The sequence below is a fragment of the Xenopus laevis genome, chromosome 1S, assembly GCF_017654675.1.
Source record: "Xenopus laevis strain J_2021 chromosome 1S, Xenopus_laevis_v10.1, whole genome shotgun sequence".
NCBI classification, from domain to species: Eukaryota; Metazoa; Chordata; class Amphibia; order Anura; family Pipidae; genus Xenopus; species Xenopus laevis.
Genome location: NC_054372.1, coordinates 51,966,643 through 52,038,731, shown reverse-complemented (window position 1 = coordinate 52,038,731; position 72,089 = coordinate 51,966,643). Strand labels below are relative to the sequence as shown.

The window sequence follows — 72,089 nt, the reverse complement described above, 5'->3', positions numbered from 1 at the left end:
AGAATGTGCACATACCTTTGAACAGCCCTGTTTGTTTTCCTGTATTTTAATGAGAAGGAATTGGTTAACTCTGGCCCCTATAAGACAAAGATAAAGCACACACAAAAAAGTATAGCAGGTTGAACATATACTGTACTTGAATAAGGTTTTGCTGTTCTCTGTACCAAACCATTCTTTATCAGTTAATGTGGATGAGCATTCTGTACTGATAGCTGCTAAAATGTATTAATGAGACACATGCTCATATGGTTAATTTTCTTGATTTGTGTAATAGATCCTGTCACGAGCACCCAATGGCACGTCTCCTCTCTTCGGCACCGGAACCAAGGTGGCGGCGCCTATAAACTCCACTTGGATATCGCAGAGCAGCAACACCGGCACAATGAAGTCATGCAAGCCGTTGCCAAATTCAAAATAAAAGGACGGCAAGGACACCTGTTCAATGCCTGATTGTAGGATTTTGTTTGCTCATTCCTGGGTTCTTGATATTTCATCTGATATTGATTCCTGGATTTCTGCTACCTTCTGCCTGCCTATTGAACCTCTGCTTGGAATTTGACTACATTTTCTGCTGATCCCTATTGGTGCCGTGAACTTGGACTTTTAACCCTTGAGCTTCCTCCTTGGTCCTCACTACTCCAGCTGGGAGCCCCCTGACAGTACATACGGGCCATGGACCCCCACTGAGGAAGCTCTACCTGATGTTGGAAGAGCCCTCCGAGGATTGGTGTCCCGCATGGAAGATTATGAAGCTCAGCAGATCCGCATTGGACAAGTACTTGATACTCGCATTCCCGCATTCCTCCACCACCCCGCTATTGTGACACAATACTTGATCCAGTTCAAGTTTCAACCCTCTCAGTACTCCAGTGAACGAGCCAAGGTGGGGTACGTGATGTCACATTTGGAGTGGGCAACACCACTTTGGAAGAAAGACTCTCCGCTGACCTGCGATGCCAAGGTTTTCCTGCAGGCCTTCCGCACTGTATTTGATGCCCCTGGACAGGTCACCAACGCTGCTTCCTGACTTCTACAGATTCGGCAAGGTAACCGCAGTACAAGTGAGTATGCCATTGATTTCAGAACCTTGATGGCTAGACTGGCTGGAACAATGAGGCGTACACAGCGGTGTTCTATTAAGGCTTGTCATCCAGACTCAAAGATGATTTAGTCTCCAGGGATCATCGTGAACTATTGGAAGACCTAATTGCTCTTCCTATCAAGGTGGATACACGGCTCAGGGAACACCAATCCGACAGGGAGCACAGCAAGAGACTTCAGCTTACTTTGGCTCCACACTTCTAAAGACCATTGTTGCCTTCTCAGTCCCAGCTGCCTTCTGTTATTCCTCCAGAGGAACCTATGCAGGCCAGAAGGGCACGTCTCTCTGGGCAGGAGAAACTTCAGAGGTGCTCGGCAGGTCTGTGCTTGTACTGTGGCGGCCAAGGTAATTTTGCCAATTCCTGCCCTGTGAAACAAAGGGGTCTCTTCTAGTGATGGGCTAATTCGCGAAATTCGCGAAACGGTGAAAAATTCACGAAACCGTGCCAGGATTTTTTTCTGCCGAATTTTCGCAGGCGTTTTGCGAATTTATTCGCTGGCGGCGAATCGCGCAAATTCACCTCAAATTCGTGCCTGCCGAATAAATTCGCCCATCACTGGTCTCTTCCTCAAGGTCAACCTGGGGTGTCAAATGTGGGTGGCGTTACACCAAAACCCCAAGAGAACTCCCACAGGTTCCTTCTGCCTTTACAGATCCGTCTAGCCACTAAGATGATCGTCGGTTCTGCATTCCTTGATTCCAGGGCTGCTGGGAATTTCATGGACACTCTTTTTGCCAAATACATCGATGTTTCCCTTGACTACACTCCTACGGGTTACAACAATTGACGACAGAACATTAACGTCTGAAATAATCTCCATGACAACAGGGGAATTACCTGTGCAGGTTGGGACTTTACTCCCGTGGGTGGAATTCGCTCATAACAAAGCATGTCACACTTCCACCGGGAGGTCTCCTTTTATGTCCGTTTACGGACAACATTCTCAAGCCTTCCCTCATGACTTCTTCTTGTCGGATGTTCCCGCCGCAGCCATATTTCTGCTATTTGGGCTGCGACCAAATCAAGTTTGGAAAAGAGTGCTCTAGTGCATAAAACCTTTGCTGATCGCAGACGGAGATCCACTCCCCCATACAAAGTTGGAGGCAAGGTGTGGTTGTCCACTAGGAACATTTATTTAAGGATTCCTTCTCCCAAGTTGGGCCCAAGGTTTGTCGGTTCTTTTTCCATTTCGGAGATGATTTATCCTGTGGCAGTCCGACTTTTACTTTCTCCTGAGATGAGAATTCCTACTGCTTTTCATGTCTCTCTGGTTAAACTAGCAATTTACAATCGTTTCTCTTCAGATCAGTCTCATCCTTCATCCCCGTGGACATTCAACAGGAATATGAGGTGGAAAAGATCTTGCATTCCAGACTCTACAGAGGTTCTCTTCAGTTCCTCATTAAATGGAAGGGCTTTGGTCCTGAAGAATGCAATTGGGAGAAACACTCCGATGTGCATGCCCCTTGATTGGTAAGGGAATTTTACAATTAATTTCCCTGGAAGCCAAGGCATGGTGTCCAGTGGCCCCCCGTGGGGGAGGGGGTACTGTCACGAGCGCCCGATGGCGTGTCTCCTCTCTTTGGTGCCTGAACCAAGGTGGCGGTGCCCATAACCTTCATGTGGATATCCATGGAGCAGCGTCACCATCGTCAGGACGCCGACGCAATGACGTCACGCAAGCCAACGCCAAATTCAAAATAAAAGGACGCCCATGATGCTGGATCAATGCCCGATTGTAGGATTTTGTTTGTTCATTCCTGGGTGCTTGATATTTCATCTGATATTGATTCCTTTTATGACCCTGCCTGAACCTTGACTTTGCTACCTTCTGCCGGCCTATTGAACCTCTGCCTGGAAATTGACTATGTTTTCTCCTGATCCCTATTGGTGCCATGAACTTGGACTTTTAACCCTTGAGCTTCCTCTTTGGTCCTGACTACTCCCGCTGGGAGCCGATAGGCCCCCTAACAGATCCACACTGACTATAATTTGATTTCAAGTTTTCTTTTAATTTGACTAGAAATGGTTAATGGTTATGCCGAAACAAAGTTTTAGTGCATGTTTGCATAATAAACAAATGTAGAGTAATCCATTTTAAGCTGATGAGGAGATTCACATCCAGTCCTTAGTATTATTTATAAAGAATTTATTTTTATTTGTATTTGTTTTTATCTCTAGCTGAGCTAACTATGAAATAGGAAAATGGCAGTTTGAATGGATAAAATATTCATGTTGATAACTTACATAAAACAAAAGATGGAGTATTTTCTTCAGGGAAATTACTTTCTCTGATGAGGCTCCATTTATGCATGGAGTTTTACATTTTTGAAAACCCCTTTGGTTATTTTTTTTCTATCTTCCTTTGAATTCTGGTAAGTTTAATTTCTGGCTGGCAACCAGAAAGATGTAGCTTTACTTCATATTATGTTTAAAGCTACTGTTTATAGAAGAAATAATTTGGTTCCTTAAAAAAGGCACAAAAAGAATGTTTCAGGCTTTAGCCTTATGGATAGCATGGTGAGGTTACAAGTATTAAACTTTTGGGCTGGTTATTTTTTTTTATAAAGTATGCATTTTCATCATGACAGGCATGATTGCTGGAAATTAATTATCTGAGTTTAACAAGCATGAAGATAAAAGCAGTTCTGTATTCTGTTTATTGTCACTTTATAAAAAAGTTCACTGGTTCTCTAAATTGGATATCTCTGTGCATGGATATTTTTGGAGATTTTAATAAAGGTGCAGTGTTTTAAAACAAGTGTTCTAAAATGATCAGCAAACCTAATTTTTTTTTTATCAAAAATACATGTTGAGACTTATTTATCAACAGTCTCCTTTTAGTGGTTTTAAAGGTTTTTGAAACCACAAATAAATTCACTTTATCTAAAACCACGAATGTCATGGAATTTGTTAAAAGCTCCAAAATGAAAAAGAATGCATGAAAACCAAAAAAAAAAATATGAATACCTATAAAACCTCTTCAAATTCATGTTTTTCAGACAATTCCTAGAAAAAAAAAATCAGAAAACCTCTAAAAGCCAGACTTGATTAAAAAAAAGTCTTATAGGATCTCCACAACTCCCATTGACCTCTGAAAGACCTCAACAAATTGTACCTAGGGAACTTTTGTATTAGACTTTTTAGTGGTTTTTACTCTTAATCGCACATTTTTAGAGTTAGACCATGAATTTTTAGATTTGTAAAAAAAAAAAAAAAATTGGAGTATTAGCACTGTAAATACTGTACATAGACCCCATAGGGTAATTTTATTATTAGCTGGTACAATCACTATGGCTACTGTGCAATCCTTACTGTAATAATGTCCTGCAGAGTAGCTGCACTCTGGGGCACATTTACTTAGCTCAAGTGAAGGATTAGAAGGAAAAAAACGTTGAATTTCGAAGTATTTTTTTGGCTACTTTGAATTGGCTACTTCGACCTTCGACTACAACTTCGAATCGAACTATTCGAACTAAAAATCGTTCGACTATTCGACCATTCGACCATTCGATAGTCGAAGTACTGTCTCTTTAAAAAAAACTTTGTCCACCTACTTCGCCACCTAAAACCAACCGAGCACCAATGTTAGCCTATGGGGAAGGTCCCCATAGGCTTTCCTAGCAATTTCTGATCAAAGGAATATCGTTCGATTGTTGGATTAAAATCCTTTGAATCGTTCAATTCCAAGGATTTAATCGATCAAATGATTTTTCCTTCGATCGAACGAATTGCGGTAAATCCTTCTACTTCGATATTCGAAGTCAAAGGATTTGACTTCGATGGTCGAATATCGAGGGTTAATTAACCCTCGATATTCGACCCATAGTAAATGTGCCCCTCTGCGTCATTGTATTTGTCTTCACCAGAAGGAGCAGAGTGTAGTGCTCCTCTGAGCAAGGTTTTACCACCTGGCTTGTCACCATGCTAAGGACTCCTGCTGCACATTGCATTCATAGACACTCTTAATAATTGGAACACTAAGGGGGTTATTTACTAAACTCCGTATGCAAAATCATGAAAATTATATGATATCTGACTTTTAAAAAATCACTAATTTTTCAGACTTTATTAAACCCTGAAGATGGAAAAGTCAGAATCTGAAAATCCGGGATCTCAGACCAGTCGAGGTTGCATATAAGTCAATAGGAGAAGTCCCAATAAGTGATGGGCGAATTTATTCACCAGGCGTGAATTTGCAGCAAATTTGCAGCGCATTTGCGCCTTTTTGCCACCGGCCACAAAATGTGCAAATTTGCTGTGAAAATTCATAGGCGCAAAAAATTTTCAACGCCAGCGTCAACGTTTTTTCGTTGCCGGCGACTGTTCCGACACTGGTGCCAAAATTGGTGTTACCATAAAACTATATCAGCTTGTGTCCCGTTCTTAATACAATTTTGCAGGAAGGCATAGCAGCCCTTTAAAGTGAGTACTGTTGTGGAATTTCAAGAACCAGAGACCACCTGAGGTGAAAAGATACAGTTAATTTGACACAAGCTCTGTGACAAAGAGTCAGAATCCTGATCATAGAAATCACAGAGTTTTTATAAACTTGAGAACCTATTGCATAAGAACTTATGTGATTAAAAGGGCATTTTCATTGCAAGAGCATAGCGATATCTCTTCAAAGCAAGGAAAAACAAAGTACTGCCCATATCACCAATGAAATGATTCTTCCTCAAGGTCAAGGTATTAGTACCAAGGTTAGCTTGAGAACAGAATACATCCAAGTCAGGGGGCTCCCAGGGTAATCTGCATTCGGTTTCTGTATCAACAATCAACATACAATCTAGTATTTTTTTTTTAATTCAAGCTCCAGACACTTCTGTTATGGTCATTTATACAAACTTTTGCTATCAAAGACATAATTAACAGATCATACTAAGCACAACCATTTTTACCCTATAGTAAATATTTATTATCAATGGAGTTCCAGTCTCAGCAGGAAAAACTGTATTTTACATCAGTTTTTCTTATTCCTCCTCTTTTAACTCTCATCTGTAATAACTGTTATTTCCCATTCGGTGGTGTGCCTAAAAAGCTTCATTACCTGCAAATGTACTCTATGAATCAATAAATGTATTAAAACCTTTGCTATAGTTACATTTTGATTTGGTATATAAATAATGCAGTTTTCATTATGCAGATTTTCCCATTATGCACAAAGGGACTAACTATATATCAATATATTTAAGACAGAGACATTTTGTGCATACTGCTACTAAAAAATGCCTTACCCTTTAAACAACACAGGGATTGTTTGTCCATATATTGCAATATATTTAAGCTGGCCAACTACGTCAAAGTCATCCCATATCTGGCCAGTCCTACGCTTAATTTTCATCTGATTCATTAAGAATTCAATTGCTTAATTATACATTTTACAAAGGGACTAAGTTTTACCTGCAACTTAAGCAGCTAGTAAGTTGCAGGTAAAACTTAGTCCCTTTGTAAAATGTATAATTAAGCAATTGAATTCTTAATGAATCAGATGAAAATTAAGCGTAGGACTGGCCAGATATGGGATGACTTTGACGTAGTTGGCCAGCTTAAATATATTGCAATATATGGACAAACAATCCCTGTGTTGTTTAAAGGGTAAGGCATTTTTTAGTAGCAGTATGCACAAAATGTCTCTGTCTTAAATATATTGATAATGGGTTGAGTGCAGAGGACCTCTTGTAGTTGACTATATGTATTTTGTGGTCACACCCTCATTGCACCCCCGCCTAATGGTTTTAAAAAATAGTGGTGAGCACAACTTTCCCTTGTTTTATATATATATATATATATATATATATATATATATATATATATATATATATATATATATATATATATATATATATATATATATGTATAGATGTATATAGATGTATATATATATATATATATATATATATATATGTAACATTATAAATCTTCAGTTTATTTTAAATTACATCTTAACAGCTACCTGATTTTCATTTTCTTAGTTATCGGAAGATCTTTTCAAATGTTTCTATTCCAGAGTAATGCATACTGTAATCTCTGTCCTGTAAAAAGAAACCATTAATTCCTTGTCATGGAATAGCAAATCCCTTCAGATAGAAAAATTATGTTTTGGGATCATTCTTAAACCCTTAATAAATTACTGTGATTTTAATATTATAAATATGCTTGTGTGAAAACAATGTGCAAAAACAAGTAATACATTTTAAAAAGGAAAATGAAATAATTTTATGTGTGTTATTGGAGATAATCATTGTTGTAATCTTGCTTTTATTCATATGAAACTACTTATTTTTAAAACTATAAACAGGGAAGTAAAAAGATTTAAAAAATAAAACAAATATAATAGAATTTTCCAATGAGACAGGAGCATTTTAATATGCAGATTTGTACAGTATATGTTTCATTGTGCTCTGAATTAAAAGTATAGATTATGCATGTTTACATTGTTCAGAAATGTACAATAACCCATTTCATATATTTACATATATTATATATGTATAATGATTTATTTATTTATGGTTCTAATTACTGTAAGTAAGATGATCACACACACATATGGATACGCACATGAGCAGACACCCCACCTGCAAATATTAATGCTTTGAAACTAGAGCACAGCAAGGCAGTTTCACTCATCACTAGTTTTTATTCTCATTTGATTTTTTTTTTTTTTTTTTTGAACCTGTGCCCAGTTACAAATCACCATATAGGGGGAATGTAATAAAAGTCGAAAAGAGCAAAACAATTCGCACCAATAAGAATAAAAAAACACATCTCGCAATTTAATATTGTTCCTTAAACTGTTATTACATTGCAAACTTTAATTGCGCATTGCGAATTTTAATTGCGCACTATAAGAAGTGCTTGAAGGTGTCGTTATCTTTTGGAGCAAACATATGACTTTTTCAGTAAGAAGTTTAATACATTGACTGTGCATTGGTGCAAACTATAGTCATGTCTTTACTTTAGAAACAGGGCTACCATAATTGAGTTTGTGTTTCATATGGTGTCCAGATACAGTAAATTTCAGTGTATAATGCACAAAAGAGAAAAATGTTAAGGCATACATCTTAACAACGTAATAAAAGAAAAACTGGCACTCAGAGCTCGATGCATGCAGGCAAAGCCCTGCGTGTTTATTACAATGTAACGTTTCGGGGGCGGGCCCCTTCGTCAGACAGCTGTCGCTGTCTGACGAAGGGGCCCGCTGACTACAATTGGGGTTGCCGATCCCTTCTGACTGTGCACCGGGCCAACTTATGCTGGAGAGGGCAGGGTGTGCTGGTGGGTTCTGGAAACTGAATACATCTTAACAAGACATATTATTCTTTTATTGTATGGTCATACAAATCACTGTTGCATTACATTCATCATTTCTCTTGTTGTTCTTCATTAAAAGCAATATTGACAATGACAATATACTGTATATCATATAAATATAATAAGCCAACAGTATTATCTACAGTTTTCTTTAATGGTGCCATGCAGTTTATTAGCTGCAAGGTTGTTGACAGTTTATTTTCATACTGTAGGTCTTCTCATCAATAAAATGCTAAATCTTTCATTTGAGTTCTTACACAATTAATTGGTTTCTTCTTAGGGGCGGATTTCGAAGTATAAAAGTATAAAAAACTTTGAAATTCGACCATTGAATTAAAAAACTTTTTCAACAAATTTGGCAATCATGCGGTCGAATAAAACCTGTTCGATCGAACGATTAAATCATTCGAATCGAACGATTTTTAGCGATCGAACGAAGGATTTCTATTCGACCAAAAAAAACGTAGAAAAGTTCTTTGGAAGGTCCCCATAGGCTAACATTGTACTTCGGTAGCTTTAATTTGGTGAAGTATGAAGTCGAAGTTTTTTTTAAAGAGACAGTACTTTGTGCACTTTTTTGTGTACTTTAAGCATGAACTTACTGCACCAGAAAGCCTAATCAAACAAATGATTTATGCTTTTAAGGGGGCTGTCATCTTGTAACTTTGTTAAACATCTTTGCCTGACCCTGACCCTGCACATGCTCAGTGTGGTCTGGGCTACTTAGGGATTCGTCATAAACAAAGCAGCTTGAATTCTGCATGGCTGGTAAGTAAGGCGGGGGCTCCTCCTGCTTTTTATTAGTATGATTGTTTCCCTGCTCAGCAGTTAGGGACCATGTGACAATTCATATCCACAGCAGTAAATGAAGGGAGAATTTCACTGCATACAGTCAGGTTTCTTATAAAATGGTACACATTTTTAATTAAAGTATATTGGAGATAGGTTTCTTTTTCATTAATGAAAGTAAAAATGGGATTTTATTTTTTTGCCTTTCCTTGTCCTTTAAACATGAATGCTGTTGCATGTATTCCAACAAAAGCAAGGTCAAGGAAGGACAAGGCAAGGAAGACAAGGCAAGGTACATGGCAGGGTTAAAGGGTACAGCCGCAACCAAGCTAAGGGCATTGCCACAGTGCTTAGGAAGGCCAATGCTCAGGCAAGATGGGTGAGGAGGGCTTCTCTTATATAGGGCAGGGTGAGCCCACCAATCAGAATGCTGGGGTAAGATGAATAATCCTGTGCTGCCATGTAGTGATCATCTGTATCAATTACTAATTAGCCTTATATTATGACAATCGTATTCTATGCGTACTGTATATTGTATATAAGCTCAGTAAGTGACAGCAGCACAGAACATATGCAGTGAATCAGAAGAAAAGAAGATGAGGAGCTATTGGGACATCTTTGGAGGCACAGATCTTCCCTGCTAAAGGGCTGTGGTTGCCTTGGACTTGTACAGAAGCCCAAAAGCCATAATGTACAACATTTCTAGCCTACTTCTTTAGTTAGGCTTTAGTTCTCATTTAAGAGCTTTTTTTTGTTTTTGTGAACAACTTGCCCAGTCTTTCCTAATAGCTAAGATTTTCCATACCTTTCACCAGCTTAGTTGCCCTTCTCTGTAACCTCTCTAATTCAATAATGTTTTGTTGGAGTGCTGGAGACCAAAACTGTACAGAATATTCTAGATGGAGCCTTACCAGTGCTCTGTACAGTGGAAGAAAGACCCCCTCCACCCATAAATCTATACCCCTTTAATACAGTTCAAGACCGTATTTACCCTTGATGCTGCAGACTGGCACTGCTTGCTACAGCCAAGTTTATTATCTACAAGGTACTTTTCCATTATGGATTTACCTAGTGCAGTCCCATTAATGGGATAAGTGGCTTCGATATTTTTACATCCCAGGTGCAACACTTTAAATTTATCAACATTAAATCGCATCTGCCACTTAGCTACCCAGATTGTCCATTTGTCAAGATCCTGTTGCAAGGATGCTACCTCCTGGATGGATTTAATTGGGCTACATCGTTTTGTGTCATCTGCCAACATGGTACATTACTTACAATACCCTCCCCTAAGTCATTAATGAACAAGTTAAGTAAAAGTGGACCCAACACCGAGCCCAGAGGGACCCCACTAAGACCCTTACTCCAAGAAGAGAATGTACCATTAACAACCACCCTCTGTACCCGATCCTGTAGCCAGTTTCCTATCCACGTGCAAATGACTATATTAAGCCAACAGACTTAGGTTTAGAAAGCAGTTATTTGTGGGGCATGGTATCAAATGCTTTGGCAAAATCCAAATAGATTACATCTACTGCTCCACCACAATCTTACTTAACCCCTACATAAAAGCAATCAAATTTGTCTGACATGATCTATCCTTCCAAGATCCATGCTGATTGCTGCTCATTATACCATTCACTAGGAAAACATTTTGAATGTGATCTCTTAACAAGCCTTTAAATAATTTGTTCACCACAGATGTCAAATTTACTGGCCTATAATTGCCAGGCTGAGATTGTCATCCATTTTTAAATATTGGAATGACATCAGCTTTCCTCCAATCCATAGGTACCATACCAGATGAAAAGAATCTGAGAAAATCAGAAATAGGGGTTGGTATAAAACTGAACTAAGCTCTCTTAGAACTCGGGATGTATGCCATCTGGCCCTGACACTTTGTTTACATTCAGTTTTATTAAAGCTTTATGAATCATATTTTGAGTCAGCTGCTGACTAGATTGAACTGAGCCAGCAGTGCAGCTATGAAGTGACCCTGGGAACTCTAACTCCACTATTGTATACATTGAAGAAAAGAACAGATTCAGTAAATTTGCCTTTTCTGTATCTGTTACAAACACACTGGTACCATTATTTAAAGGAGCAACACTCTCAACCCACATCTTTTATTATTAATATACTTAAAATAATGCTGCAATGCACTCCTCATTTCCTATCTTTGCCTTCCAGATTGCAGTTTTACAACGTTTATTATAGTGCTTATATTCATTTAATGCAGCTAGTGCAGTCCAATTAAGGTTATAAGTGCCTTGGATATTTTTACATCCCAGGTGCATGACTTTACATTTATCAACATTGAATCTCATCTGCCACTTAGCTACCCAGATTATCAGTTTGTCAAGATCCTGTTGCAAGGATGCTGCATCTTGGATAGAATTAATTGGGCTACATAGCTTTGTGTCATCTGCCAACATTGTACATTACTTACAATAAACTCCCCATAGTCATTAATGAACAAGTTAAGTAAAAGTGGACCCAATACCGAGCTCTGAGGGACCCCACTAAGACCCTTACTCCTAGAAGAGAATGTACCATTAACATCCACCCTCTGCACCCGATCCTGTAGCCAGTTTCCTATCCATGTGCAAATGAATTCATTAAGCCCAACATACTTAAGTTTAGAAAGCAGTGATTTGTGGGGCATGGTATGAAAGACTTAAGGTGGCCATAGACTTAAAGATCCGCTCGTTTGGCGACATCGCCAAACAAGCGGATCTTTCCCCGATATGCCACTAAACTGCGTGGCTATATCGGGGGTAATTCGAGCGTTCGGCCGTATGGCCGAAGGATCGAATTACGATGCGCCAAGTGGCTCCGACGGATCGGTCGGGTAAAAATCCAACCTTCCCGATCGTTATCGTGGCCAGATATCGATCGGGATGACCCGTCGGAAGCCCCCATACACGGGCAGATAAGCTGTCAAATCGGTCCAAACGACCGATATCGGCAGCTTTATCTGCCCGTGTATGGCCACCATTAGGCAAAGTCCAAATGCGACTCACTCATTCAGCCACACCAATCACATATTTTCCCTCCAGTGCCAACACCTCCAGCTCTCCCATTTTACCATTCAGAATCCTTGCAAAATATATTTAATACTGGCAACATATTGAACATATGACATGTGGCCCTCCCTATCCTTAACAGTACCCCCAACCAAATCTCCTCCCCCATTTTTCCTTCCTTTGCCCACTACCTCATCTAACCTGTCCTCCACAGAATCCTTTAATGAACCCTCCCCTCAAGCCTAGTTTAAAATTTTCTCCAACCCTCTAGCCATCTTTTTTATCATGCAAAAAACTTTTTTACATATGCTTCTAATGTTATTATTATTATTATTAATAATAATCAGATTCAGGTTACAGTTTAATTGCTGCCTTCTCAGTTGTGATGAGAGATAGACTTGTGCCAAAATTCTGCATTATGTCATCTGCAAATTCTTTTTATGAAACTGCGGCAAAAATCTGTTGTGAAAAATTTTGGTACAACAAAAAAGTCACAGAGACAAATTTGTTGCAGAGACAAAAAATTTACCTTAAGAAAAAACGTTGACTTTAAATCATTTAGAGTAAGAAAAAAATCTCACACACAAAAAACGCCTGTTGACGTCAATGCTTTTCACTAATTGTTTTGTAGTTTCGCAAATTTTTCCACAGTTTCATAAATTTTCTGACAAAACAGGACAGATTCGCTTGTGACTACTTCTCTGCATTTACTGCATTTAATGACAGTTCTCTGACCTGTTACAAAGTATACCATTACTGGCCATGTGGCATGTTTCAAGCTATAGGTCTCTGGTCTCTTGGCAAATGTTGCATAACCAAAAAAAAGGTTGATTTTGCAGTAAGTTTTTGCTTTAATGCCTGTCCTTCACAAACTATAAATGCATAACTCACAGCATTTGAAAAAAAAAAGAGAGCCCAGCTTCAAGGGTTAAGATCCACACTGTGGAGACCTGCTCCAACAGTCCTTCCAAGATGTGGAGACCCACTCCGACAGCCCAGATATGAGGGTAAGGCCAACTGGTCACTCTACTGTGTTGCATCCATCTCAGCCCTTCCTCGCTGTGGAGAACCTCTCCAAGGGTAAGGCCAACTGGCCAATCACCTATGTTGCTTCTGGAGCAACCAATCTGCTCAGTAGAGAGCTGTACGTGTCTGGCTCAGATGTTAAGGTCAACCCACCACTTCGCTATGCTGGTCCTGTAGCCGCTCATGCCGACTGTGGAGACCTGCTTCCAGCAGTATCTGCCTGGCTCAGATGGTAAGGTCAACCAACCTCTATATAGATGACATCTGCGACTCAATAAAGCCCAGTAAAATTAGAGGTCAGACTCTGAAGACAGGCTGCTAATTCAACTATATCTATGGAAATACAGTGCAATATACAGACTTAGTAACGCAAAGCCCAGAAAAGTTAGGCACAGGATGGTATTCAGGCTTTCCCCTTTCCCAACGGTGCTCCACTGCCCTCTCTGTATACTCCAACTAAAGCTCAGTGCCACAATCTGGATTTCTATATAATACAGAGGGTGTCTTTTGGGCCCAGGCTGACTGCCATGCTGCCTAAGAGACTACAGTGAGATTAACTGCTGTAAAACAGCAAATAAACAGCAAAAGACTAACACGCAGCTGCCCAAATAGTTCTACCCCATAGTCAGCAGTATAGTGAGGAGCTAGTGTGTATATACTGCAGTTAATAACATTATATTACAGAGAGAGCTCTGCCTAGTATTTCTACCTGCTCAGAAGATAACGAAGTGAACTGCTTCTTCCCCCGACATCACGTCCCTCTCTTTCTCCACCCCCAGCCCAGCTTTCACATGCTTTAACTCATTCCTTCTCACCCAATAACAGCTACATCTGATTCTGCCAATCTTAACATAAACCAGTGTAATTTGGCTGCTGGTCATTCGGATCCCTTTTCATGCAGCCCCGCACTTATAGCTACAGGGCTTTCCTTTTGCAGCAAGAAAATACAAGGCTGAAGGATGTCTGTGTATAATGTTATGTAAAATAGTTTTATACTGACAGAGAAAATGAAGCATTAACTAAAAAAAAGTTGATCTCTTACCTTAAGTGGCATCTAATTGGATTTTTGATAGACATGAACAATCAATTTAAGTATTATTATTTGCATTAAATACAGGGCCGGATTTATAAACTGTGCCCCCCAAAGGCCGTCCAACCCTCTCTGCCCCCCTAGCTTCACTCACAACTGACCCTCTCCCCCCCTGCACCCAACCCACTCTCGACCCGCTCCCCCATACATGACTCGATCCGCCCCACTGCTCACCTCCATCACATTTTGCAGTTCTGTGTTTGCCAGAGCTGGGGACCAGATGGGGGCAGGGGATTCAAACTGCTAAATCTCCTGCTCAGTCTCAAGTTCAAATACAGCCAGCGGGTGGCATGCCACCCCAGCTCTCTGCTGCCCTAGACCCGGACCTTTGTGGTCTGCCCACAAATCCAGGCCTGATTAAATGACACAACAAGCTGCAAACAAGTGTTAATTACTTGGGTTCCTCATAGAATATACTGATACAAAAAGCAATAATCTTTTGTATTCTCTGACAACCATTATGTCTCTGTATAATATGGGATGACTTGAAAAACAACCAAGTTTAAAATTTTTTTGTACCAAGTATTCATTTATTCACCTTAATATTCCAAATTTGTTTAGCACTTTGGGGCCAGTGATAGTAGGAAACATACACAATATTAAAAAAATGTCTTAATTACAAAACAGGACAAGTCTAGCAAATGACCGACAGCAATTGATCTGTTTTGTGATTGGTTGCTGCTATGGGATAAGGATATTGCACTTGGACCAATTTAACCTGTGTAAGTTTATGAGTCCAAAAAAAGGTTATAGATAAATTGCTGTTGTTATTCATGTAAAAGAAACATGATGTGACTTTAAGCTTTAATCTGGAACCTTTCCAGTACTGTATCATTAATGATGTGAAATTAATATAGCATTACTTTACTTATTTTTAACACATTAATATAAATAAAAACATACCGTGACACCATGTGGGGGGTCGATGTAATAAAAGTTGTAACTTTGCACCAGTTCTAGAGAAACAAAGCAACCAGGCGTTTTCTTTGAAACAAATAGATGATTAGTAATTTAGTAAAACCTTCTCCTTGGCTGCTAGACCTGGAACAAATGTCTCAACTTTTATTACATTAACCCTATTACAGATATAGTAATATATAAGAAATATTAAAAAAATGTTCTTTGAAATATAAAGGTTGACGATAAATGAGAGTAGAACCTACTGTATATCCCTATATGCTGATGATATGCTCCTATGCTCCAATGACCCGGGGTCATCCTTTCAGGAAGCCCAAGAAGTAGTGAAAAATTTGGAACATTCTCCTGGATCCAGTATCTTTCCCATAGATGAGGCTATAGACCCCTCTGCATTCTCAGCCACTCCCCTGACTTGGGTGGAAAGTTTAGATATCTGGGCATAATGATAGCGAGGGAATGTATTCCAACACACATTTATTCCAACACATATTTATATAAAAATTTCAAATAAAGGAATGGGTGCGGCTCACCAAAAGTCTTTGTTGGTTTAATTCCACGGGTTATCTTGTGTTCGATATCCCAAATCAATGTATCAATAATGTAGTTGGTTGTGGAACAAACCCAAGGCAGCAAGTTGACTGCAATACTCTTTATTGGGAGGTAGAGTTTGTGTAACTCTACCTCCCAATAAAGAGTATTGCAGTCAACTTGCTGCCTTGGGTTTGTTCCACAACCAACTACATTATTGATATATAAAAATTTCAACACACATTTATAAAAAAAATTCTGCTACATGCAAAAATGCAAATTTTGCAGCAACTCTGTATCAGGCCAAAAAATATATGCTCATTCCTATTTAAGACTCTAAGGGGAAATGCTATAAAATTCACAAATAGCAAAACATTGCGAATAAAATGTCTCCCGTGACAATGTAATATTCTTTGTTAGGCTTTTATTGTATTGTGAATCTTAATTGCGCATTGTGAACCTTTAACACCTGATCTGCTGTTTCGTTAAATATTTTGTCACAAAAAATGGTTTGCGATTGCAACATCCTATTATATACACTGCAAACGTTCACAAAAACTATTTGGTCACAAACTTTGGAAGGAAGTAGTAGTTGAGGTCTGTTATCAGTCAAAAATGATGCAAACATGGTTGCTAACGTTCACAAGCCCACTCCTGTTTGACCCAGTAGTCAGAGCTGCTCCTGCCATGAGGAGGTGTGCACGAATCAGTGAAGAGACATTGGAAATGCTGCTTCAGGGCAGAACAGGAAGAGGAATTGCTCCAGCCAATAGGGAAACCTGCCAACTGCTGCCAACTGCACTAAACTATTTATTATTATGAAAAATATTTTGACAATGTGATTCTGACTACAGTGATCAATCACTAGGGTGCATGCCTGGATATCTCCATATTTTTCTTCTGCACACCTGAACAGCCCAGGACTGTTGAGTGGCAGTGATATTTATTAATGTCATGCTTTAAAAAGTAACTAAATGAAAGATATTCTGCACAACACGGCAGCACATGTTTGGAGATTTTATAAATTCACCCAGTCAATGCAAAAGCAGTGTTTTGCTGGCCAAGTCTTTCTTATTTTAAATGCAATATATAAATCATGGCCATATCCTTTCAAAGCAGTGACCTTTCAACATTTATTTCAACTTGTGTATTCCACTAGATGAGTTTTCTTTATTTCTTTTTCTCCCCACTCCCTCTTTTTAAAGGTGTTACTTTGCAAATGTGAACTTTAACTTTCATCATTATTTAATACCCTTCAATATATTGCAGAGATCTTGTAACAAAATAATATATTTAACATTATTTTAAGGAGGATTACTCTTCACTGAAAATATATAATGTTCCAGGCATAGAACTGAACTTTTAGTTAATCAATACTTTTTTTTTACCAATGAAATATGCTCACTGCTTCATATTTGCTACATTTTCTTTTTTCATTTCATAGGGCATTATGAAAAGAAGATAAAAGTTATTCCTTTGCAGTGTAAGAGGTTCTCAGTTCCATCTTTGCACTTTTTTTACACTCTGCAGGAAGCTCAGTGGCATACCTCACAGCAGGAGCTCATCTTTAAATGCTTCTTTTCACCTCTTAATAGCATACTGCTGACAGAGCATTTTAAAAAGGTCTTTACACATGAACTGGTCATATGTTTTATATAAAATTCTTCACCTTTGATGTTATTTGTTTGTTATCTTTTTGAAATTTCTCAATAGATCCCTAAGACCCAATGAATTAAAGACCTACTGTGCATTTGTCTTTTGTAAAAGACAGACACATTGAATGGGTTCATTTTCTTACAAAGGTCAATGTCATCACTTTTCATTCTAAATCACAATCTTTTTTTTCCCTTTTTAAACCTGCTTTTCAGGTGAAAAGATTATAAAACTTTACAAGCAAAAAATGACATGCCGTTGAACGGGTAAATGTTAATTACGATGTAGAGGTGTAGAGTGGGAGAAACAGAGCATGTGTAACTCCACAAAATATTGAGCTTGATTGAGTATGTGCAGAAAGCACTGTGGAAGCAATACATTAAGCATCACTAAGAAGATTAAAAAAAGGACAAATTCAAATATACTTCATGATTTTTATTGTATAGTTTTCTTATTGCTAAATTACACTATGTACATTATACGTAATTCATTATACCATTTAAGTTTTTTTTCTAGATCCATTAAATGTTTTATTTTTTTTTAGTTTTAATATTGGCCTGGTCATGTGCTTTCAGAAAAGAGCCAGCACTTCACATTGGAACTGCTTTCAGGCAGGCTATTGTTTCTACTACTAATGTAACTAATTGGGTTAGCCAGACTTGGATTTTTTACTATTGAGTGATGTTCTTATATCTACCACTAGGTGGGGCATGGGATTATTTGTAGCAATGCCGGTATTAAGGTTTTGTTATCTGTTACTTTATCATTGTTCTGATGATGGACTGCCGGGATGGAAATGGAGGGATGATATCACTTCAATTTGCAGTGCAGCAATAAAACGGGACTGAAGTTTATTAGAGCATGAATGGGGCACCTGGGAAACTGGAATATCTGGTCCCTGTGTCAAATTTTAAAATATAATATTTAAAAAAAATCTGTTAAAATAGATTTCGTTGCAGGATTTTGCTGGAAGAGTAATTTGTAAACAACTTGTTTTAACATGACAGAATTCCTTTTAATGTGACTGAAAAATAATGTTTTGCATTTTGTAAATTTTTTTCAAAAAGTAACAGTTAAAGGGATTTTTTTAAAATGCATCAGTTAATTGTGCTACTTCAGCAGCCTTGTGCACTTAGATGCATTTTTGTGTCTACCCTACAAAGTCAGGGTACACAAAAATTGCCAAACACATTGAAGTCAATAAAGTCTATGGGTGTTTTTATCTTAGCAAAATGCAGTGAAATATTTCCTTGGAGTGCTGTTAACTCACCTTGGTGTGTGTGTGTATATAAATAAAAAGAACAAAACTATATATATATATATATATAGTTTTGTTCTTTTTTATAGGAGCACATTTCTTAAAATTACCATTAAGAACCTGCAAAAAGCTTATAAAAGACATCTTGGTGAACACCCCTTCAAATAATGGACCATCGCAATGCCTATTCTACTGCTCAGAGCAGCAGTCCGGATTTAGCTCTGCATCATCCCTCTGTGAGATTAAAAAAGTATATTCAAACTAGAATCCACAATTGGGTCTTATTTATTATGCAATCACATATTTAATCGGATCAGGGTCAAACATGAAAAAATCAAGCGAAAATAATCATATGATTTTTTGGGGCTTTTCCCGAAAAGCCTGAATTTTTTGGATTTTTGCCCAAAAAGTTCAAAATAATCAGATTTTCAGGCTAATTCCAGCGCAGACCACAGAGACCTCTCCCATTGATTTATATACAACCTTTGATAGGTCCGAGATGCCGAATTTATAGATTGTGACTTTTTCCATTCTCGGAGTATAATAAGTCTCCAAAAATGTCAGGTTTTTTTTCCACTAAAATTTCAGATTTTATAGTAAAAAATAAAGCCAAAAAAGTTTTTGGCATTTAGATTTTAAGAAAATAACCCTATGGTTACCTTTTACCTTGTGATTTGATACATTTTATCAGTAACATTTAATAAAAATTGTAAGCAAGAGTGCAAGTAATTTCTGTACTTGGATTTTGAGAAGTGTCATTGTTACTATTTTTATTTTGATAAATGTACATTTAATGCCATTGCTGATATTTAAGCTGCCATTTAGATAAAAAATGTACCATAGATTAATTTCCCCTACTTTCCTATCCTAAATCAGTACCTGACAGATGGCATGAATTATCAGATCAAATATTCATTAAATTGATATGGATCAAATTGGTTTGTTGACATCATGCAACAAAATCTGATTGGTGGTTTCACTGAGGAGTTGCAGTACACAGCACCAGCTATGGAGTAAATTGTTTTCATGGAACACTTGTCATAATAGTGACATTTGTATATCTTTTTAAATGGTATTTATCATAACAATGTTATGAAACCAGTTGGATTTGGTTTTACATTTGACAAGTCAGACAGTTAAAAAGAAGCCCCTGATATGCACGAAATTATGATCAGCTGAGGTTTTATACATTTCATCTATGATAAACATATGGGACATCAATGAATACATTAGCATTCATGACAAGAATATAGAATTCCAGACTGTTGGATAATACCGGGAGCTGCCTTTCAGAAACAGCTGCAGGTTCACTATCACTGCTGAAAATGCTTTCTCACTGCTTCATAGCAGACAATGCATTAAACAATAGAATGAGTACATTCCCTATATGTGAACGCAAAATGTGATTCCACTGTGATCTTCTTAATGATATTCCTTACTGCATTAACCTAGCAGCCTGCTTGCATTTTCATTTCTTTGCTACATTAAATGCCCTAACGGACCAGAAAGTTTTAGTCTTGGAACTCAGTTCTGTTGTAGATATTTGAGCTGAAATGCAATTCATATTTTAAAGTGCTTTACATGCTAATAGCTAATTTGTGAGGTTAGATGAAAAGCTTTTGCTTTTTAATCTGTCATTGATTAAAAAAAATATTAAATATAACTGTACAGCTAAAATGTAAGCAAACCTACAGATTTTGTGTTAAAATAACCACAGTAAATGTTAATATTTTATTCCACCAAAGATGCATGAGGTATGATAACATTAAAAATAACACTGGCAAATATTTAAAACCCCTGTTCAAATATTGAATGCCTAACATGAAAAACTATACTAATGATGACACTCCACACACTTGCACCTTCCGTACCACCACCATTTTTATGATTGACCTGCCTGTGTAACTTTTATGAGAATTCTACAAGGATCATTATCTACATGCAGGACTGGATGCAGAGTGTAATAAATGGTTGGAATATGCCTTGTTTTTGCACATATCTCCCTGCCTTGCACATCAGTTAATTGTTGCAGTATTATATAGAATTTTTGAGGTACCGGATTGGGGGAAATACTTAGCCACCCTCCCTTTGCCCCCTAGGGGAGGGCTGCCGTTTGCTCATTTGTACCTTAATTATTTTTTTAATCCAGCGTGCGGTATAGAGTTCAGCCCAGAGTCGGAATGCGCATACGGTGCTTGATGTCAGCATGCCATGCAATGTAGGAGTGTGTTTAGGTTCCATGCCTAGGGCGCCATCTGACCTAAATACAGCCCTGGTGCCTGGCACCCCACCAGCTGTGTGCCCTAAGCATGTGTATAATCTGCCTATTCCTAGTTCTGGCCCTGAATGAGCAAAAAGTTTTCTCTGAAACAATGAATATGCTTAACAGGAAAGAAAAGTTTTTGTCAGAAAATAGTTTACTTCTTTTCTAATTATGGATGTAAGTATTATTTTCCATTTCATTTATTATGTGTACTTCCCTTTTCTCTTAGAATTGTTTTTTTAGCAACTTTTCTTTGGGGGCATAAATTGCATAGGGTTGGCTTTAAAGTTAAGGTAACAGAAAGAGACCAAGATGGCCTAGCAGTCCCCGAAATTTATTTATATTACTTAGCTGCTAAAGTAAAATATCTCCTGGGCTGGTTAGAGCCCACTGAATAAATGGGTAAAAATTAAGAGGTAATATACATCTATGCCAACCTCTGATTTTTGGATATAGGCATTGAAATTACCAAAACTGGGTGATAAATATTTTAGTTCTACAGTTCACATACTTACAGCATGGAGAAGAGTTTTAAAACTAGCAGGCTGTAGCCCTAGGCAGTCCCCATTGATCCCTCATATGCAAAACCCAGAATTTTCACATGGCCAAGACCCATTTATACATAATATTTTAACTACAGCAATTCTTATTAGGGTCGACTCATTGTTTAACTCACAGAACAAGTCTCTAACTTGCTACAATGAACTGATCAAAGATTCTTAGAAACAGCATAGTTCATGGTACTTACATTTTCAACTTAGATATTATGCATTGTTGTTTTTTCTTTGGGGAGTCTTCCATCTTTTCACCCCTTGATAGAAGCATGTACATCCCAGATCATTCAGAGATGCTTGATTTATCATTTTTACACAGTACTGAATGAGACACAGACCAGAACGCCTACAGATACATGATACAATGAGAACAGCTATTAGAAACTGGCATAGATACTGACACCTAGGAACGAATTTGGGCGAATGCACAGAACATGCCCCTCTGTGTTGAATTGAAAGAGACTATCTCTAAAATACATTTTAATTGGTTCACCATCCTTACTTTCTCAGCTCTTCCCAACTTCTGTTTCAGCATTATGCTGGAAGTGAGGGGTACCCTACTCCATATGTTTTGAACCTGGCCCTGGTTTACTTGGTTTTGGGATGTAGTGCAAAATTGGGAGAGAAAAGCGACTTTTGCTTGTATTGCATGGGATCCAATGATTTGTATACTGGGAGGTGAAATACCTAATATGAACAGTTAAGTTCAGAGCTTAATTAATAACATGCTCCCAGCAGCTAGAGGGGTTATAGCAAAAACATGGAAGGGCACGACTCCTCCTACAGAGAGAGAATTTCTAGATTATGGTTTTAAGAAAAGAATACTTGACAGCTCTTAAACACGACACTTTGATAAACTTCCATAAGGTTTGGACAATGTGGAAAATGCACACAACAATACATGGGTATTACGGTATAAACATACTGTATCATGTTTAAAAGTAGATTTTGATAACCTGACCCAGGACTCACTTAACTGACATAATGGTGTAATCTTATTCAGTTCTACCCTTCTCTTTAATTACTTTAATTGTTCAGAATTACTGTCTGCAGAGGATAAAAACATGTACTGTGAATCTGTTGCTTCTGGCAAACTTAGGGCACTTATGCATAATTATAAACAGGCAATCTGGATGAGATTTTAACTATATTTATTACAGAAATTTCAGGTTTACAGTGGACCAATATTCATGTTGATTTAAACAAACTGTTTATTTTCAATACAGGACTTTGAAACCCCAACATACAGTAAATAGGTTTAGTTACTGAAAGCTGTTCAGCACTAATTATTAGTTGTTATTATAGTAATATAATAGCCATAGTCAGTTTTGTTGTTTTTGGAAAGTATGAGGAAAATGGAGTACTTTGGAGGAAATCTAAACAAACATGGGGAGAACATAAAAAAAGTGACTTGTACCATGATGTGCCCATTTTTGTACACACTGCCTTAGCCAATTAAAGAGATGCTGCTTAGTGCTTTAGCATCCTGGGTAAAAGTAAATGACCCATATAAACAAGAATGCTGAAGCTTGAATTGAACTTGTGACTCCACTGCTGCATGGTGAGCAGTGGAGATACCAACTGAGACACTGTGCTGTCCCACTGCTAATTAGAAATATGTTCAAAATTAAATAAAAATGTAATTTAAACAAAAACAACTAAAACTGAAGACAATGATGCTGGCAAGTTAAATGTTGAGTGATGTGTTTTCCTATTGATTCAGAGTAAAAAAAGTAAAATAAAAATGTTATTGAGAAGATGCACTACAGACACATGAAATTTTCTTCAAAGGCTCTGTTCAACAATAAAAAAGGGCCATTGAAAGTGATTCAAGCCCATGGAATCATAGTTACATAGTTAAGTTTTGTTGACAAAAGACCAAAGTCCATCAAGTTCAACCCCTCATATATATAACTATGGATCAATAACTATACCAACTGACTCTAGATCACAATAGCCTTGGATATTATGCGTGTTTAAGAAATCAGCCAAGCCACTCTTAAAAGCATTAATAGAATCTGCCATCACAACATCACCAAGTAGAGCTTTCCTTAACCTCACTGCCCTTACCCAGATGAACCAACTATGCTGCTTCATATTAAAAATGTGTTCCTCTAGCATAAAGGGTGGCCTTCCACTATCCACATCATGGTACAGGTAAGGGACCTGTTATCCAGAATGCTCAGGACCTGAGGTTTTCTGGATAATGTAATTTAGATCTTCACACCTTAAAGGACATGTAAAGTCTACATTTTCTTACCACGTATATAATTTGGGCACATCTCCCCCACCCAAATGGCATTATTTGTTCTGCTTATACCCCCTCCGTTTGCCAGCATTATTATGTTTCCCTAAAAAAAATAGCAGCTTTCACCAGGGGGCCTTTTTCTCAGACACATTGTCAGTGCATTTATATCTGCAAACAGCACATATGCGATAAAAAGTTCATGCAATTGAAAAATGCAGGCTAACACAGGCAGAATTTACTATGATGACAAGTCTTGCTTTGATTGAGCACTGTAATAGTTACTCTGAGCTCAGGAGAGGGGTTAAAATGTAAAACTAGGAGCAGCCAGTTAGAGCAGAGATTCTATGGGAACCAGCAATACCATCTCTTCATTGGCTGCTAGACTGGAGGGTGTGTGTATTAATCTGAGTTGAGAAGAACTGAGCATGCTCATGAGCCAACAGCCAAAACTAATTCCTGAGGGAGGGGGCAGAGTGGGTTACAGGAGGAGAAAGAATCCTAAGGGATTAAGGGGTTGCTGCAGCCTTACTGTTAACCTTTGAACAATCAGAGTGGCAGTTATATAGAGATTTCAAAGAGGCTGTTCACTGATTCAATTTTTGCGTGGGGGAGTTTAAATGTCCTTTAAGTTTTTTAGAAAATCATGTAAACATGAAATAAACAAAATTCGCTGGTTTTACTTCCAATAAGTATTAATTATATCTTAGTTGTGATCAAGTACAAGGCACTGTTTTATTACTGTTTTATTATTACAGAGAAAATGTATTTATTTTAAAAAAAAATTGGATTATTTGCAAAAAACGGAGTCTATGGGAGACAGACTTTCCATAATTCTGAGCTTTCTGGATAATTGGTTTCCAGATAACGGATCCCATACTCATACGTATTAAACAAGCACTTACCTCTTTAACATTCAAGAATGCTAAAAATCTTTGTATTACATATATTTTTGTTTGGTTATATGTTGATTTTCTATAACAAATCTTATTAGTTTGATTTACTGATGCATTAATCATTAATCACTGGTCAAATGACCTGCCTTTTAAGATAGATGAGAACTGTTCACTGTATTTAATGGATACCAAAAAACACATTTTGTAATTGCTCAACTTGTCTGCAAGTTAAATGCATCCACAAATCATTGTTCATGACTAAGACATTCTCTATTAGTGCAAAATAGGTTATTTTATCATTTAGGATTTTACAGGTCAATGAACTATTTTTATCCTATTGTCTGACAGTTTGTGGATGTTCTATATTTATAGGCTTTTGCATTGCACTTAATAAATCACAGACACACCGTTTATTCCCACCAGTATAGGCTACTGATTTGTATTTAGAAAAACGTTTGCAAAATATACCTGAAAAAGCTTCTGATGCTGTACTCGAAGGAATTCAAGAAAAACAGATTAGAAAACAACATAGAAATTCAAATATTGTCAAATGTCACTGCCACTACACTGACACTATAAAAGAATAGCATTCTATAAACCCATGACTGTAAAATAAATGTCCTTGTTAATAATTCTTTTTTAAACATATACCGTAAGGAATTTCACATTTTGGAAAGCGATAACCCTTTATTTTTTTTTCAAAATACATTTTTTTTTATTAGTTTCATACAATCCACATTACAGAACGAAAGACACAATAAAAGCAGCATATCACAGCAGAACATAAAACACATAATAACACATATGACATAATAGCGTGTCTACATTCTGACCATTCTCCGAGCTCCTACTAAGTCATGACAACAGCTGGAGTGGAAGGGAGATGTGCTCGAAGTTACCGACACAGTTATGTCTAAGATAGTTTTAAGTTCTACTATCAGCCCTTCAAACAGAAAATTTCTGGTCAATATCAAATAGGGACAAAGATAACTGTGTTGACATAAGTTAGTGGTGTGGAAAGCAATGAGTATTGTTGCATGTCAATAGCTATTGTCAAAAGAAAAACAAATATAACGGAAAGGATAGTGGAAGTTGGGAAAGGAGAAAAAGATCAGAAGGGAGAGAGTGGGGAGTGGGAAAGGAGGAGAGGAACTTTCCAGGATTATTCACAGAACATTCAATAAACATCCCTTAACAAAAACGTGACCTTTACCTGAGTGAGTGTAGCCGAAGTCCGGGGGAGAAAGCTAGTGAGAGGTATCACGCTGAAAAAAAGAACATTTTTGACAGCACGGGAAAGTCACCTTTGCCGAATCTGTCTTCAGGTTTGGATAAGCTGCAGGAACTGGTCAGAATGTACGTACTGGGTCCAATAGAACCATTTTTTTGTGAAATTCCTCGATTCTTTCTCTGATGTAGGTCTCAGCTCTTCAAATCTATAGACTTCCATCACCTTATTGCACCAGTCTTTGATTACTGGAGGATCGGCTTGTTTCCAATTAACGCCTTGGCGGAGTCTAATAATATTGGTGTCAATGATTTTTTGTATGTAGAACATGAGAGATGCGTATTGTGAAGTAGGGCTACTAGGGGGTCCTCTTTAATGTCAGGTCCCGGTAATCTCTAAAATTACATTCCTTATGGTGTCCCAGAATGGTTTTAGGACAGGGCAACTCCAGAATACTGTATATGCAGCAGAGAACCCTGATTGACCTTGCATCTCCAACAGAGAGGTGAGACTGTTCCATAAATCTTGGCTAGTTTAGTAGGGTATTTGTACCATTTTGTGTATAATTTATAATTAAGTTCCTGCAGTTTTGTACATGTAGATGAAGTGTGCATTAGCTGAGTGATTTTGTCCCAAGAGTCCATAGGTATCGTAGTGGCTAGGTCTGTTTCCCATTTACATTTAAAATAAAGAGCAGGGCGTGGGGATAGTTCTGAGATAATCTTGTAAAAAAAGGAGATCGCTTTTGGTGGGGCCTTTTCCTTTGCCCAAGCATGTTCTATTTCAGTAGGTTCTGGACGTTGAGTGTGTGTTGGGAATATTAAATGATAAAGTGCCTAATCTGGCGGTATTTGAATCTGTCTAAGTCCGAGATGTCTTGATTAGGAATGAGTTCTTCTATCTGTTTTAATCAATTTCCAGTATAGAAAAAGCTGGCCCCTGAGTGCAGTTGTCGTTTCCAGCCTTTGTAATAATCCAAATTTAGACCAGGGGTGAATGCTGGATTGCCAAAAAATTGGGGTATGCAAAGGAGGCGCATTAATCCATCTACCTGATTTGACCAAACCGTCCCAAGTGTCTAGAGTATACCTTAGCTTAAGATCAGTTTTATCCCTGAATACTCTGTGAGAGTGCTGTATCCATAGGCTCGTCCATAAGGGCGTAACCATGGAGTCTTGCTCAATTCTGGTCCACAGTTTGGTCTGTCTAGTCTGTCTATGAAAGGACCAGTCCAAACATCTGGTTAAGACAGCAGCTTTATGATAATTGATCCAATTGGGAAGTCCCAAACCTCCATGTTTTTTACCTGTTGAGAGCTTTTGATGAGCGATTCTAGGGTTTTTGTTCATCCATACATATTTACTAGTGATGCTATTTAATGTTCGGAACAGCGATTTGGGGGGAGGGTAAGGGATTGTTTGGGATAGGTATAAAAAGACCAGTTTTGGAGGTCTCGGGAGATGGCTTGCAGTAGGTCCTTGTTATTGTGTTCGGTAGTTTGTTTGGGATCAGAGAATATTTTGAGTCCTAAGTATATGAAGTGAGAATGAGCGGGTTTTATCAGAAAATTTTGTAAAATGGCTGCGAAATCAGCGTGCGCATAGGAGATGTTGAAAGTCACTGATTTTGGCAGGTTTATCTTAAAATTGCTAAATTTGTTGTAGGTTTGAAGCTCTGTTAGTAAGTTAGGCAGGTAAATTCTTGGGTTTTTGACAAAGAATAAGAGGTCGTCTGCGTAGGCAGCTATTTTATGCTCCCGAAGGCCGATTCGAAATCCGTTTATGTCTGGGTTGGCCCTGACTTTATTGAGAAAGCTTTCTAAGGTGAGAATAAAGAGTAAGGGTGAAAGTGGGCAGCCCTTGCGCGTGCCATTTCTGATAGCAAAAGATTCCGATAGGTCACCATTAATCTTCAATCTGGCCGTCGGGTGAGTATATAGATCAGAAATCCATTTTACCATGTTAGGGCCCAAGTTAAATTCCTGTAATGTGGAGCGGAGGAAATCCCAATCTACTCTGTCGAATGCCTTTTCTGCATCTGTGGATAACATTACTAGAGGATGGCCAGCGATCTTAGAATGGTGCAAGATACTAAACAATCTGTTGGTATTGTCTCTGGCCTCGCGACCCGGGACAAAACCGACCTGTTCCGGGTGGATCAGATGGGAGAGGATTTGATTAAGCCTTGTGGCTAACACTTTGGCATATAGTTTAGTGTCGGTGTTCAGTAGAGAAATAGGACGGAAGTTACCTGGATCTAATGGGTCCTTGCCTTTTTTATGTATTAGTGTGACGTGTGACTCAAGTGCTTCTTTGGGAAGGGTGGTTCCAGTGGATATAGAATTAAATGCAGAGAGTAAGTAGGGAGTCAGATAGCTTTCCATTTCTTTGTAATAGGAGATGGTAAAGCCGTCGGGGCCCGGGGCTTTGCCTGTTTTGGTGGTTTCAGAGCTAGGGTGATTTCCTCCTTAGATAACGGAGAGTCTAGAAACTCAGGAGCCTCATTATGTATCATGGGAATGTTAGAGCTGCAGATGTAATTCCTGCAGGCTTGTATCCTCTCTGTAAGGGTAGGGCCGAGTGTTTGGGTTTGGGGTAGTTTATACAGTTTTATATAAAATTGTCGGAACACTTCAGCTATTTCTGCCGTAGTGGTGGCTAACTGGCCTTGCAGGGATCTAATCTGTGTGATATGATTGCAAAGCTGCTTTTTCTTGAGCATAGCCGCTAACAAACTCCCGCATTTATTACCATGTTCAAAAAATTTTTTTGTTGTTGAATTCAATGGCTTTGTTAGAATAAAGGGGTAAGTGTCCCGAAGTTCTTTTCTCGCTTGGGTGAGAGCATCGAAAATGTGGGCAAGCTTAGATTGCTTGTGTTGAGCTTCAAGGGCTCGGACTCTGGCTATTAAGTTCATGAATGCAGCTTTACGCTCAGCTTTTTTCCTAGCACCAATTTTAATTAGTTCTCCCCTAATTACACATTTGTGTGCCATCCATAATGTCCAGGAATTAATCCCTTCGGTATTGTTTTCAGCAAAGTAGAGTTTAAGTGTTTGGCCTATTTCATTTTTAATCTGTGGATCACATAAAAGGGTATCGTTAAGTCGCCAAGTGGAGGATTTACGTGTATGTGGTGAGTGCAGGAGGGTGCAAGTAATCGGAGCATGGTCGGAGCATGAGATGATGTCTGTCGTGGCATCTTTAAGGAGTGTGACGTCAGAGTGACGTATGAAAATATAATCTAGCCTAGAATAGACATTATGCATTTGAGAATAAAATGAGTTATCCCTAGTTGTAGGATTGATAAGTCGCCAGGTGTCTATGATAACCCTTTATTTTGGATAATATCTGTATCTGTATAAATAATATGGCCAGACATAACATTATTTGTATTACTAGTAATCCTATTGATACAGTATAAGAGATTAAGTGAACTAAGAGGGTAATTATAACGCATTTTAGGACATCCTGCAGCGAAATACATGTCCTTCATGCAATGTCCTATGCCTTCGGAAAGGCGCATCGGTTGCTTTTATAGTCAAACATCGTTCAAATCTGCAGTCACCTCCATCCTCTACCCTCCCTTCTCAGCCTTCAGTCATACCAACTCCGTCCTCAGCCTACTGCCCTCATCCTTCCACCCTCAGTCCTTTGCCTTCCACCCTCAGTCCTCTTCCTTTTAGTCCTCTTCCTTCCACCCTCCCTGCTCAGCCCTCCACCCTCTTTCCTCAGCACTCCCCCCTCAGATCTTTCTTTTCAGCCAACACTCTTATCCATAAGTTTCTAAAGTGGTGAGCGAGGGCGGAAGGAAGAGGACTAAGGGTGGAAGGCAGACAACTGAGGGAGGAGGATGGAGGGTGGAAGACTGAGGGTGGAGAATGGAGGGCTGAGGGCGGAAGGCTGAGGGCAGAAGGCTGAGGGCAGAGTTCGTATGACTGATGGCTGAGAAGGGAGGGTAGAGGACGGAGGTGTGACTGCAGATTTGAATGATGAGTGACGGTAAAAGCAACCGATGCGCCATTCCGAAGGCATAGGACATCGCATGAAGGACAGGTATTTCACTGCAGGATGTTCTAAAATGCATTCCATATAATTATAACCACAGATATCCTTTTCAAAGACTTATTAAACTGTCAGTGTCGGACTGGGACACCAGGGCCCACCAAATTAATCTAAGACCAGGGGCCCACTCTTAGTACTATTATACTTCCTCTCCTCACTCAATTTCTGTTCTGCTAGTCTCTTTTCTTTATATACTATAATCTATTTAGTCTCTTTGTTCTCATAGAAATATGGAATGGCCATGAAATAGGCCAAATGTTTAGCAGCATGAGGGCCCACTGACACCTTGGCCTACCAAGAGTTTTCATGGTATCCCTGTGGGCCAGTCCGACACTGCAGCCTTACTGACTGCTCCACTGTCCTTTCCACATATATTTGGTTAACTTGCCTCTTCAGAACTATCTTCTTGGTCCTCTCACATTAAGTCCTGGCTGCATCTGAGTAGCGGAGGGCTCCTTCTGAAGCCAAAGGCAGCTGCTATAGGCAGAAGAGTGAGCCGTGAGTCCTTGGAGTTACTTCTGTGTTTAGAATACTTTACGTTACACACAGTATTTGTGAAGATATAAAGAGCATCTGCACATAGCACATAAACTGCAATTTCATAAAACAATAGTTAATTCTATTGCTATGCTATTTTTCAAACTGCAGCAAACTGTGCCAACCAGCTAAGGAATAATAAGGCCGTTTTACATTGTTCTATTTAAATTAAATAAGGATTTAAATACTTATACTAGGGTAAACCAAGACATAATAATGAGAACAAGATTATTGCATGGAAAAACAAGAGGATTAGCCATGCCATAGCATAAATTTCAAATTGATATTGCAATAGCGTTTTGTTTCTAAAATATGTTCAGATTGTGAATTTTGTTTACATTATTATGGTTATGCTACCATTACATTTATTATATACCTATTGTTATAACAATGTACTGCAAAAAAAAACCTCCATTTATATGATTATATATTTTGGATTTGGTTTCATTACACATATACAGGAATTTAAAACACAATTAAGAATGGAAGGTATGTTGTAAGTGCTGAGAATTAATGACATAACTATTGGGTAACTTAGAGTTCAGAGTCATGATTTTCTAGTTATTCTAGCAGAAATTAGCACAAGATATTGGTGCCATTTTTACCATAGGTTTATAACAGTTAGCACCACCAACAGACAGGTTTAACCTAGAGTGTCTCAGTCCATCTGTGGTCAGTCCAAAGACTCTAGCCTTTGATATTGCTGGTCCTTCAGGTAACACAAATCCAGTGAAGCTGATGTTTCCTTCTGGGCCTAAAGTCCGAAGGCCCTTAATCAAAGGAATGTTGGTCTCAGGGACTCCATTTGTGATAGATATTATCATTCCTTAAGGGGCTTGAAATCTCCATGGGCTTTACCAACTCATTGTGCCAGTTGCTTCTTAATTCTGTCTGCAAAAAATATATAGACACACACAAAACCCTCTTGGAACATACTCCCTAACTTCTTAGAAAGAGGATGATAGAGTATTTCTTTCCAATTTACTTGTGGCTAATTTATATTACACATGGCACTAAACCATCCACATGAAATAATGCTATACTATGAATATAAGATTTTAGATGTACATATAATTAATATATAATACTTATAACATTCCTACTAACTGTTTCTCTTATTGCTCTCATATTTGGTCAGAACATCTTTGACGCAACAATTGGACTGCAGCTATAAAATGCTAGAAACTAGAAACTTCCTTTTTGAGAAACACTTATAGGTTCATTTAAAGGCCAAGACAACTTTCTTGAAATTTTTATAAAATGAATTTAATTTCTCTGAGATTTTTTTGGTATTTAGAAGCCCAATGAAATCCATGGACACATCATCAGGTTTGATTGGAAATATGTTTTTGTTTACACAGACTTATTTGATTTCAAAGATATTCATATGAACAATTCACTGCCCATATTAGGCAATTCCTCCCTCAAATTGTTCAGTTGTGAATTGGTGGATTCTGGGATTCAAAAGCCCTTAATTTTTCAAAAAAATCTGTGCAGAGATAAATGTAAATTTTATGCCTCAAAAATCACACTAAGAAAGATAGTTAGACGGATACAGATATTTCAAAGATATCCTACAACTACCTTATCCTTAAATGTGAACATTTGTATTTTTTCCTTTAATTTTATTTGACAGATCAATTGCTGTGCTATGTGAATATTCAAGGCCCATAAAGCCTTATTAATCATGAACTTTGCAGAATCATTATAAACAAATCTCACTGAAAAGCTTTGGCATTCAGAAAGTTCAGCTGCAATGTTATGTATTGTCACAATGCATTCAAAGTAAGCAAGGAATGGAATTTCATAAGAACTGAGTGACATTTAATTTAACCTTTTTGACTAAAATGATATGAGTTTTTATACACAGTTTATCTTTCTGGATTGATCATCCAGCTAAACTTGATTCTATGACTTGATACTGCAACGATCTTTAACTTATATTATGTGAGATTCATGTTAGGTCTAGTAATATGTGAAATAATGTACAAGAAAGCTTTCATGCATCTTGCCACTCAAATAATGACAAGGAAAAATACATACTAGTAAACTTAAAAATATCAGCAATTTATCCCAGCTGCTATGACAAATGCATAGTTCTATTTGCTAAGTTTGGTGAAAGCTGCCTTTGAAAAGAATAACAAATAAGAATAATTCATAAAGAAAATGAAAACAAGAAATATGATTGTAGGAAGGTCCCCATAGGCTTTGGAACAATTTTTAGGTCGAAGAAAAATCGTTTGATCGATGGATTAAAATCCTTTGAATAGGACGATTCGAAGGATTTAATTGTTCGATTGAACGATTTTTTGTTTGATCGTTCCATCGAACTATTTGCGGTAAATCCTTCGACTTCGATATTCGAAGTCGAAGGATTTCAATTCGACCATAAGTAAATTTGCCCCAGAGTGTTGTCTGGACAAGAATTTTGAATATAAAATATTCCAATATATTTATGCCCACATATCAGTCCCAGGTATTAAAATCCATTGGACCAGTGCAGCTTTAATCAAATGACAAAGGCTCATTTGCCCATCAGGCCTGACCAAGGTAGCCTAAACATTTCAGCTGCAATAACTCTTGAATAGTCTTCTAGAAATTGCACACCATTTTAGCTCTTGGGTTTAATGAAGAAAAGTCATAAAGAAATAACGTAAAGTAATTATATTTGTGTGCAGTATTGTCACTGCCTGTTCTATAATGAGTAAAAGACCACATACAGGTATGCACATTACACATTTCCATAAAAGAGAAAAAAAGTATATGAAATGCGCTTCCTATTGACCTCTATCAAAACTTGCCAGGTTTTAGTTGCTGAATAGTATCATTAAAATTTTTATTTTATTGATAAATTTAAAAAAACTCAAGGTAGCATTTTTTGCCATTATTGTTTCAAAATTCAAATTTTAATAAAGCAGACCCTAAGGGCATATTTATCAAGGGTCGAATTTCAAATTGAAAAAAATTCAAAATTCAAATTCAAAAAGACCAACCGAAATGTATCGAATAGGTCCATTTTCGATTGAATAGGTCCTTATTTGGCCAAATTTGAATTGTACAAATCGAAGGAATAGCGCATTCAATCGAATTCAATTCTAAGCTTTTCCTAAAAAAAACTTAGATTTTTCAGAGTCCACCAATTGACTCCAAATGGGTTCTGGGAGGTCCCCCATAGGCTAAAACAGAAATTTTAGATAGCAAATGGTCTAAGTCAAATTTTTTAAACAGTACATAATAATTTTCGATATTCAAATTTTCTAATTTTTTTCAAATTCAAATCGAATTTGGATTATTCCCTCAAAGTACACAAAAAACAGCTCAAAATTAGATTTTTTTTTTTTTCATTCGAAAAATTCACGTCGACCTTTGATAATTATGCCCCTATGGCTGCCTACACACCAATATTACAACTAACAGAAATATACTTTTTGGGTTAGAAATTAAATTTTACATGGTAGAGTGAATTATTTGCAGTGTAAACAGTGTATTTTATAAATAAAAACTGTATCATAAAATCATGACAGAATCCCTTTAACTAATGGAAAACAGCAGGTACAACTATTCGGCTCCCCGAACTATACAATTGTTCACAGACATACATAAACATGTACACACAACCCTTCTATAAAAAGTAGAGCCAATAAAAGCTTCATTTTAAGAAATACAAGTCAAAATGAAAGCCTTATAACTTTGCTGTGGATCTTTATCAACAAAATACATATTTAAAAATGAAATCCTATAAAATGGATGAACATTTACTTTAGCACATTATTTTTTTTTTGGGGCTGTATTCTGAGGGACAGAAATTAAGATAATATGGAGTCCATAAACTAAGAAGTAGAAATAGTGTATACAAGGAATCTATAGGAACAATTTCATATTATGACAAGATATATGATTCAGGGCAGCTTTCAGGGTCAAACAGATTAGATCTTCAAATGCAGATCCTGGAAAACTGACCTTTATCTGCCCTATTCATTGGGGAGGTGATGCACTACTGTGTTTTATATAGTACAGAACCATGGAGTTTGCTTGGATATTGAGTATTTCAGAATTGTCTGATATAACGTGCATACAATGGCAGTAGCACTGCCCTGGTACATTTGTTATTCAACTGAAATAAAATATTTAAGCCAAATATAAAGATAAAGAAGATGCAGTTGAGAGAAATTCTCATATTCCTGAAAGATGTGAAACAGAATAAACACGACTATGCGATTACAATATGAACAGGACTACGAGATTGCAATAAAAATGTTTCTTGCTTTAAGGCAATTATGTTTATTTACTTGTGTTTCCTTTTATTTCTTCTGCAGTATTACATTTTACTGTACGTTTGTCAGGGGAAATGTGATAATAATTGTTTGGTGCACACACCACAGGTATTCATACCCCAAGAGACAAGATAGAGTGAAATTAAAAAACGAAGTATCAAGTTGTCTGATTTTATTTAGTATTTTTATTTTCCTTGTTACTCAATTACATTTCTAATAATTTGCAATAGTTTCTCGGTTAACATACAAGCAAAGCATTGGGAAAAATATTTTCTTTTACTTAACATTTTCTGGCAAAGACGCAACTTTAAGGCACATTTATAAAGCTGTGTAAAATGATATACAACAAAGGAATTGTGCAAAAAAACAGGTATAAAATAAATGGTACATTCATAAATGTCTGTTGTCCTTACACATGAATTGGTGCCTTTATTTTACAACATCTTAGACACAACCAGAATAGCCAGTTGAGGCCCAGATTTGTGGAAAGGCCACAAGCAGAATTTTAGGGGCTCGGCATGGCACCCAACCATGTAAACATTGGTTCAGAAACACTGGTGATTCACAGAAACAATCATTTTTAAAATTTCCAGTGCACCAATCCCCAGTACATCGGATCTGATGCTGAAAAGTTGTGAATGCGCACAAAGGAAGGGGAGAGGACTGGGGCAATGAACGGTAAGTTTCCATACGGGAGCCTGCTATGTAGAAGAACAAATTTAGGAGGTAAACAAAGTAATACATAAAAAATTCAATGCAGCAATCAGGATTAGCACTATCACTTTAATTTAAATCAATTTTATTGATGTATGATCAAAGTTGTTAAAAATACTCTAATTCATTAATGAGCTAATATATTGATCATAATTAACTGGCATGCAGTACTTGGAGTATTGACATAACACAAATTAAATCAGCACAGGCACTTTAATTAATTGATTTTTATTGAACAACGCCATCAATTAATTACAACATTAATGATTTCACACCATTGTTAACATAGTATCAATTTTGCATCTTATCTTTTATGGCACACAGCACTTTGTCAGTGGCTAGAGATTAAGAAGTGGTTGGTGGTTGGAGAGTGGGGGTTTACTATTTTCTCCTTCTTTAAAGTTGTGCTTATGGAAGCTGCAATGGAAATTATGTGACTGGCCAATCATCAGTCAAGAAAATCAGCAGATACTGTAGATAAGATATGGTGACATTTTTGGTTCTAAGCTCAAAAGAGATACTTGTCATTGAGAAAAATAATGTTGTAAATAAATAGATGCAGAGGTAAATGGATATGTTTTGCATTCAAAACATTTGTACAATTGACCCTCCCCTCCCATGTTTGCAGGGGTTTTGCCATAACATTTACATTTTAAAGCAGGCAAGTAGTTTGTAGTAAGAAATAATAAGAAGCATGTTTGTGGCCAAAAGTCTACTCAAATCAACAGAAATGTAGCAAGGTATTTGCCATAAACTTTTTATAGGGGAACTCCGGCTTTCAAACCAAAATTTGATGAAGAGGCTCACATAACACAGAAACCCCTAATATACCCATAACAGTTGCCTGTTTCTCTAAGCTGAAATCCAGCTGGTTAACAGTTCTTATCTTTTAGCATCATTTGAAATCCTGGCAGGGAAGGAGGGACTAAACACTGATGTTACAAATTGTAATAACTTCTCCACAGCTTACAGACAGCATGTAGGAACTACAGTTAGGTCCATAATTTTTTGAACAGAGACAACTTTTTTCTAATTATGGTTCTGTACATTGCCACAATGAATTTTAAATGAAACAACTCAGCTGCAGTTGAACTGCAGACTTTGAGCTTTAATTCAATGGGTTGATCAAAAAGATTGCATAAAAAAGTGAGGAACATAAGCCTTTTTTTAACAAAATCATTTCATTTCAGGGGCTCAAAACCAATTGGACAATTGACTCAAAGGCTATTTCATGGGCAGGTGTGGGCAATTCCTTTGTTATGTCATTATCAATGAAGCAGATAAAAGCCCTGCAGTTCAACTGCATCTGATTTGTTTCATTTAAAATTCATTGTGGCGATGTACAGAACCAAAATTAGAATTAAGTTATCTTTGTCCAAATATTTATGGACCTAACTGCAAATAACCCACATTGCATTCCTCTATGATGTTCCGTTCCTTATTGAAATCACATGTGCAGGGAATTGATGGGTTTGGAGGATGCAGTCTAAGGACAGCTGGCTGTTGATACAAATTAAAAGTAGTCAGCCAGCTCAGCAAAGTAGTCAGAAAGATCAGCAGTATAGCAGGGGGCTAGGCTTTTAGAAACCACTGAAAATCACGAAAAGTCTGCATATTTTCTAATTGATGTATAATGCAAGGTTGCTTGAAATGATGTTTACTTTTCAAAAAGCTTAAGTTATGTTTTTGTGGAGTTCCCCTTTAAGTACTAGCCATGAAATCTATGCTGACTGTAATATATCCTATGAAAATGATTTCCCTTGTAAATTTTCTTTACCTTTATATTCATATATCTTTACAGAATACTGTTTTTGTATATTAATTGTAAATATTTTCTAAACTCATTTAAATCAATTTTCATAGGCATTTGGGTACACTAGAGATCAGTTATGGTCATTCTAAAAGGGACACACAATTGTACCACATCAGGGCTAAAAAAAAAATCAGCCTTCCTATACATCTTCGTTTCTATTAATACTATTAGTGTCAAACATTATTTTTACTGATCAGGAGAGTAAAATAATAGCCAAGTGGTAACTCTAATTAGGTCAAAGCATGAAGCATCTGGGGCTTTGGTTGGTACAGGTATGGGATCAATTATCTGTAATCCATTATACAGAGAGCTCTGAATTACGGGAAATCTCCCATACACTCCATTTTAATCAAATAGTTGAAATAATTTTTCTCAAAAACCAGCACACAAAACTGGAACAAAGGTCAGAAAACCAACCAACAGCTGCTAAATCCCAATCAGCATTTCAATTTCCTACTCATATTTCTTAAATGCCGGTTTTGGTTTGTGTTTTTTTAAAATGATGAACTCGTTTCTTAACACCTTTCAGCACTAGCAAAATTTTTATACCATTTCTAATAAACTTATTTGAATCACTGGCAACCTGGCAACAAGCTACCAGCTGCATGCAAGGAGAGATACTAAAGCCAGAAGCCCCAAGAACTGTCACCCAAAAAGTGTCATGCATGCCAATGGTCATAGCAAGACCAGCAGCTACACCTGTCAAAGATACAGCAAAGCCAGCAACCATGCCTGCCAAAGCAAAAGCTGGCAGCCACAAGCATCAAGGGCCAAAACAAATGCTGGCAGCCATATGTACCATGGGTTGGACTGGAGCAATGGGGGCCCACTAGACTGCAACACAAAGGGCCCTCCTGGCAGTCACTGCCAGCTTCTAAAGCCTCCCCCCAGCCTGCACATGTGCTAAAAATGAAGCGCCAAGACCAATCATTACCATCAGAGTGCTGCGCTCATGGGCTACTGCTATCGCACAAGATTCCTAGGTGGCAGCCAATAGGGGGAGCAGGTCTGTCTGACCCTGCATGTACCAAGGGCAACATCAAAGGCCGGCAGCCACATGCACCAAGGGCCACAGCAAAAGCCAGCAGCCACATGCACCAAGGCTATACCAAAGACAAGCAACCATTAAGCCAAGGACCATGGAAAAAAAACAGCAAACCCATGCACCACCAGCTGCCCAGAGGACTCAACAAAAGCTTGAGATATCAAAACTCCAATAGAAAAGTGCCCTTGAGGAACAACTGCAACTAACTAGACAGAATTGGTTTGTCAAAATGAAAACTTCATTCAGCCCCCTAAAGAAAGTGGACAGAGCTACCATACTGGTACTGCAGTGCAACCCCCCAACCAGTTCTGGAAGTACCTCATGTAATGAATGCACACCTACCAGCTGTGTCTGCACAGCGGACTCACCAAAAAACATTTTGAATGTTAACTGCAATAGTAAAATGCCCCAGAAGAACACATGTACCTTACTAGATAACTCATGTACCTTACTACATATCATTGGCTTCTCAAAATACAAACTTTATTCACAACCCTGGAGAAAAGCTGCTTATTAAGTGCAATACATTGTAAGAATGGAAGGAGCTCCGATACTGCTACAGCAGTGCATCCCCCCCAACACACACACCTTACTAGATAGCATTGGCTTGCCAAAATAAAAACTCCATACAGAACCCTGGAGAAAGGCTGCTAAACAGGTGCAGGTGCAGAAGGAGGTACCATACTTCTACAGCAGTGCAAAAACCCCAAGCAGTTCTGGATGTACCTGTACAAGAAGAGCACACATACCCAAATGACTCAGTCTCAAAATAAAAAACTTTCGATACAGTATGAAACAGCGATGGCAATGAGGCCCAGAGGAGTACATGCACCTTACCAGATAGCAGTGATTGGTCAGCAGAAGGGAACTCCAAACAGAACCCTGATAGCTTTCAGCTATGGGATTTAATGAGCTAACTGGCATGTAGACTTCCCAGTGCAATGGGACCGTGGATACTGAGGACCATACTCACAGGATTAAGGCTTAGTTATCACTAGCCCATATCCATACACATGGCACGTTTGTCTGAAATAATTTGATAAAGCCCAAGACTCCAATAGTTTTGCAAAAACATAGGAGAAGGCAGGCAAAACGAGCTCACATAACAATAGACACCAGGTTGAATCCCGTGTGTAGTTCGTCATACAGCAGGGGGACTATTTTAGACCATGGGTATGCCCACACCTGCATTTCTTCCCAATAGGCATCAGTTTGAATATTGTTTGTATTGGGGCATCAGGTAAATTCTTCTCCATTACTTGGGAATCACCCATCTGTTTTGACACAGAAGTAAAAAATAAATAAAATGATAAATAAAAGAAAAACCTAAACAGTATCACAAAATGGTGAGGAGGATGATCCTACCTCCCTGTATCGTAGGATAAAAAATAGCACTGGTGAGTAGAAAGTAGAAAGTGAGTAGTTAGTAAGGTGGTCTTGTAGGTCATGATTAATTTTTGATTGGCTTTTGTATAGGTCCTACTTTCTTGTTAGGGAGAGACAATACTACACATCTGTACTGAAAGGGATACAGAATCAAATAGATTAAGCAGCTATTGCATGACAGTTGAGCTAGTAGGATTCTATGTAAATATGAGAATATTTTTCAAGATTTAGTACACTACCTATGCAAATAAAATGTTTTGAGGACAGCAAAAGTCAATGGGCACCTAGAATTGTTGACGGCGTCTGAATTGTCGCCGGCGTTGTCTCTGGCATCAAATATATTTTCTCTGCAATTCCACAAATTTATTCGCCTGGCGGCAAATCACGAATTTCGCCGCAAATTTGCGCCTGGCGAATAAATTCGGCGATCACTATTCTTCATGAACAGTATGAGATGATTGCTGTAAACTTGAAGAAAAACACATGCAGTTAAAGGGGTGGTTCACCTTTAAGGTTACGTTTAGTATGTTATAGAATGGCCAATGCTAAGCAACTTTTCAATTGGTCTTCATTATTTATAGTTTTATAGTTATTTGCCTTCTTCATCTGACTCTTTGCAGCTTTTTAGAACTAGATAAGAGAAGAGAAAGAAAAGAGTATAGAAAAATAAAGGGTAGAACTTCGGAGGTATCCGAAGTAGAATAGGAAAGTGAGTTGGGGATGGACCTCCTTCAAGTATCTGGGAATAAGACTCGGTGTGAGTGGGAATTTCTGTATAATATTAAATTAAAGTTGTACTTAATGTGTGGAAAAAGTAAAGTATTTTGTAGATATTAATGGATTTTGATGAATTGTTTAATAGTTTTACTACAGTGTTCACTTCTGCAGGAAATTAAAAGTGAAATTTATAGCATGGTTGTATCCTTAAAAACATATTTTTCTCACAGGAACCTGAATGCACGATTATTTCATATATTCAGCTTGAATACTTTTATATCAACAAATACTTGTGATAAAATTCTTTTTTTTTTATGAAGGATCATCTTCTATCTTTACTTGCATTTCCTTCTTCATAATATACGGTTACATAAGGGGAAAGTTTAATAAACCGCAAATATATTAAGTTCATTGTGATCTAAGACTTTACAGAAAAAAGAAACAAAAACCCCACAAATATAGTACTAATCCAATTATCCTCTAATTGTTTCTCCAATACTGTACCATTGCAACAGCTCAAAAGCACACGTATAGATTTTCCTTTCCTTAAAATGTGAGAGTAGATTCATCTTTATCAGAAGGTATTTCTTTCTCACAAGTGTATAATGTGAGTTTATGCAATGTCTTCTGGTTTGATCCATCAAGCAGTAAATTATCTTAGGCACTTGAATTTGCCCAGTGTAATAACTTAACATGGAGTTTTTGTCTGGAAAAAAAAAGAAAAGTACACTTTCATATTTGAGGGAATATAATATAATAGCAATCATCATTATATCATGGACACACTGCAACAAATTCATATTCAATTCAATCTAAACACAGTTTTAAGTTAACTTTAAAGGGGAAGTATTCCCTCTGGTTCAATGAAGAGGACTTTTGCCTATTTTAAGAATAAAAAAATCTATGGTTTTTGTTATTTCTTGAGCTAAGCAGAAATTAAGCTACTCCATGTTTGGTCCTTGCTAGGATGATAAATAGATCACTATATAATTCCCATGCATAATGGACTCATGTTTATAAGACAGTGACAACAATGGACCAAACATGGACTAGCTTTAGTTAGGGTGGTAGCAGATGGGGAGATTAGAATCGCTGTGTTGCACTTCCATTAAATAAATAGGATTAATTTACAAAAGCAAAAGGACCACACTTGGATAGAATTCTTGAGTCCAACCTATTATGTTTTAATTGGAGCCAATATTATACATTTCAGTTTGGAACTTTCCAGCAAAATCTGGCAAAATCTTGATAGTTTATTTATTCATGGTTTTGGTTTTTAATTTTGGTTCCATATTTTTCAAACAATAAAAATGTTGCCAATTAAAACCAACCAACCAAAAGTATTTTATTGAAAAATGCCATATTGAGAAAAAAACACAACTGCAAATAAAAAAATTGCTGTTGTTTTTCATGAACTGAGGCAAAAAATGCAATTAATAAGTTAAGACCCTCACTAACTAGAGAGAGGAACTATAGCTGCAAAAGTTTTTTTGAGAACATATGCAAATAGTTTTACAAATCATGCAAATCACTTGGTCTACTTTTATTTCATCTAGAAGATTTTTTTGTTGAACCAAAATACACACACAATGTCTTTGTCCTAACTTTGGGTGGTTTGTTACTGTATTACTATATCAATCATCTTATCAGTATCAATTTGACAATATCATTTTCGGGATGTGCACAATTCGTCCTACCAAGTTTTACCACAAACATATGATATAACAAAAATAAAACATGAAATACAATTACTGAAATTCATAAATAACATTAAACTGTCACAATTTCACATTTTAGTTAGGAGAGGTATGAAAATATTTTGGTCTTGGAATTTGAAATATGTATTTTTGGCAGCAGGTTTTGCTTTTATTTATACTAACTATACTTCTTATATTTGCATTTTCTTATTCAGGAATGAAAAACATTTTCATGCACAATGAAATATTTTAAACTGTTTGAGTTCTATTACATGAAATGTGTCTGCCAAAAATGTAATTTATGTTTATGAATATTTTACAAAATATAAGCATCCTTTGTTGAAGCTTTGCTTAACAACTTGTCACTGCCATCTTGTATATCCACCAAAAAGTACTAATGTTATTTTAATTGCCTCACTGAGGTGAAAATAATGCTGCTGAATTGTTCATTGTTTTTGTAATGCAACAGTCATAGCACAGGAAAAACAATAGAATTTTTAGAGTTGGAATGACATAGTTTTATTCACCTTTAAATCCACTAATGACACATTAATGCAAGAAACTGACATTCTTTATCAATCCTGCCTAGGTTTGTAGAATACGGCAACAGCATTTAAACAGTTTTCTCCTCTTTCAGATATAGTACACCCTTACTGGCAAGTATAGTCAGAACAATAAATGTGGACTAGACTTTATACATTATTTATGTAAAAAAATCAAAACATTAAAGTACTGGCAATGATTTATCCTTATGGGGATTTTTATTGTTTGCTTGAGTAAATAATGGAAATACATTTTCATCTACTGCAAGAGTTCAATTTAAATCTTGCCCAGTTTCAAGATGCAACACTTGATAATTGAAAAAAAAATATATATTGTTTTCATGCGAAAGTAAATACCTTTGCGATAATTGAATTACATTTCTTTCCAAACTTGTTGTGTTGGTTTTCAGCAAAATGTAAAAAACTGTGAAATGGATTTTATATCTTTTTTTTAGGAAGAGTTGGTAATGATTAAATAATTAACGGGGATTACCCTCTGACTGTCTCTTAATTGAGCCCCTTCATCAATGTCATTTACTTTTATACAGTTTAACTGAAGCTAACATAGTTAATGCAGAGCACAAGGAATTTATTATTTTTAACAAGAAATGCCCCAGCAACAACATTCTCTAGTTATTGGTGATTTTTTCTCTTTCTCTCTTGTGTGTACTATGTATTTTATGTTATATACTGCTATTTTATGCAGCTGTTCCTATATTATGATTTATGTGTTTATTTATGTATTGTTTGTTGATAAAAGAGTATGGACAGACAGAAAAATATGACGAATGCCACATAAGGAGTAAAAAATGCTGATGTGGCCCACTATTGGCCAATGTGTGTACATTGAGCATCTATCTGTCACTGAGAATATTGATTACTAAGGTGTGTCTTTTCTTGCTGAAATCTACCAGATCGAAAGATTCCAGCTCCGTTTGTAATACCAAAGAACATGGAAAAAGATTTATACAGTTTAGGTGGAATTCTTATTGGATTTAATATGCTGCTGACCATAATGGGGAATAATTTTATTGAGTAACATTGCTTTAGCACTGCTCATGTTGCTGAATGATAGCTTCCATCATGGTTTATTCATGATAATATGTTAATGTACATGCTGGGATTAGCTGCTCAGCAATACTAATGAGCAAAAATTACTCTTTTGGTTTGATAAAAACCATGGAAAAATTCTCACAATTTTGTGAAATATTGACAAATGCAATGTAATCAATGACTTTTGCTCCAAGTGCATTGAAGTCAATAAGCATTTTGATTTTCTAGTGACAAATGCATTGGAATCAATGTGTGGTTCTTCTCATAATTTTCCCCCGGGCAAAAGAACAAGGTCAAAGTGAAGTGAAGATTTCTGGAAATTATCATCACTCACAAACTGAATTTGAATTTTGACATGACTGTATCACATAGTAACATAGTAACATAGCAAACTGAATTTGAATTTTGACATGACTGTATCAGGAAAAAAAAAATGCCTATTTATTAGCAACTAAGTAAAACAGTTGAGTACATGTAGTTCAGCATTTGGTGTTTAGGTGACCTTTAAACACAAAATATATTATTTGCAAGTACTGTGGAATAACATATATTTCATATGATAAATTTTGTATGTACAATCATTATTTGCAACATTTGAATTTTTGTTTTCAATTATATCTGCTTATCTTTGTTTATATAACTGTCTTCATTTTCTGGTGTTCTGATATTTTATACCACTGGAACTGTGGCATTATTCAGTAATTAAGTATAATTTCTGTACTGATAATTTAGGGGGAGAAAGCCAACTCATTTTTATTTACAATACTTGTGCATACAAAATGACAATACATGCAAGGCCAGTAAAATAATTCACTTATTATACTTGCTCCTTAAAACATTAGTGGGCGAATTGAAAATTTGAATTTGAAATTCAAATTTTCAAGTTTTTTATGGTCAAAAATTCAAATCGAGTTTTTAAAACTCAAATTGAATTAGATTTGAATTCAATTCGAGTTGTTGGGTCGATCCTATTCACCCGAGTTTTAAAAATTAAATTTTTACAATAAATTTCGAATTTTGAGTTCATGGGAGTTTATGGGAGTTTTAAAAAACTCACATGAACTCGAAATTCGACCCTTGATAAAAGTATGTTAAATCTTCCATCATTTGGACTGTTTTACAAAACATACAAGGTTGTGGACAGAGTGATTTAAGTAATGATGCTCTTGTTCTCCACATTAAGCCTGGAGTTTTGTTTTGTGAACCAAGTTTAGTTCTGAATTATCTATTATCACATTTTCATTATTTTTGCCATTATGGTACAAAATGTTGTTGTATTAGAGGTTATCTTGGCCCAGCTTAAACAACATGACAACACACAAAAGTTGTCCTAATCAAACTAAGGAGCATGCACAAACTCTAGCTATAATGATTCTACCTCTACAGTACATATTATTGTTATAAATTAATAGAGCATCTATTATCTATTATAGTAAAGGTCATGTAACAGCCTTTCTTTCTTTTATAGTAAGTGAAGAAGGCTACTTAGTGATGGGTGAGTTTTTTGCTAGGTTTCGCTGCATAAAAACTCCCATAGACTCTAATGTATAGTAAAAAAAATGCCCATTGACTTCAATGTGTTTTGCAAATTTATGGCAAAGCAAAAAAAAGAAAAATTTGCCCATTACTAGAGGCTAGTGAAAGGTAAGACCTGTTGTGTTGCAAAACTCAGGTAATTTGTATTTTCTATATGTGTTGTGTTTCCTCCCTATTAATGTTATTGGCCTCAATTATAATTTTTACAGATCAGGCCAGGTGGCAACCATACCTGCCATATGGCCTTTGAAATATTACCAATAAAGCTATAGTTAGGATTACAGATGAAAATAATATACTTAATATATACTCATATAGTCTCCACAGGGGAATAACAGTCAAACTGACTGCAATGATTATTTTATCTTAGAAATAAAACAAAATTGTTTTGTTCATATACATTTCAGCATAAAATCTGGGTCATAAGCTTTTTCAGCTCAGTATTTAGGAAGGAAAAATGATAGCCTCATATTAAAATCTAGATTATTATTCATAAATGTGAACAAGTTAAAATGCTAATATTTTACACATATACAATATGTTTATGTGTTGTTTTATGCATGAGATCATACAACAAAAGGCACCTTTTGGAGGTAAACCAGAAGCAGGTATATTTAGGTTAAAAGTATTGAAAATGTTGATCACTAACAACTCAGATTGGTCTAAATCTTGATTCACGCTTGAACAATACAGTCCATAAGGCATATCAGACATATGATCAAGAACAAATCATGTGATACACCAGTGGAGCAACACTTCTGCAATCAAAATCACAGTCTTCAGGACATGAAGGTCTTAATTCTAAAAGGGCACCTTTAAAAATGAACGTGAAAAAGAAAGATCTATGAATTCAAATGAATGGAGTTATTTAACACCTTTATTTTGGGTCATGTTTCATGTCACACTATGTGACTTGCCTGAATCCAGACCCCTGGACTATTTACATCCCACCCTAATTCAGATTATTATCTCTACAATTTATCTCTATCTATCTGTAACTTCCTAATTTATTTATTTATTTATCTAACAGTATATATGCTGTGCTTTTCCAGCTTTCATTTGTATTTAGCCTGATGAAATGACCTTGGTGCTCCGAAAAGCTTGCAATGTGTTTTTATTGTTAGCCAATATAGATATCACTTCTACAATACTTGTTGTATTTGTTTGTTTTTTTATTTGTTATAATTTAGTGAATCTTTATTTGGTTTCACAAATTTGCCCATGAAAATAAACACGTCAGTTTTACTCACCACTATTAGCTCATAGTTATTATCCTATCTACCATGCAAAGCCTACACATCCAGATGAAGGAGAAGCTGTTTGGAATCCCAAACCCAAAGCTAACTCCAAGGTTCCGGTCTAAGCCCACTCTTCTGCCTGTAGCAGCCACGTTTGGTTCCGCTACTAAGATGCCGCCATGAGGGAGAGCAAGGGAGAGAGTTCTGGGCGAGCATGGGAACCAAACATGAAGTGAAATGACAGAGGAGCTGTAGCGTAGAAAGAACAGGCCTGGTCAAAGCAATCGGGTAACTCAGTGCCAAGGAAGGTAGCAGTAGCAGGTCAGGGTCATGGGAGAATCAATGCGGTACCAAACGTAATACAAGAGATTTGTCAGCCAGGCAGGGGTCAGTTCAGGCAACAAGTAGCAGTATCAGGGACAGGCAAGGGTCAATACACTAAGAATCAAAACTGGAGAATTATACAGGTAGTACCCAGGGACTAGAAAGCACCTTTACATTGGGCAGTGAATCTCTTAATATTTTGAATTTCTCGCCCTGCGCGATGACGTCATGCAGCGCTCTGGGTAAAACCGAATTCACCAGATCGCAGCGCAACCTGGAAGCGGCAGAAGATTACAGCCGGCAGAGAGAACAGGCGACGGACGTCACCGCAGGGCGAGGCGGCTGGCGTCCCTTGCCGCCTGCCAGGTATATTTGTTACAGAAATACTGCAATGTAAGAACTTAAAGCCAAGATTTTCCAATAAACTTTAAAAAACCTAAGGACTACAGTACAGTAGTAGGTAAGAAACACCAGATATACTGATGTACTGAATGCAATATGCAATACATATGCAATATTGCCAAATGTAGAGATGTATAATTAGGATATGAATATCAACTTGTATTTAAATTAATATTTCAAAATTAACATTACAATAGTGTAATATCTCATATCTCATATCCCATAACTAAGTGAGGTAAAGAATTAACAGTGACTCTGGGCTCAGGGCAGTGTACACTATAAACACAGACGCAAAGACTGACAGAACAAAGACTATCCTGTCGTAAAAGGTGATTGCCTTCATATCTATCTCCTAACACTGTTGTATAAATGTGGAACAGCTATCATGGACAAAGAGAGGAGTCCATAGACCCGGCCTCGGGTGAGGAAACAACAAAGTCAATGAATGGCATGGGAGGATCCCAACAACAAAGGATGAAAGGATATGTGTTTACACCCTCAAGGTGTCAGAACAGGTTTCAGACCTTGGGAACAAATGTCAGATATGGAAGTGACTGTCTGTGCAACACTGCCACCCACAGGACATCTTAAACATCATTAGTTGATCTACACTGCCACCTACAGGACACTACTAACTTGGAGGTTTCCATGGCTCATCATATGACATCGACTTGATTGGCTGGGACTGTCTTTTGGGTGTGGCTATCCTGGGAAAAGTGTAGTATGCTTGTTTGAATGGTCTTCCTTATGTGTATATAAAGAGCATTGTAAATCCCTTGTTAGTTAGTCACTTTCCACTCCCTTCCATTGCATCCTTCCCTATCCCTTTCTACCTCCCTCCATGTTAGTTAGTTCCCTTTTTATGTAATACCTTTTAGTTCCTTTGTAAATAAATACCACTTATTTAAAGATCAGTCTGTCTCAAGTCATTAGCCTGGCACCTCAAAATAGAGCAGATCCAACATATTGGCACCCCAGATTTGAGGATTTCAACTAAACCCATCATCCTAAGGAAAAGGAATCTGCTTGGCTGAGAAGATTTGAGAAGCCTGAGACTGACGCGTTAAAGGTCTGACCAGAAAAGAAAGCCTGGAGCCTAACACAGGTAAGTATATGTTTCTTTTATCTAATTTTAACTGAAGTTATTGTATTAGAAACGTTTCTGTTTTTTTTTAGTGGAAAGAAGTTAAGGAACACTTTAAGTAAGGTAGTAAGGTCAGTTATTGTGTAGAAACTAAGGTATAGTTTGTTGTTGTTGTGAAGTTTAGTGTTTTGTTTGTGTAAGTAATTGTTTGTAGTGTGTATTGTTTGTTGTAAACATGGAATTTGTTGAAAGATATGTAAACAAATATGCTTCAGCTGATTACAATTCATGTGCAGATGAGTCTTTGACACATCAGTTTAAAAGTCTACTGACACAGTGTCAAAGTTACAACAATAAAGTAAAATGTAATCATCTTGCAAAAATGGTAAAGAAAATTAAAATGGCCAATGAAATATTAGCATTATTAAAGATGAAAGTTATTGCTGAGAATAAGGCAGAACAGTGGAGAAATGAGAAGGTCCAGTTTAGAGAAGACTTGGAAAAGTTTGGTGAGTCACTTATTGTAGCAGCTAGCACTTCAGAAGAGCATATTTCAGAATTAGAAGAACTGAGGGAGAAGGTAGAACTGTTAGCTAAACAGAATGATTTGTTAGAAGAAAAGTTGAAGGATTGTGAGGAGATGTGCAGGCTCAGAGAACAAGAGGTGATATCTTTAGAAAGCAAGGCTGGATATGAACTAAATGTCCCAGTAAGTGTCTGCCCTGTTACTGAGCAAGAGATAAAAGATGGAGAACAAGGTATAAGACCACAAACATTACCTAGTCCATCTCTCTTTAGCCCCCAATCAGAATGTGCTAGACAACAGATCAATAATACACATGGGCCAACTGATAATAATATTCATTCAAACTCAGCAGCACTGAAAATACAAGAGGTTATAAGTTTGACCCAGATATTGGGAACGTTTGACACTAATTTATCCCCTATTAGCCTTTCCAATAAATTGGAAGCCGTGGTCAAACAATATAACCTTGGAAATAAAGATGCATGTGCCTTGCTTAGAGCATGGCTCCCATATCAGTTGGCTGCAGAACTTAGGCCTCCGGTGGGTAAGCACATTGGGACATTGTCCAATATCAATGAAAATTGGGGAAGTACCACTGAAAGGTTAAGAGAGTTGCAAAGGATTTTGGGTGGGCGTGATATAAGAGGTACAAATGCATTGGAGAATGCAAGGTATAGGAAAGGAGATGATCCAATGTTATTTTGCACTGATTATCTCTCCCTATATAAAGTTGTATTCAACTGCCCTGATATGTTGCCAGATGAGCCCAATTTCCTCTACTCAATGGCAAATAAATGTAATGTTGATTACAACACAAGAACTGCCCTTAGGTATGCCACCTCATACAACAACTTTATAAATACACTTAGGGATTGGTCTCAGGAGTCTTTTGAATTCCAGAGACATATTTCTGTTGCTTCTAAAAACAACCAAAGCAGGAGATTTCCACGGAAATGTTACAGTTGTGGTAAGTATGGTCATATTGCTCGATTTTGCAGAACTTCTGCCAATCAGCATGATACTTACCCAATCCATTCAATACAGAGACAAGAGGGGGATGCACAGGAAAATCTAAATGATTATCTCCTAGACCATAGCCCTCCCTCAGAGCCTGAAACTGTTGTCTCCTCTGATAACATAGACACAGGTTCCAATAGTGCAGGAGATCAAAAAGAGAGCCAAAATGAGCCCAAAAGGGAATTTCACACACCTCCCTGTAAAACAGGAAAAGAAGGGACAACTGCCCCACCCTTTATGCCTTGGGTGAACATTCCACTGTGGCTTTACAGCAGTTGGTCTCACATTGCTATGCAAATGCTAATGGCCAATTTAGCACAGTTTGCCCAGGGTGTACCAAACACAAATATGCCTGTTTTCTAATGACAAGGAATGTGATGGAATTAAAACTAGATATGGCCATGACCACTGTATAATGGATATGTACTATGTTATTTGTAATGTTCTGTATATTAATTATATGTATGTTTCTTTTTCAGAGTACTAGTGGAAGAACGATTGTCCATTTATCCTGTAAAATGAAGAAGATACTGTGATTTTAAAATTGATTTTTGTTTCAACAGGTTGTAGATTTGTTTTAAAACCACGTGGTACAATCAATGAGCTCAATAGTAAAATAATTGTTTGCAAACAATTTAAAAAAACAATTTAAAAAAAACAATTTAAAAAACAATATTTAAACTCAATAACATCTCTTCACAATACTGGTGTCCTTGGTATATTATTAACTTTATTGTCCACAGGTATTTGTTTTTGTTCATGTATTTGTGTTGTTAAATGTAAATGTGTTTATCTTTGTTTTACATGTTGTCTCTGTTTAGTGTTTTGTGTTAGTTTGTATACAGTATTAGTATCTTCATTGTTTTATCAAAACACTGCTAAAAATAGCAGACCGTGTAATTTTGAATTTTTTTTTTTTCCAATTTTTTTTTTTGCTCTCTACTTGCATAATGGTACCTACGTTTTTCGGTACCAAATGGGGGGTGATCATAGTTTTTCTTTCCTAAAGCCCATCAAAAGATGCAGTAGATACATGAAAATGTTTTTACAATTTTTTTTATTGTTTTTTTGCAGCTTTCATTTTATATCATTTTATATTATTTTTTTAACAGAATGTACTGAACAGATAATAATGCTAAGCATATGGTCCTGCTCTTGCTCTTTTATTTCCAGGATCCATGAAACTACATAGAAAACAAAATGTGGGCCCTGGATCAACTGAGTTTGGTTATGTTTTGAAGGGCAAATGTGTTTAGAACTTTTGAATTTTATTAAGACAGGTTTCAGAACAGCATTACTCACACATTGTTCAGGTTAAATGGAATACATAGGGCACAACTTTCTTCTTAGAATAAGTATGTTTATGTATATATATATATAGCAATATAAGTATGTTATTTATGTTTTAGTTAATGATGTGTTTCGTTGGTTATACATAGTGCATTTGCATATAAAGTTAGAAGGCATTATGCAGATAAAAATAACATTAATTTAAGAATATGCAGACTAGCAAACAAATGTCTGTATTATACAGAGTTTAATTTGGTGTTATGCTACATGGAATGTACATGTATATATAAGGTGCAGTGTTTGGTGGTATTGACAACCTATGTTATTGCCTTGTATCTTATCATGTGTGAATGAGAGTGAATGGTGCAATGTTGTCTGTTCCCTGCCCAAGGATGTTACACCGATATAGCCACAAGTCCGAAGAGGTTCTTCCAATGCTTTCATGGTGTGTCCTTCAGACACAAATGGGGGAATGTAATATCTCATATCTCATATCCCATAACTAAGTGAGGTAAAGAATTAACAGTGACTCTGGGCTCAGGGCAGTGTACACTATAAACACAGACGCAAAGACTGACAGAACAAAGACTATCCTGTCGTAAAAGGTGATTGCCTTCATATCTATCTCCTAACACTGTTGTATAAATGTGGAACAGCTATCATGGACAAAGAGAGGAGTCCATAGACCCGGCCTCGGGTGAGGAAACAACAAAGTCAATGAATGGCATGGGAGGATCCCAACAACAAAGGATGAAAGGATATGTGTTTACACCCTCAAGGTGTCAGAACAGGTTTCAGACCTTGGGAACAAATGTCAGATATGGAAGTGACTGTCTGTGCAACACTGCCACCCACAGGACATCTTAAACATCATTAGTTGATCTACACTGCCACCTACAGGACACTACTAACTTGGAGGTTTCCATGGCTCATCATATGACATCGACTTGATTGGCTGGGACTGTCTTTTGGGTGTGGCTATCCTGGGAAAAGTGTAGTATGCTTGTTTGAATGGTCTTCCTTATGTGTATATAAAGAGCATTGTAAATCCCTTGTTAGTTAGTCACTTTCCACTCCCTTCCATTGCATCCTTCCCTATCCCTTTCTACCTCCCTCCATGTTAGTTAGTTCCCTTTTTATGTAATACCTTTTAGTTCCTTTGTAAATAAATACCACTTATTTAAAGATCAGTCTGTCTCAAGTCATTAGCCTGGCACCTCAAAATAGAGCAGATCCAACAAATAGTATGAACAACAAGTATGCAAAATAATTCCTTTGCTTTAAACACAGTATATGCATGGGACCCAAAGCTTTCAAACTGTTTAGTATGTTAAAGAAGTTGTAAAGCACTTTGCATAATTGAAACTGATAAGGAAAGTCTACAAAGTATCATTGATTAGTTAGTGACCTCATGTGAAATGAGAGCAAAATTTATCTCAGTAAACAATGGCTATAAGTAATTTTAGCAGTTCTCTTGACCTGGATGAAATATATCCTTTACTCTGCACACACTGGTAATCTCATTGTCAACTACTTCCAGGAAATGTCAGCTAAGTGGAAGCTAATGGTTTTGTGACTGCAAATAACAAGAAGGATCGATACCAGTCTTGAATATTGTCCAGGATGCAAAATATGTCATCTTACCACAATTTTTGTTGTAGTTATATGTTGCTGGCTAGAATTAAAACCTACGGAAATTGTTTATGTGTTTACATTTTGCGTTAATTAATACAGGACAGGCCATATACCCAAAACTTTATCTACTACTTTGCTTTTTCTGGATCTTAATTAGAGGCATATTCATGAGTGTGTGTATTGTATTAGATTTTTATCAATATACTTTTTTTAAATGGAAAAAATTTTCTGTTGTAAAGGACCTAATAATTGCACCAGGATGTACAAAACCTCAGACAAATTAGCTATTTAGAAACCAATTACTGGATAATTGTTGTTTAGTAAGGCAATTCTGTTAGTGGGAGTTAACAAAAATGAAGCTGCCTCTGCCAGTGTCAATGGAGCCAGGCATCGTAATGACAACTAGGGGCAGATTTATCAAGGGTCGAATTGAAAATCTGAATTTTTAAATTTGAATTTCGAGTTTATTTTAGGGGCATAGTTATCAATGGTCGAATTTCGAATTGAAAAAGCTTTGAAATTCGAATTCAAAAAGATTGACCGAAATTAAGTCGAAGGTTTATTTTGGTCGAATAGGTCAGTTTTCAATCTAATAGGTCTGTATTCGGCCGAATTCGAATCAAAGGATTAGCGCATTCGATAAAATTCGATTTGAAGTTTTTCCCAAAAAAACTTTGACTTTTCAAAGTCCACCAATTGACTCCATATAGGTTATAGGAGGTCCCCCATAGGCTAAAATGGCAATTCGGCAGGTTTTAGATGGCGAATGGTCGAAGTCTTAATAAATTACTGTTTTTTTTTTTCGAATATCGAGTTTATGGGAGTTTTTAGAAACTCCCATAAACTCTAAATTCGACCCTTGATAAATATGCCCCTTAATGTCACTGATATGAAACAAGTTGAATTAGGTGCACACCTTTCTATTTGGGTGCAGATCTTTGGCCTCATTTATAAAGTATGGGGCAAGAATAATGGGCACATAACAAGCTAGGAAGCACCACAAGATTACAGGCAGTGGGAACCTCCTGCCCATGACAGGCTTAAATACTAGGATCTAGTGGTGGGCGAATGTGTCCAGTTTAGCTTCGCAGGAAAATTCTCAAAACTCAAGAAAAAATCCCGAAACCTCGGAAAAGTTGCAAAACACATTGAAGTCGATGGGCGTCTAAATAATTTTGACACAAGACAATTTTTATGCGCTCAACAATTTTGATGGGCGACAAGTTATTTTTGTCTCAGCAAATTCTTCTACGCTGAATTTTTGCAGCAGTTTTGTGTAAACATTCGTGAGCGGTGAGGCGCGGAAATTCGCCGCGAACCAATGCCTGCTGAATAAATTGTCCATCACTACTAGGATCTCTTGTGTATGGAACTGGCTATCCACAGCCCCAAGTACTCAGCAATACACAAAGAGTATGGGTAACAGATAGAAAAGGTGGTTTAAAAAGATTGGTCCCTGATACAGTAAGTCAAGACCTTACTTTTGGCAAGTTATTTAAAGATGGCCCACTGTTCTCTTATAAGAGGGAAGAATATAATCAACCATACAGTATGGGCAGATACTGCACCAGAGGAAGGATCCAAGTGATCCGAAACATGTAGTGCATTGCATCTCTAAATAAATGTACACTTAGGGGCAGATTTAGCAAGGGTTGAATCTCAAATTTGAAAAACTTCGAAATTCAGATTCAAAAAGACCAACCAAAATTAAATCTAAGGGGTTTTTTTTTGGCCGAATTGGTCCGTTTTCAATCGAATAGGTCAGTTTTCATTCGAATTTGAATCATATGAATCGAAGTAATAGCGCATTCGAATTGTACGATTCAAAGGTTTTTTTTAAAAAAAAAAAGCTTTGATTTTTCAAAGTCCACCAATTGACTCCAAATAGGTCCTAGGAGGTTCCCCATATGCTAAAATAGCAAATTGGGCAGGTTTTAGATGGCGCATGGTTGAAGTTGAATTTTTAAAGAGACAGTACATGATACATTTCGAAATTCAAATTCTAATCGAATTTAGATTATTCCCTAGTCAAAGTACACAAAAATTAGTTTGAAATTATTTTTTTTTTTAATTTGAGACCTTTGCCTCTTAATTTCACTGGCACAACTCTCCAGTAGACTTCTTCTGTTTCATGATAGCTATCTTGGGGGTGGTTACTGCTAACCACTGTTTTAAAGAGTTAACTAATACGGATGGGAAAATTTTTTTGCCTTGTTTCGCAGCAAAAATTACGCCCATAGACTTGTATGGCGTCGGGCGTCACAAAAAAAGAGGCGCGTCAAAAAATTTGCGCAAGAATTTTATTTACAGCCATAGACTTTAATGGGCGTTTGTGACATTTCACGACCGCCGCCGAATGTTTGGTGAAATGAAATGGCCATCCCTATTAACTATAATGTAAATCACAGCAGTTCCTCAGTATTGCTTGAGATTAGTAGAGACAGGCACCCGTGCTGAGTGGTCTCTGGCAATGAGCTGCAGTTGAGTGTGATTAGCAGAATATGTATATGTACCATACATGGTCAAATTCGTTGATGTTTTACAAGCAAATTTATTCAAATCCAACAATTTGCGAGAAGCAAAATTATTTATTGCATTTGAATTTAAATTAATTTTATCAATTATTTAAATGTTATTGAGTTATTGACCAGATGTGACATCTTGTTTGTGTGCTTTAATATCATTTAAATTTCCTTTGGGAACTATTAGAACTAAGCACCTGTAATTTTGAAATTAGGCTACTGCTGATGTTTAACAAATAAATAATGACAAGCGAAATACTTTTACATTATTCAGTCAAAACTAATAAGAGCTATCTCCCCATTATTAGGAAGGCAGTAAGTGCTCTCTCTCTATTCTTTCCTTTTCACTCTGTGCCATAAAGATAACAAAGGGCTTTATTTGGCACCTTTTCTCTCTTTTTGTCACCATCATAGTCTGTGATAGAAATGTTTTTGTTTTATTATAAAACCTATGAGTTATAATTGTAAATTATTCAGTGGTAGAATTACTACCAGAAATGTGATGCATGTCATAACAGACCTAATCAATTATTTACGCATTTTTCTACTTTATATAAAGTTCAAAGAAGTATTTTAAAACATATTTCCCTATTAAAAAAGAACTCAGACTACAGCTTATATGTATCAACCATTGCTATTGCAGTATATAATGTCAGATCCCTAATTTCCCATTCATGGGTAAATTAGGGAATTCTCCATCTGCTTTCCATTTTTTAAATCTCAGTTTAAGCACTGGTGCATTTTACGTACTCATATTAAGTGCTGCAAAAATAATAACACTTTAGCTCTGACAGTAGTTTAAATATTTTATAGCCAACTAAACTGTGTATGGTAACATAGTCCATCAAATGCTTTAAAGTAAGAGAGATACTGAGATATGACAGAAAACATGAAAATGATGATAAGAACAAGCAGAATGCAAGAAGGAAAAAAGTAGAAAATTTCATGTAATGGGAACAGCTGCTGACTTTTTTTTAAAGGTTTCTTTTTCTTCTGTTTGCCTTGAGAATAGAGTAGACAAGCTTTACTAGATCTCTAATAAATAAATAAATAAGGAACGTGTTGTAGATGTTCTTGCAGACTGATGGTTTCTAGTGTTAAATCTGGAGCTAGGCAGGGAAATCCAGTACTGATATAACCTTTTGTATAACCACTGCTACAGTAGGTGCTTGCTGTGTGTCAGTTGAGCATGACATGCTCTGGACAGTGTGTTTTATTAATGATTCAATATGTTGCAGTTATAAGAAGGTCCGTGGATAAATATATACAAAGAATTTATTGCCTTTGTAAAAGAAAGTATAGTAACATGCTGTATGTGTGTATGGAATAGTGTTTTACATTTAAAGGTTCAACCTAGATTTTTTGCACATATTGCCAAACGTTGTTTTATACTGTATTTGTGAGCACCTTGCAAGACAAGTTTGCCACCTTTACTTCACTTTAAACATTGCTGCCTGCATTTATTGGCCAAATATACAGTATATAAAAAAAACAGTGCAATCAAAATAATCAAAACACACTGACTGTCAAAACTACCAGCAGGTGCAAAATTGAGCCTAGGAGACATGTAGCTATGCGTGAACTAGCAAGGCACTTCATAAAAACCAGAAACAGTAATACTGTACAAAATGAATACATGTTATGAACAAAACAGAATAAAGTTGTAGGCAACAGGCAGAGAAACAAGTCCAAATCACTGGATTCAGGATATGTAGCAGACATGAAGGGGCAGATGTATCAAGGGTCGTATATCAAGGGTTAATTAACCCTCGATATTCGACTGCCGAATTAAAATCGTTCGACTTCGAACATCGAAGTCAAAGGATTTTGCGCAATTCGTTCGATCGAACAATCGAAGGAATAATCGTTCAATCGAACGATTAAATCCTTCAAATCGTACAATTTGAAGGATTGTAATCCATCGATCGAAGGATTATCCTTCGATCAAAAAATTGTTAGCAAGCCTATGGGGACCTTCCCCGTAGGCTAACATTGGCCTCCTAAGGTTTTAGGTGGCGAACTAGGGGGTCAAAGAAATTTTTAAAGAGACAGTACTTCGATTATCGAGTAGTCGAATAGTCAAACGATTTTTAGTTCGAATCGTTCGATTCGAAGTCGAAGGTCATAGTCGAAGGTCGAAGTAGCCAATTCGATGGTCGAAGTAGCCAAAAAAAAACATTTGAAATTCGAAATATTTTTCCTCTATTCCTTCACTCGAACTTAGTGAATGGGCCCTGAACTGTAGCTAGTCCAACATGAAGGCAGAGCAGGGCAAACTGCAAGAGTCCAAATAAGAATAAAACTAAAGAAGCAATTAGCTGATATAATAACACAAGATTCAAAGCCAAAAATGCAGGAGAGGACTAAATATTGAGGGCTCAGGTACAGAGCCAAGTCACCAAAAGTGCTCAATGGTCCAACACAAAGAAAAGTAAGAGACATGCTTAAATAGTCCCTTAATTCTGCAGTTGCTTGAAGCTAGACCAATTAAGTATGTAGCTGTGAATAATGTAAAGTAGACGCAGAGGTAGTAGTCATAAACACCTATATATACTCTAAATACATGTGCATTTAATATCTATGCTAACTTTCGATTTTAAGATCACAATAACCTTGGATATTATCCTTGTTCAAGAGTGCCTCACAGCATAACTAGGCGGGGCATTCCACAGCCTCACTGTGAAGAACCACCATGCAACTTCATATTGAAGTACAGTTCCTCAATTCTAAAGGGGTGGCTTTTGGTTCTTCGATATTTTCTATGAGAAAAAAACACAGCCTTGACAGGGGACTATTTATGAAGCCTTGATTTTTTTCTGGTCAAGTTTTTAGGGTGAAAACACAAATTTTTAGAGGGTAAAAAATACAATTTTTAGAGATTTGTTATGCTCCAAAGCTGCTAAAAATCTGAAAATACTTTAGCTAAAACCTGTCAAAATTGATCAATGTAAGATGTCCCTTTAACAAATTGAAAACATTTGTTGCCTTCATGATCTTTGACGGATTGGGACTAGTTTGATAATTCAAAAAAAGTCGAGTTTTTCTGGCGTAAAATCTAAAACGATGTGTTCTTTGAGTGTCAAATTGAAAAAGTTTCAATGTATAGTTTTTTCTAGACTTTTTCCTGCATGTGCTTCTTTCATTCAGATTTATTGGTAAATTAAGGCCATTCAGTTTTGGGAGTTTGGTCAAAAAATTTTTTATATAAAAAAAAGTCAAGTTTTAGTATAAACCCCTAAAAATCTTCCATCCCTTCAGTTTAGTTGCGCATCTTTCAATTCCAGTGCATTAGTATCTTTAATTAAATTTTAAATAGGTGGCTAATTTACTAGAGAGTGCCAATATGTTGAGCACCCCCAGTGAATAAAAACTTTTTTGGCAAAAAAATGCTGTGGCCCAGGGCTATTTCTTTGAAAGCACTTTTAATGGATAATACTCAAGATATGGTAGTTAATCCATACAATAAAAATTACTGGAGCTTCTCAAAAGTAAAGAAAAATATAGTTGACACAAATAAATAAAAAGTCAAGATAAAAACTGGAACTGTTACCAAACATTTCTGACTTGTAAAGTCAATGAAAAATAAACTTGAATTTAATAAACTTTACCTATAGTAGAAAATATATCTAATTTCTGTTTTTGATGCCCTAGAGATTATTTGATTGAATTATTGATGCAGCATTTGCTTTGTATAGCTGTAACTTTGCTTAAGGGGTCCCTCCCTAATTATTTTTCTTTTTACCTTTTGACTCAAATAGAGAATTACATGTTGCAGAATCGCAGGGCGTTTATATACACACAGACTTAAAAGAGAGATGTCAATTTCAAAAACTTGTTTTTGAGCATAATGAAAGAAAATGTACCTATAAGCAATGCATTTATTTAAGCTGTTCGAATGCCTTCTCTCTTTTTACAGACTACTCTTTATTACAACATTAAATTGATAGCCATCTGTTTCATTCACAAACAACTAATTATAACAATAATACATTTTTTTAATTAATATAACTATTGGAAAGTGACTTAGAATTACCTTTCCTTCATTATATAAAAAGCCATTTTTGGAAAAACATCCCTTTTATAATTAAGTGATAGAAAAAAAGACTGAATGGTCATAGCTAAATGTAGTGCTTAATTAAATTACAGCTTGAACATAAAAAAAATTAACCTCATAAAATGCTTTATGGGTAATAAGTTAAATGAAGATTTCTATCTATACTTGCCTCACAATACAGCATTTTTCTAGATAAAAGTTGAAAAGGAGATGAGACATTTGAGCTTGAATTCACTGATCTTGAATGCAGGTACATATATGTAAGGTATCTACATTTGTATACATATATGTAAGGTGATTTTAATACATATATATTACGACTAGTGATGGGCAAATTTGTCCCGTTTCGCTTCACTTCGCATTTCCAGAATTTCCAGCAAAATTTGCAAAACTGTCAAAAAATTCACGAAACAGCGATTTTGACGGCGTCAAAATGGGCGCCGGCGTCAAAGTTGACACCAGTGCCCATTAAAGTCAACGGGCATCCGTTTATTGTCACCGCCGTCTAAATGGCGCCAGCGTCGGAACCGTCATCAGCGTTGGAAAAACTTTGAGCCGGCATCGAAACCGTCGCTGGCATCAACATTTTTTCGACGCTCGCAAATTTTCCGGTGGCGAAATGGCCAATTCACCGCGAATCGTGCTTGGCAATTAAATCCACACTAAATACAACTAATTGTTTTAGATAATATTTTTAAAGGAATATTTACAGTTTTTATCACTGTAAAATAGTTACACTGAGAATGACTTATTAATGCAACCTGTAGTAATACAGAGGTTGTATCTATAATAATAATTTAATGTATAGGCATATTGATGTCTAATTTGAGCTCTAAAAACTGTTTTAGTCACCCTAAACCCATATTTTGAAACCATATATCATACTTAAAAAAAATCTTTCATATTCAATAAAAATTGTCTTTCCCATCTAAAAGTTGTGGATTAGTGTAATATCAATTTGAAAGACAAGGAATAAAATAACTACTGTAGCAGCTGCTGTGATGTTTATCGGGCAACCCTTTTAATAAATTAAAATATTAAAAGAGGTTTTAACTATTTTTAATGACACGGCTGATTTGTACAACTTAATCAAAAATGCTTACACAATTTTTTCATTTTTATGCCAACAATGAATGCAATTTTCTGAGAAATCTAAAATTAAAGTTAACATTAACTTACACTATTTTTTATTAACTAACTGCTTTTTAAAACTGAGTGTAAAATGTATTTAACTTTTGTCACAATGGAGTGAAAGGTCACAAAGTATATCATTTAAATACTCTGTTAGTGTGTTCCTGTTATGTGCTAATATATTGATTTAGCATGTGCACATTCATTGTACAGGTATTTACCTTTTTGCAAACTGGAAAAGGGAATATGTTATTGAAAATATTAAATAGCAAACGGAACTGAAAAGGTTAATACATTTTTGTGTACTGAATGGAGCTTTTTGAGCTTTTACTCTTTGGAAGCAGCTTTCAGGCATCTTCATGTTATCTTGGTAAGCATTTACCCTTTTCTATTCACTTCCTTAACCTTTTATAACTATAATTTACATAGCACAACTAACTATAAATATGCAATATGTTATTATGTTGAATGCCAAATGATGACAGTAGAAACTTTTGTTAAATATTCATTATAGAAAATTAAATTAGTGAAAAGTTTTATAGTGGAAAATGCTTTATTAAGGATGAATGGAGGAACAAAGCATATCCTAAAACTGTGATATTTTCCAAATGGTTAGAGAAAAGATTCATCTTCAAAGACAGTGGTTGTTTAATGCCAAAGTAAGATCTGGTAGCTCACATGGGAATATATTTCCCATAACATGCCAGCACTTAAAAAAGAACTTTCAGCAAAGGTTTATTTGTTAGATTGTATGAATCGAAACAGTAAAATTGACCTGCTTTAACCTTGCAAATACTTCATTATGAAAAACTCATCATGGGAAGTAGAGATATTTTCTAATATCTCAGGATGATGAATAAATGTGAACTGCTGGAAAACTCCAGGAAAATGTTATGAATTCCAGATAGACCTTTGAAAAACCTTATGTAGCCATTGTCCCGTTCAGGAAAAATTCAGATGGCAAAAAAAAAAAAATTATGTAAAAAGTGTGACAAATTGTTCAAAATAGATTGTCCCTTGCTTGCTGTTAGTAGTGATGGGCATAAGTCAATGGGCATCCGAATAATTTGACGTGCAAAAATTTTTATGTGCGCAACAATTTTTACATACGTGATTCTTTTGTCCAAATGCATCAAAGTCATTGGGCGTCCTAATAATTTTTATGTGCGCCAATTTTGAGGAGCGCCAATTTTTACACACGCTTCTCTTTTGTCCAAATGCATTAAAGTCAATGGGTGAATAATTTTGATGTGCAGCAATTTTGACGAGCGTCAATTTTTTTGTTTCAGCAAATTTTCCACTGCAAATTTTTGTGGCAGTTTCGCAAAAACATTCGAATTCTGCGAAATCCAGAAATTTGCCTCAAATCCATGCCTGCCAAATGAATTTGCCTTTCATTAGTTGTCAGCTTTTATGTAACTGTTTAAATAATCAGCACCTCAAACAATACAATGTAATTTCTTAGCTTAAATGGTTCCCTTTGAAAAATACTGTTTTGTTTAGACAAAACAATATAGATGGCATTTTCAATTTGCAGTATAATAAACCATCTAATGAACAATGTAATGTCAAAAAATATAATTCAACAACTAAATTCCACCTACAATTTGAATTGGATGTCTTTATAGCAAGTTGAATAACAGTTTCCTCATTCAAAAAGTTGTCTGTCTCTTAAAAAGCAATTTTCTTGATAATTACAAACTGCCAAGAATTTACATAATTTAGCATGCATTTATTAGTTGTAATTCTGTCAAATATCTTACAATGCATTGTGCAGCACAAATATACAGTGTATTTGTGTTAATATATCCAATCTTTCTGTTACAAAAGACTGGTTTAGATAGTAAATGCCATAAAAATTATTTATGATTAAAAAGTGAACCTTTCAAAAATAATGTACAGTACACACTCATACACAACACAGAAATACTCGGTCTGAACTGAAGACTAGCTTTATTGTTCTTCACTTGGAAGACATCCATACTGCATCACATTAATGCTGTTTGAATATGGGAACAATTTCTATAATTGAAGGTGCAGAAATGTATCCCTGAAGGATGCCATCTTAGTAGTATCTTGTAGAGCGAAAGAACATTTGCTAAACTCAAGTAAACATCAAAGTATGAGTAGCTCTTCAAAGTGGATAAAGTACATTACACAGGTACGAGCTCTGAAGTTAATGTTAAGTGCAATTCTTTGAAAATCTCAAATCTACTGTATCTACATGCCATAGATGTACAGCAATATGTATCCTCTAATGCATGTATTTCCTCCAGATAACTACAAAAAAATATACTGGCATTACAAAAGGTACATCTACATATTATTAAAATTACTCCAGCACAATTTGGGAAACTATCTCTAAAATATCTCCAAACACAGCTATTAATGAATCGGCATATAAAGTAATTTTGCCTTGGTACATTACCCCTGCAAGAAAACACAGATGTGATCCCTCTGTCCCCCAACCTGTTTTTTGGGGTGTGTACACATGGCAGACTATCTCATCCGTAGAAAATCAGAACAGTAATCAATGCCATTGAGAGACCCGAGGAGGCTATCAGGAAGTGACTAAAGGCTTCTTTTACCAAAAATGAGCAGATCACTTAGTGGGTACAAGTAAGGACATGAGTACCCCAGAATACCTTCCAGAGCAGGTACTAAAGATTGGGGGGGGGGTAGGTGTAATGGAAGGAGAACATCATGTGCCATCTGAAAGGTGCAAGGCAAATCGGTTACTGGACCTCTCCAATTGACTTATACTGGAATTCAGCAGGTTTTAGGTGGGGAGCAGTCAAATTTGAATTATTAAAGGGCCAGGTTATGATACATCTCAAAAATCAAATGCTTATTATTTAAAAAACTTGAATTTTGATTTTGCATGATTTCCTAGTTGAATTTGACAGTTTTGACCATAAAAAAAAAATCAAAAAATTAGAATTTCAATTTCGACCCTTAATAAATCTGACCCATAAAGTAACTTATGGCTTGATGACCTTAATAGATGTAGCTTTTCACTAAAAGAATTAATAAAAATGTGAAATATCTTTTTTAGGGATTGCCTTTGTCATAAAGAATGCTAAACAGTGCCATGTTGGATTAGATGAAACCAGCCACCAGATAAACCCCAAAATAATTCAAAACCTTTTTTTAGCCTGTTCACTCATTGGCTTCCAAATATGCAGTTTACAGCACATAATTACAGCCTCGTAATTAGTGGTTGATAATCACCTGCCTTCAGTGTGGGCCTTACCAGACAAATGACTGGAACCTGGGGGATATATATTTCTTAAATACATAAAAATAATTAAAATAAAAGTACAGATTATTTTTTTTTTAATTGTAAACAGCTTTCTATCTTCAGCTTTACCTAAAATGTTCATGTTGTTTAACTGATAATATATTTATTTTTGTCTGTTACATTAAACTTAGAAAGGACATAACTTTTATTTGTTTTTAGCTTTTAAGGTTTTTGAGAAAGCAACAACTTTGTTGAGTACCCTGTTCTTTTGTATCTAATTGTTATGGGGTTTGATTTCAAATGCCATGCTTCTGTCACTAAGATAAAGCGCAGATGAAAAATGTTTTCATAAGTAACTACTTCAAACATCTCTTCCTTATAAAATATGCTGAATTTAAATAAAACCATACATGTTTAATTTCTCTTCCCAGCAGATCAGTGTCTGGTACCATTACCAACATAGTTGATCTTTACATAAAAAGGTTTCCAAGAAGTATTAATGTGGCTTGCATTCCTTCTTGATCAGCTCATCTTTATCCTTTCCACAAAATGAGAAAGAAAGGAAAAAAAAGAATTGACTTGATCATGATGGATACTGTGCTTTTTATGGATTACTGAAAGAACACCTATGACTATATATAAATAAGAAAATCACAAAATAAGGTTTAAATATAATTGTAATGTTTGTGCCTGTTGTAGGCTGTAACTGGCTAATCAATCCATGGTTGTGGAACTACAATGACAGAAACCTTGTTAATGTAAGGATGTTGTAGAGATGTGCTGTATATTACAAATCAGTAAAGTTCGGAACTTGTTATTGCTTTAAACAACATAAAATAGAAATGCAATTGAGCAACTCTTCATTGTTACCAAGTAAGAGTTAACAAATTTGACTATAAAGTTATGTAAACTCAAATATTACATAATACAAACAATTGTAATTCTAAACAGGTTTCCAATATACATCAATTAAAACTTGGTAAACAATGTGGGTGTAAATTACATTATTTGCTAAAAGTAATTTGAAGGAGAACTAGAGCTTAACTAAAGAACTAGGCTAGAAATGTTGTACATTATGTTTTGGGCTTCTGTAATAGCCCAAGATAACCACAGTCCTTTTGCAGTAAGATCTGTGTCTCCAAAGATGCAAATGTTCTGTGCTGCTGTCACTTACTGAGCTTAGGGACCATCTCAAAATATACAGTACACATACAATATAAATGTCACCGTTTCAGGATGATTAGTAATTAATACAGATAATTACTGCATGGCTTTGTAGCATCCGCTTATATTATAGGCCTAATTTTCTGCTAATTTTTCTGCTACATAATTTGACCCCTAGGCTTAGCTTCTGAACAGCTGCTCAGAGCCCACTGACCATGTAAGTGTCTATCCACTTTCCAAGATGGTGACCCCCTGTGACAAGTTTGAAGTCTTGGATCATTGCTGCTATTTAGAAGTTGAAACTTTAGGCTGGTGCAATAAGTTCAGTATAAAAAATATGACATTTCTAGCAACATTCATTTTTAGTGTTTAATTTTCTTTAAACACAATAGTCTTACTTTCCCACCAATATGGATTTTTGCAGCTCACTTGCCATCAAGTACAAGGTACTGTATTAATATCATGTAGAAAAAGGATTTTTTTTTTAAATTTAGAATTATTAACCTAAAATGGACTATATTAGAGATGGCCTCATAAAATGGAGCTTTCTGGACAACAGGTTTCTGGATAAGGAATCCCATACCAGTATTAGCTTTAAACAGCCTACTGCAAGTTAATGACATCTGCAAGCTCTTTGGCAAAGGTAAGGCACGATTGCCTTGTGTGTAGCTAATATCTTTTCCCCCCTCCAAACTGTGTTAGTTTCTCTCTGCACTGCATAATTCTAAATTGATTGATTCTGACTACAGTATGAGTTTAAGCTTAAATGCATAATGGTTTTAGTATTGTCTTTCTAAAGCTTGAGGAATGAAATGTGTTTAGGTTTCTGTTACAGGATAAATATGTGATGGCACATACGGAATTTACCAATTTCTAAATCCTATCTATGCCATTTATTATTAATATTTTATATGTATTACATTGTTTTAAAAAAGTTAATAGGTTACACAAGAAAATGGGGTTCGATTTATCTTCATGGTAAGCAAGTTTATCTAATAATATAAACATGATCTGGAAACAAGATGAATGGCAGACACTGTAACACCTGTTGCCAAATTTGATTGTGATTGACTACTGAGGCAAAAAAATATTTCATATTCAGCCATGGGATTACAAATACTGTACACTGCTGGTGTCCTATTTATTTTCCTGAAAGCTGCTGGCAAAATGTTCTAGTAGTTTGCAAAGAACAGTTATTTTGTGAAATTTCCAGATAAGCTTTTTAAAGAATACATTATTGATCAAAGATATTAAATATTCTTTCTGTAAATGTCTTTTCACTGGCAAATGTGTTAAATGGCCCGCATTTTCCTTCCATTTTTGATTTGTGTTCGTCCATCTTTCCATTATTAAGCAGGCTAGATATTTTGAAATCTTGAAGTGTTTCTTCTCTGATTACCTTCTTACCATTCTGAAAAGATCTCTTTCTAATCTTCAAAGAGATTAAGAAGCTGGACTGAAATCAGAGAGGATGAACAAGTAAGAGAGCGACGAGCAGCATTTTAAGTATGTAGGCTTTATCACAAAGGAAAAAAGTCATGTAGTATATAGGTTAAAATGAAGAAATTAAATGTTTATCAGCATTATACTGAGAACATATCACTTTTATGTTTTCACAGGGATTTGTGACTCAACAAAACAAGGATATTTATTTGAGTGCTAAAATTGTACTTTTAGTTTGATATATTTCCCTAAGATGTGTCCCTAAGATGTCTTTTTATCAAGGCTGAAAAGAAGGCAAATTTCATACTTTTATCAACAGCAAACTGTTTCATCTGGGGAAAGAAAAAACGCTATCGGCTGACCTGCTGCATTCATTTTAGTCCATAATTCAAAAAAAGGGGTTTGTACAGCCTCAGTTGGAGAATTTCTGGCTTGAGCAACTGGGAGAGAGGATATCTAGATGTTGTGTTTTTTTCTTATGAGGAGCAGTTGTATTTTAGCAATACAAACATTGCTACTAAATGAAGGAAAGGGCATAAAACGATGATCTCACTCCCCAAAGAAAATATTGCTTAAAAATGTGAGATGACAATTGAAAGAAATATCCTTTGGTATTTCAGTTTATACTTTGACATTGATAAAGCCTTTTCTGATTAAATACATCATGCTATATAATATATACTATACACAATCTCACCCTCCAAAGAAAAATATTACTTAAAAATGTGAGATGACAATGGAAAGAAATATCCTTTGGTATTTCAGTTTATACTTTGACATTGATAAAGCCTTTTCTGATTAAACACATCATGCTATATCATTTATACTATACGTGATCTCACCCTCCAAAGAAAAAATATTACTTAAAAAATGTGAGATCACAATGGAAAGAAATATCCTTTGATATTTCAGTTTATACTTTGACATTGATATAGCCATTTCTGATATAAAAAAAACCATCCTGATATATAATTAATACTGTTTCCATACATTTTAGGATCAGTATAATGAAAAGGTTTAATGTGTATGGTGTAAATAAGATTTAAGGTTTAAAGTGCAGAAACAATTATTTCCTGTGCCCATTGGCAGAACGCTTAGCATGTTATATATGTTTCTATTTGTGTCTCTCACTTCTTAAATTATTATTATTGTTTATATTGCATATGAATATTTCCAAGAGCTTTACAGCTAGAGGGAGAGATAAAAACCATTTTGCTAAACTGATCAAATTGAACAACTAATGCACATATAGTTATTTATCCACTTTTGATATTTTTGATTAATTTTAAACATTCTGCACACTGAGAATAATTAAAGGAACAGTAACACCAAAAACTGCATTATGTTTTTATTACTTTAAAACAATTTAATTTGTTGATGTTACTGTTCCTTTAAGCAGAAAATGGATCTACTATTGCATGGGTGTCCTAACCTCACAATGAAAACTGTTTTGTAAAGTTTCTAATGACACATGATAAGCTACTGTGATTTCTATCTTTAGCCACTTTCCATTTGAATGGGAAACACTTTTCCTATGTCAGACACTGGCTTTGACAGGCAATGCTCGACAGTACTGGCATATACCATATGCATTACACTTCCCATTCATATGAATGGCTAACAGTTTGTATGACATTTTCTCTGATGCAATTCTCCCTTGGAGCAATAATGCCTTTGAAAATATTTAATAGAAGACAAAAAGCCAAATCTCTTTTTTGTAGAGATAAAATAAGAGAAGAGCAAACAAATAATCCTAATTGTCTCTTGTTACTAACCTCCTTTTGCATCATTCTGACAGCATCTGTCTCTTCTCTATAATTTGCTAGTTTATAATAATGAATGATACAGGAGAGAAGGAGTATTTCTTAAAATTTGAGACAATTTGCTGAACCCAAAAAATTATTTGGAGCTCTGGCACTTTTGGGAAAGCTTTTAATGACACTTCAAACATTTCAGAAAAATCGCATAACAAAAAAATAGTCGTATGTGTCTCAGGCCTAAATTTGTTCCAGTGTGCCTTTTTACTTTTTTCAAGTTCTGGTGAATATCAGTATCCTAAGCTGTAAGGTCTGTGGCATGTGACCCTAGACCTCCATATGTTTTTTGTGATCTCAACAATTTAAAGTAAATTTAAAGTAAATATATCTCCCTTTAGAAAGATCCGTACTCTCAGGACTTAACTTTAAACAAATTATTTTATTAAAAAGCAGAAGACTGACGTTTCGGCCCAAACACAGGCCTTACCTATGGCGGTAAAAAACAGCTGCATTCCCCCTGACGTATCTAACCGTCATACTGAGGCGACCACCTTTAATAATGTCACTGTAGATATATATACTATACAAACACATACTATTCATTAAAATTCAATATAAGTAGAATTCATCAAATACACATAAGTTAAAAAAAAGACACACAATAGCAATCTTAAAGGAGAAGGAAAACCCTCCCCCCCTCCCGTGTGTTGCCCACCCTCCCTCCTCCCCCTGGCTTACCTGTCCTGCTGGGCAAATGCCCAGGGCCGCTCCGGCCATGAGGCAAGGTGAGAATCTTGCCTCAGGCGGCATGGAGCGGCCAGTTAGCAGGGGCGGCAAAAAGCCGCCTCTGGTAACTTTAAGAGCCGAATTTCCGTTTTTTAAAACGGAAATTCGGCTCTTCTAGCGCAGCGAGCGCAATAGCGCTCACTGCACTAACGATGCGGCCCCTCCTCCACCCGCTCCGACGCTGGTAGTTAGAAGAGCGGAGCAGGAGGAGGGGCGGCATTGGGGCTGCTGCCTCAGGCGGCAGCAGCCCCTGAAACGTGCCTGCAAATGCCCCTAACTTGTTACTTACCCTTCTGCGCAGGTCCAGTCCATGGAGTTCACAGGCACCATCTTCTTCCATGCGATCTTCTTCCTGCTTTGACCGGCGTTTTGGCGCATGCGCAGTAGGAGCATTTTGCCGGTACGGATCAACTGCGCATGTGCCAAAAGTCACAAAGTTTTCCGATTTCACTTCATGACTTTTGGCGCATGCGCAGTAGATCGTACCGGCGAAATGCTCATACTGCGCATGCGCCGGTCAAAGCAGGAAGAAGATCGCGTGGAAGAAGATGGTGTCGGTGAACTCCGTAGACTGGAACTGCGCAGAAGGGTCTAATGGGGAGTCGAATTTCTGATTTTTTAAACCAGAAATTCAGCTTTTCTAGTATGGAAAAGTAAGCAATACTAGCAATACGCCTTCCCCGGACCCCATCCGGTTCAGGAAATGGTAAGGGCTGGGGGTGGCATTGCACAAGCAACCTGAGGAGGCTCCAGGCACAGAATTGGTACTGGCTGAAATAATTATTGCCACAATCACCTTACCTTAGTATGTTTGTAGTTGGTTGTTTGTAATTTGATATTTTCTCACCCACGTCAGCTTTATTTGTCAAGCAGTGAGAAAGTTCAGTTTGGGTTGAGTATATATATATATATATATATATAAACCAGAGAAATTAGGTGCACTCCGGGAACCTTTTCAAAAGATAAAAATCTCAAATTCTGTATTTAATACATTTTAAATAAAGAGTTTGAGATTTATATCTTTTGAAAATTTCCCGGGGTGCACCTCATTTCTCTGTTTTTTCGTATACCGCTTCTGAGGGTAGCACCTGGGTCACATATTTTCTGACTAATGGTGTGCTGAACCTTTTAGACTTTTTGGACATTGTTTGCAAATAATTGCATATTACAGTTCCATTTTGACATCTTAAAATAAATGATGTCAGCAGGTGGCAGTATGGCACTTTCTCTGGACCTTATCCAATATTTTAGCTTTGCTATTTTAATAATTTTCAGCTGTAAGCCTTTGGGTCATATTCAGTCCAGAAATTCACTTTTCATTGCTTGGGATGTCTCATTAGAAGATTAAGTGGTTAAAATGCAGTGTTAATGTGAAAGTTTTAATTGGGAAAGCCTCTGCGTGGTAAATTAATCTTAAGTACTTTTTTTTTAGACATTTTGGCTTTCTTGTGCATTGCTTTCTTGTTTTAATTCCAAATAAAAGTGAATACAAATTAATTAATCCTTTAAATTATAATTTAATCTTTCAATTAAAAATGTTCCAATTACTTTAAAATGAAACATGTAAATATTTCCAGCTCAGGGAGTGGGTAGGGGTGTAATCATTGCTTGCTTAAAGGGGAGCTCATTCGTTTTCTTTCATATAACTGCTGTTTTGTTAAGCTGAGGGCTTGTATGTCTTTGTACTAAAAAATAGACCTATTTAGCGTAACCCTGAGCTACAACCAGTGGTGTAACTAGATATTATGGGGCCCCACAGCAAATTATTTTTCAGGTCCCCAAAATGTTTAGAGGTTGACCTGTTTTACCAATATTTATTCAAATCGTATATAAATTAGGGCCTCAGGGGTCCCCTATACCTCCTGCCCCCCCTGCAGCTGCAGGGTCTGCTTACTCTGTAGTTATACCCCTGTCTACAACTCATTTAACAACATAGACAGGTTTAAATCTTGTGTCTGTTTGTACATTACACATAAAGTTGCACTGATGTCATTATAGATTTATAGATTATAGATTTCACATGTGCAGGTATAGGTGCACACATTACAGAAGTTTTTTACTCACCACCTGACAAGTGTAAGGTGCACGACTTCTATGGGCTGTGCACTTTGCCTTTAGGTCAGAGTAGTAGGTTCAGGGGCTGCATTGCTGGTAGACACATCACTTTCTATACACTGCCTTATACACTTTTTAAGTGTGTTCTTTGCTGTTGAAATCAGCTTAAAAGCTGATAGCAAGAGCAATTGTTTTTACCAAAGTAATGTTGTTATGTTTAGCAGCCCGTACCTGAGATCTCTGTAACAACCTCATTCCAGCAAACTGGAATTCCAAATAACAAAAATTCCCTGCAGAAGAAAATGAATCAGATTTGGGGTGGCATGATTATAAACCATTTAATATGTCAAAAACTGAAAATTGCCAAAAAGTGTGAGTCTATAATCTAGCTATGAAAGGGGGAAATGTTTGTTCTAATTTAAAGCCGCAGAACAATTTTAACATTACACATCATCCATAGATCCAACAGGAGCCCAGCTTGAATCTAAAGGACTTAAGGGCTCTACTGTGTTGAAGCCAGAGAGCATTTCTGACACCCTTGTTAGTGACAGCATTACACACTCCATAGAATGGTGATTATTTAAAAAAAAAATATTGATATTATTCACATCTATGTAATCAGTATTTGTTCATCAGGTGTATTTTCTTTGACCACACTGATTAGACCACTTCATTGGTTCCAATCAATGGCATATGGATGAGATTCCATGAAACGTTCTTGTGACAAATGATAAAGTGAGTAAGGTCTAGGGATTACTCTTGACAGTCAGGTTAATAAATGTATGCATTTTGGTTTGCTAAAACCATAACTCAGTTGATTCTTACACATGCTCTGGTTCATTATTTTATCATTTTTCCCAAGGATTTGTGGCAGATGACGTTTTCAAAAAATGTTTTTGTTGAATCTCAAAAGAATTTATCCTTCAGGTCTAATACAGCACTTCCCATTGTTATAGCACACAGTATTTTAGATTTTACTCTGATAGTACAAACTATTTAAAGGGATTGCTTGATATAGACAATTGACTTGGTTTTCTACAACTAAAGTGGTAATCTATGGTCTAATCTGGATCATTGATGCTAGAAGCTCCCATATTGACATTGTGTCATAGGGCTCCCATCCTATTGGTTATCATGAAAGGGTCCATAATA

The 72,089-nt window shown here is 36.4% G+C and overlaps 1 protein-coding gene and 1 long non-coding RNA gene across 2 annotated transcripts; both read left to right on the top strand.

Moving 5' to 3' along the window:
* The first annotated feature begins 47,425 nt into the window (after positions 1 to 47,425).
* On the top strand, positions 47,426 to 51,946 carry LOC121399297. Its single transcript, XR_005964887.1, has 2 exons — positions 47,426 to 48,337; positions 50,339 to 51,946. It is a non-coding gene; the product is annotated as an uncharacterized LOC121399297 (long non-coding RNA).
* LOC121399296 (posterior protein-like) lies at positions 48,336 to 50,540 on the top strand. Its single transcript, XM_041579576.1, has one exon. The coding sequence runs from the start codon at positions 48,552 to 48,554 to the stop codon at positions 50,220 to 50,222; it is 1,671 nt and encodes a 556-aa protein (XP_041435510.1). The 5' UTR covers positions 48,336 to 48,551; the 3' UTR covers positions 50,223 to 50,540.
* Positions 51,947 to 72,089: the final 20,143 nt, after the last annotated feature.

Coding starts and splice junctions, on each gene's coding strand:
- LOC121399296 (XM_041579576.1), top strand. CDS start 48,552: ATGGAATTTGTTGAAAGATATGTAAACAAATATGCTTCAGCTGATTAC.